General features: G+C 39.8%; 1 protein-coding gene across 1 annotated transcript; it reads right to left on the bottom strand.

Moving 5' to 3' along the window:
* Positions 1-42,182: 42,182 nt before the first annotated feature.
* Positions 42,183-67,433, bottom strand: triqk (triple QxxK/R motif containing). Its single transcript, XM_004548082.4, has 4 exons — positions 67,257-67,433; positions 61,824-61,898; positions 51,750-51,835; positions 42,183-44,255 (listed from the first exon to the last, which is right to left on the bottom strand). Exons 2-4 carry the CDS (start codon positions 61,882-61,884, stop codon positions 44,148-44,150), a joined length of 255 nt encoding a protein of 84 aa, XP_004548139.1. The 5' UTR covers positions 61,885-61,898; positions 67,257-67,433; the 3' UTR covers positions 42,183-44,147.
* Positions 67,434-72,089: the final 4,656 nt, after the last annotated feature.

Here is a 72,089-nt window from a genome sequence, read left to right as displayed (position 1 = left end):
TTCGTGTCTATGCCTCTTTCTAGAAAAGGAGGAACCAAAAACGTAAACTGAAAGCTGGATAGCAGAAACCACAAGAAACTGATAAATTGGTGGGAAGAAAGGACAAAAAACAAACAAAAAACACACACACCTACATAAAATGAGTACGAGAGAGCACCCCAGAGAGGTCCAGATCAAGGAAGATACTGAAAGAGCATCCAGGGACAAACTGAAAGGGAAGCCCTTAGGTGTGTGAGGGCACAGAGTTTTTGCAGGGGTTAATCCTTTTCCCCCCAGAGAGCCCACAACCCATAGCAGAGACAGACAGATTTACCCCAACCCATGCAGCCAAAGGGCTGTTCAATTAAACTTCTGATAGGAGAGAGTAAAGGAAGCGAGAGTGAGTGCAGGGTGTGTGGAGTGTGTTTTACAAAGAGGTGGCTGGTGGCACAGACTTAAAGAAGTATGGATCAAGTAGCTACTGTTTTTATCAAGAGCGCTTGAACTTTTAACTTCTTCTAGGTCAAAGATTGTTGTTATAGTTTGACCCCTGGTGTTCCTGTAGCGGATGGACAGAATCCTTCGTATGTAAATGAAGAAACACGGCATGTTTTTTCCCCCAGCATCCATTTAACAATATGTCTGTTAGTTTTCTTCATTACTTCGCTTGTTTTCTGGTAACTGAGATCAGGCCCAAGTTGGTTCCAAATGGATTAACTAGCTCTGGTAATGTAGTGTGCACAAAAGATTGCTGAGAACAATGTGTGTGACAGAGAATGTGAACTGTGAAAAATGACACAGGCATTTCAGCCACTGTTGCTTGTCAATTTGTGGCATATCATGCTGTGGGAAATGTTTGTGTTCTTGTGTCTGTTAGAGTCAACATTTTACAAAGAGTCTAATTACTCCCGTCTACATTCATTTCAAGTCTATTCAACATGCATGAACTAAATTTATACAGCTGAGGCCCAGGTGGGCTTTTTCTTTTTCTTTTTTTAATCAAATGCATAAAAACCTTGAGTGTGCATTGCATGCAATATTCTACATATGATATGTACAGTGCTGTGAAAAGGTCTTGAGCTTCTACTTGTTTCTTTGTTTGGAAAATATGTGCAGCAGTTTATTGAAGTGGAAATTCAGCGTCTAAGGTGAAAACAGAGTTTGTACAATTCTAATGAGCTTGAAATCACTGTTTGGTGTGTAATTTGTATAAGTAGTCTTAGGAATAGTTCTCCAGGCCTCTTGAAGGACATCCAAAGCTGTTGTTTGGGTGTTGGGTAACTTTTTGTATTGTTCTCTGTCAAGATGATCCCACACTGCTTCAACAATGTTGAGCTCCGGGCTCTGAAGATGCCAATCCATGATTGATAGTTTTCTATTGTGTGTTTTTTCTGCATTGGCACCGTGTTTGGGATCATTGTCACGCTCGTTATCATGCTGAAAAATGAAGCTGCTGCCAACCATACACTTTCCAGATGGTACTGCATGGTGGATCAAAATCAGATGGTGTAAGGTCTTTGCTGGATCTCTTTTTTTGTTTTTTTGTTTTCTTAAGGACATGACTATCAAATGCTGTCCATCTACTATAGATGCATCATCCATGTTTCCAGTTTCCTCAACATTTTTAAGGACATACTGCACATGTAACTAAAGAAATGGGGACAAAGTCTGTGTTTTTGTGACAGACTTCTAGTAATAATGTGCGACATGGTTCCTTATTAAGTTATCTCTTATGTGTGTTTATTAAGAGCCTTAACAAAAACACAAAAAACAAAAAGCATTCCTCTGAAAGAGGTCAGGTACAAGGACTGGGCTGAAAATGAGTGAAAAAGCAGCCAATGTCCAAAAATAGATTTGACAGACCCTCTGAAAGAATGGAAAACTATTGCTCAAGACCACTTTAAAAAAAGTCTGACTGCTTGGAAGTGAAATATAGAGAAATGACAGGCAGCAATTTTTTGGCATAACTGTTTGATACTTATTCTATTTACTCCTGAGTTGAAAGTCTTTTTATACATTTTGTACCACAGCATTTGATGTGAAGGGGAATAACATATTTAATAAAACATAATATAGGTTGCACACCAGTGAACCACAGTATGAACCCTTGTTGAAAAGTTGGCATGAAGTCAAAGTCAGATGACCTCTGTGCCTCCTGTTATAAGCTGCAAGTTCTCTAACTTACCCCAAGGTACCGAGACCTCCAGAGCGAAACGAAAGACGTGCCTGGTGAGCTGCTTTAATTACTTCTCTACCTCCCTCGCTGCTAATACCTTTATTTTATTAGGTCTGATCTGATTCATATGCATAGTGCAGACATAATTTTGATTTGAAATTCTTTCTTATCTACAGTTGGTGGGACTACCACTGCATGACTGCATCCAAAATCAATTACCTTGCATGGTCTCCTAGCGAGCATTTGGCGAGGAACAGAGTGGCACAGTGTGCAGCCTCTATCACAAACTTCTAACCTTAAAGACAATGTTGTTTTCTTGCTTTGAAGGACATCTCTGATAATGGAATGATGTAGTGTTTTATGGATGAGGAGACTCTTTTATCAATTCAAACATCCCCTCATTTGAAAGCTGGTTAGAAGAACTGATTGTCATGTCATTCAGCTTGGAACAGAGACAACAGATGAATGCAAAATGTGACTTCTAAAGCCACAAGTTGCTATCCTTGCCTACTGACTCCACAAAAGAACTGCAGGGTGAAAAAAAGCAGTCTCTTTTCCACACACGCCAACGCTGACAGGCTAGCAGAATCTCAAAATCATTTCTAAGTGCATGAGGGTAACACCTGTGTTAAACAAACATCCCCAAAGATGTTTGGCTATTCATTTGCAGCAACTTCTCGTTATGGATCCATTATGGAAAGCGCCCAATGCACCGGAGTGTAATGACACAGGCGATGCTTGCTGTAAAACAGTGGCATATGGCTAAACTACACAACATTAAACATTTTGGAGACTGTGCCTCCCTGGTGCCTAAATAGCACAGCGCTTTGGCAAATAAACCATTACGCAGTGTGAATGACTTATGGACTCACATGCCAAGCTGAGCTTCATTTTACTGAGACAAACAAAGCGACACATAAAATGAGAGCAATCTGCATTATAAACTCATGCAAATGTACACAAATGCCACATGTGAGTAAACCTAATATAAAAATATTTCGACAATATATAATTACAGCAAATGCACATGTTCAGATTTATAAACGTTGTATTTATGAATGCATGTGTGTGAATCATCCAAAATTCATTATTGCTTCGCTTTTGTTTTTAGAGAAATTCTTCAGAATAAAGCTCAGTTGTCTCCTTAAGACTCTTCCATATAGAAAGAGTTCCCCTTATTGCTTTGTAGCTTACAGTATATTGCTAATTTCCATTCTAGGCTTTGGTTGTCTAGGTAACCCCCTTGCAGTGTTGGTATAATATGTTCCGAAGTAACGTGTTACTCGTATAAACTCAGTAGTCGCATTACAATTACAATCATATCTTTACTTGCATTCTTCAGGATCTTCACTTATGCGCGACAGGTCGATCGAAAGTGGAAAACAACATCAAACACACTCTTTTCTTCCTGCACACTCGCGCTACAGCTAGCTGATTTTCCAGATTAATTAAAAAATGTTTCAAACTGTTAAATCGAAGTTGTACTGTCAGCCTCATCGGTTTTGTACCCGTGATGTATATTGAAATAATGTTGGAATGATGAATAAAAAATGAACTGAACTTCAATGGAATTTCAATTATGAAATTTCACTGAATCAGTGTTGAAGTCTGAAATGGATTTTTACTCACTTTTGCACCGTCAGCAAACATCGGAACCACGACCGATGATCAACAGCAGTTCAGTGGTTTTTCAACTTGAATTCAGCTGGCTCAGTGTCGAATTCTGACATTGACTCTTGATCATTTTGCACCTTCAGTGAGTATTTTATTTTTATTGCACTAAACGACATGAGCACAAATCCCTGCAGGACAGAAACTGCTGCATCATGCTGCTAACACGACATCTGCTCTTTGCGAGCATCTCCTCAGGTAGCATGCTAACACAAAGCTAGCAAAGAACCCTGAGTGACAAATGGTGGGTTTCAGTCTATTTTGCAAAGTAATGCAAAAGTAATGTAACGAGTAGTTTAACAAATTGCTTTCTCCAGCAAATAATTAAGTCATTTTCCAAATTACTTTAAGAAAAGTAACAAGCAATGTTATTTCCCATCCAATTATATGTCAGTTACCATTATCCTGCGCTTTCATTGGTTGTTCCTGAGATTCAAGAGTAAGCACCTGTGTGGTCTGCAGTTATTTGCCAATGTTTAGAAATGAATCATAAAATTATTTGACAATTTCAGAAGAATTCAACAATTCCATCTCTACTATTTTCTCCTCTTTGTACTCTGCTTTATCGAGCGGTAGGCAGAGCCCTCGTCCAAGCCCTGACTTGTCCCCCTGCAAACTCTTTCTTTCTTCCTCTTGGTCATTGCTCAAAACGCGTGAACACCTTTGAGCACTGCAAAATCGAAAGTTTTATACATTCAACCTCAGCATTTTCTTTACCATAACAGCCTAGGAAAACAACAATATAACCCCACCAGCATGCACTTGATGGAGCTATTTTACACTCTGATAATTTCTTTTTCAGTCCAGTGAGAACAAATTGCCTTTGGCTTCAGACTTCATTACAACCATTTAACAATGCAGCCCATGCCAGTGCACTCCGACTGCCACAGTCAGACAAAGAAAGGACTATATCATCTTCAAAAAACAAAGGAGCATCCCTGAGTCCTCATGGGTATTTACATGTCACAGTAGTGCTAACATAAAGTCTGATTGCTGCACCTAAAGCCTAAAATATGTCATTAGGCTTCTGAAGATACACATAAACATACAAGTGTGGCGACACAAAGACATGGAGACTGATGGTAATCATCAGCTTATATCACTACTGGCCCCACAGCCTGCATCTGCATCTACCTTTCTGTGCCTGGCATGTAAACCGCCTCAGTCATGCAGTTGTAGCCATTTCTGTGTGATTGATGTGAGTGCTTAGCTGGGCAACAGAGGTCACACTGCCTGGGAGATTGTTGTAGCCTTACCTGCTCCTCTTTATTTATTTATTTTAACTTCTCATTTCTGTTTCTTTCCCTCTCTCTCCCTTGCTCTCTCTCTCCCCACCTGGAGTGTCATGAACCCTCTCCACACTCCACCACCTAATTATATCCTGGACGTGTAAATGTATTCATATTCATGAAGGCACAGATGCTAAATTAACTGTGGCAGGGACACGTCGCACTGTGCCGACTGCACAATCTGCTTCCTCCACTTACAGAAAAGAGGGAGGGAGGAAAGGGGTGTTGTAGCTGGAGGAGAGAACACTGAGGAGGAGAAAGAGAGTTAAACAAAGAAGAGAAGAAAAGGAGAAGAAGCGTGATTAAAAAACCCCAAAAACATAGCAGGCAGCGAGGAGGGTATGGGGCTGTGGGTCCAGAGAATAATGGAGAAGTGAATAGAAGGAGAACAAAAAAGCCATAGTTGGCTTTAGCAGCATCAGAAGGTAGCAGCCATGGCTGTGGCTCAGCAAAGTCACTTATTAAACCTCAGCAGTCACCATCGCTGATCCTTTTGAATGCCCCCGCCAGGCCGCTGCCATCCTGGAGCGAGCACGCTCAGGTGGTCACATGGGCCTTGGTGGCGATAAGTGACAAATCAAAAAGCCAGAGTGCATAAAAACTTGGAGCTGGCGGCGGCAGAACGGCGCGTGGGGAACTCAGGGGCAGATGGAAGGAGGTGCAGCGGTGCGCAGCGAACAGATGGCCGCTCCAAACTTGATATATGAAATTAATAACGTTTCTCAAATAGAATTCAGAAACAGGAATACATTACCTGAATTTTAATAACTCTTTTCTTTTTTTTTTTGTGAAGAGTGGGGGTAGAGAGACACATTTGCATGTCAATGAAATATGTGGTGGTAAACAAATAAGCAATGTGTCCAGTCCTGATGGCTGTTTTTCTTCTCCTCCTATGGAAAAGCGGGTAAATGATGACACTGGTGTTGTTGACAAAAAATAGCCCAGCGGTCATGCAGTATACATCTGTTATTATTCACAGAGCTCAAACCTAAATGTTACTTTATGCTGCTTTTGTGCTTAATCCCAGAATACTTAATAAAATAGATGCATATTGAAATGAACTCTTTTCTCCATTGCTTAAAAGGCTGAAAAATCACCTCTTAGCTTATGTTGACTTGCTAACTCTTCTAGTCAAAGTCTTTCATTCAATTCAGAAAACAAGTTTTTGTGAGAGGTTTTCGCTCCTTCGACAAAGGATGTTAGTAACTGTCTCTCCTATTTGCTCCTTCCAAAAACAGAGCCATGCATATTCAGAGACCTGCGGTATTATGCTATCCTGACACAGTGGTTGTTCAAGGGCAGAGTTTATTCAGTTACATATAGTAGGTTTTTCTCTATGCTGAGCTCAGTAAGACTGCGAAGAAAGAAAAACTGCAGTGATATTAAATCATCCAGTAAAGTCACCTTAAAGCTAAATCAAGATTTTACTCTCACGTTCAAAGCCCTCAATGATTTGGTACCCCCATATCTATCTTTCAGACCTCCTTCGTCCTAACATCCCTTCCCACGTTCCCTGCTCAGCTTCAGCTGCTCTCTCCTGACAGCCCCTCTCTTCACACGTAACACCGTGGAGGCCAGAGCCTCGTCTTTAGAACTTATTACCACTTCACCTTCATCAAATAGGCTCTTTGACACAAATCAAAACGCATTTGTTTCAACCAGCTAATATTCATGTTATTCCTGGGTTTTAAATCTCTTTTAATGTTGTTCCAAATTTTATGTTGCAACTTGGCCTTGAGTGCTTTGAAAGCCAACCAACAAATGAGAAAAATTACCCATCTGATTAAGACGAGTGAAAAAAGTTGTCCCCTCTTCTTTAATTTCCCTTTTCATTCAATGGGGATATGTCCTAACAGTATTTGTAGATGATATAAAAAATTGGTAATATGAATTATACAGTGGATTTTTTATTTTTAGGAAGTAGTGCATATTGTGCCGTGTACTGTACAGCAAATTTGTATCCCTTGGCAAATGTCCCATTACTGAAATCCAACAAGTTAAAGGAACATTTAAAAAAATAAAAAAAAAGAACAATAATATTTCAATGCAATTTTTAGATAGTAAGATGAGGTGTTCTGTGCTATGATCTTGGGTTTTTCTGCGAATATGAAACTCCAGCCAGCTGTTTGTTACTGTAGCTTGTATCCACTCTCTATGTTTGTACAATGTACGATGAATAGATGAAGTAGGACACGTGCAATGGAGCAGGACTCTGAACTTTTGTGCTAGCAGAAGCAGCTGCTTTAACCATCTCACGTCTTCTTATTTCTAACTGTTAGAGTAACAACTGAGCCAGGAATCCACAACTCAGTAATGCCAGGGTAAGACTTGAGAGCTGTGCAAATCGCTAACGTTTCAGCTCGTTGAAAGCGGTTGGGCAGAGCAGTAAGAGCAAATAACTGGTGGCAAGCAAAGAAAAATTACTTTTTAAATGTTTGCTAGCAGACTTGTGTGTTTTCTCAGCCTCAAAATGAGGCTATGTGTCCAGGGAATTGTGGGACCCACATGCAGAATTTGTTGGCGACTGTATAGATTTAATAACATATTTATGACTAAACCAGCTCTCTTCCCCTCTCTGCTAAAAGAAAAAAAAAAGCAGGAAGCTGTGGCTCAAGGATAAAAAATGAACAGCATATGGTTGGAGCTGCATCAGTCTGCCTCATCTCCATCGTACCAGTGAGCTGCATTAATGAGTGAAGTTTTCTTTTTCTCCTCGCATGTGATGGCGGAGATGATTTAAACAAACACAAGACAAATGGTTCTGATAGCTGGACACATACGAGCTGATTTGTACGCACAGTTGTCACTTTACACGCTGCTACTCTCATTAAGTAGTTTCCCCACATTGCAAATTTCTGATACTTGTCTGCACCATTAATCAACACATTTTCACAAAGCATATCGGGATCCTTCAGTTTTCTTCCTTTTATAACAGGATTGTATTTTGGGGTGTCTTTTTGAGAGGAAGTCAACATCAGCGATGTTGACGCTAGAACTTTGACAAAGTGCTGAAACTGATGAATATGCAGCACAAAGCTGGTGACAGTGATACTGTACCCCTGCAATATGTAGTGGGAGTGGTAGCATGAGAAACTTGGAACTGGTTCAGGAACACAGTCTGTTCACCTTCACGGGCAGAATGACAGATGGCCCGGGTAGCTTTCTGCAGTACAGCATAGCTGAGCAAAGCTACCACGTCATGAAGAAGAAGTTTACATGAGTGGGAGTTCTGACAAGCCCCGATCTACAGCAATCTGTGCTCGCACTGAAGTTTACACCTGTGCTCATATTCACAAGAAGCGATTCAGTGAAATCTCAATGAAACAGTTTGTTTTCCTTCCCGAAGCCAAGCTAACACAAAAAATCATTTACTGGGTGCAGCATCATTAACTGTGGTTATGGGGCAAGTCAGGAGCTTCAAGGTACATCTCAATCCATGGGGGTATGTGATTCCTCCAAAAACAGAAGGTAGAAGTTGGCGAGGAATTGTGCACATGGAGAGTGTTACTTACTGGTTATTGTGGTGGTCATACTGTGTCCCGTATGGCAGCGTATAAACGAACAGCATGCAAACACCTTCTGTCCAAACATCTGCGACAGGCACATTTTTAGGCTGCCTTCCAAAAACTAAAAAAAGACGGAGGCAAAAGAAGGAAAAAAAATCTCTGCTTGGCTGAACTCTCATTCTGCTGTCTTATTACTTTTTTTGTATATTTTTTTTCCTTCTGTCATTTAATCTCTTCTGCTATTCCTGAAAGAGACATAATTCAGCTTTCTATTTAGTTGTGATTTGCAGAAGGAACACCCATGTGGATAGTCTTGACTTTGCATCATGTCACTAGAAAAACAGAAAGACTTTGAAAAACAAGTTCAGAAACACAAAATCTCACTTCCTCCCTCGGTGAGTTTACCAGAAGAATGTGCCATCCCATAAAACTGCAATCACAAGTAAAACATGCACTCTGAAAGCCACCTTTAATTCTTTCGAATGTGACGGGCATTGGTCACACTCAATATAACCGTCAATTAATGTAGCTTCACTTCACAGCTGATTTATGCTACAAGCAATCAGTCTCTGTGATGAATCCTTGTGGGTCTCTGTAAGAACCTTTGCGTTGTGTTGTAGATGATTTGGTTTTAACTGTGGACTGCATTGTAGTATCCATGCACAGTCATGTCTCAACAACGATGAAGTAAACAAGTAAGACTAAAACTGAAAGTAAAAATGTGGAGCAAAATCCTGAACATCCACATATTAATAGACCAAGTATTATTTTGTTTTTAGTTTAGAGACCTAAGATTAGTAACACAGATATACAGATGCTGCATGCAGTGGTAAACACTTTGTATTTTCAGTGGTAGTAGGTATGTTATACTGTACAATTATGTTAATTTCCTCAGAAGTGATGTAGCTGGAGCGCTGTCTTTCAGTTTTGAGCATTTGCCATCAGTACTACGGGATCATAGGTGAAACACAGCTAAACAGTTAATATATCACATGGTTTGATGTCATCATATTGCCTAGCAAATAACCCATTTGGGGCATTTCTTCACAGTTTGAAGTCAATCTATCTATCTATCTATCTATCTATCTATCTATCTATCTATCTATCTATCTATCTATCTATCTATCTATCTATCTATCTATCTATCTATCTATCTATCTATCTATCTATCTATCTATCTATCTATCTATCTATCTATCTATCTATCTATCTATCTATCTATCATATTAATATTATCTGGGGTGTCATAACTTATGTTGCCTTACATAAACAATGGGGCGATCGTGGCTCAAGAGTTGGCAGTTCGTCTTGTAATTAGAAGGTTGCCGGTTCGAGCACTGGCTCCGACAGTCTCGGTCGTTGTGTCCTTGGGCAAGACACTTCACCCGTTGCCTACTGGTGGTGGTCAGAAGGCCCGGTGGCGCCAGTGTCCGGCAGCCTCGCCTCTGTCAGTGCGCCCCAGGGTGGCTGTGGCTACAATGTAGCTTACCATCACCAGTGTGTGAATGGATGGATGACTGAATGTAGTGTAAAGTACTTTGGGGTCCTTAGGGACTAAGTGAAGCAGTATACAAATACAGGCCATTTACCAATCAATCAATCAATCTCTATCTATCTATAATATTAATATTATCTGGGGTGTCATAACTTATGTCGCCTTACATAAACAAGAAGGTGATTTCAAATTTCTGTTAAACCAATAAATTAGACATTAGGTAATATGTTTTTTCCCAGTGTTCATATTTCCTGTACATATATTCTGTGTTTTCCCTACTTACTGAACCTATCCTACAAAGATGTTTTTCGTCTACAAGTTACATGACTTGGCCATTGCTGTGTACACAAGTGCTTGGCACAGCCATACATAGCTGGGCAAGGAGGCGCCTGTTATAAAAATACACAAGTGGAACCTCGGCTGCAGAGACTCTGCTGCTCCTTCTCAAGGCATCACGTCATGCATTCCTTCTGTTTTCACTCATTTTCCAGCATTTTTTTTTTTTTTGCCGCCAATGCTTTGCCCCTTGAACATGACTTATAAAAGACATGTAGTGTCAGCCAATTATGTTGGACTTTGATGGTCATAAATCAAGGCTGACCAATAAAAACGAAGACAGCCAAGTATAATGTTCGTGTGTGACTCCAACTGGATTGTAAATGAAGCCAGATGGGCTGGGAGAGTGCCACTGAACAGTGCTGGATCCCATCACTAAATGGCTGTGTGTGTTTTCCCCTCGTGCACAAATTACAGCATCACCTCATTCAGCGGCATAAATCAAAGCCCAAGCTGTGATATGTGCAGGGCATCTCTCCATCTCATTACTAAAATAAATTCTCTGGCAGCCTTGGATGTGTGAGCCCTGTTTGAATCGTTGATATTACTACAATCTGTACTTTTGTAGCTGCCTTTATTTTGGAGCAATTTTAAGGCCATTCATGTGATTTCAAGCAAGCTGAGACATGCTTGGAGATGAAACAGACAGTGGGAGTGTTCCCTCATTGGAGACCTCTGGACACTTATTGAGGAGGACGGACATATTTGGATTGGGAAGAGAGGAGAGGACAGAAGAAGAAGATGGGAGAAAAGTCAGGTAGAGGGCAGACAAAGAGAGTGAAAGCGATATCCGGTTTCTAAAAAGCACAATAGGTGGATTTGAACACTGATGAGGAAAAGGACCGGGAGTGACAGATATGATTCAACAAAGTATGTGGGCAAAACGACATGCAGGTGGACAGTGATGGAGTTATCTGTATGCATTTTGAGACAGACTTTCTGAGCTCTATATTTTCTAGGTGCACAATGATGACCTTCATTCATCTGCTTTGATGTCCATCGGAGAGCGAAGAAACTCCTCTGAGGACCTGGACTTCTCATTCAGGGGTAAGATAGACTTTAATCCTTTTAACTAAGATTTATTTTTATGCAGATGTTTCTTCATCATTCAAAATCCAAAACAAAATCAAGAGCAAAACACTATATGTGTAATATTTTTTCTCTTCTATGTTGCAGTGTGAAGAGAATATGGCACAAATGATGGCTCTGTGTGGATTTGGGGTATACGAAAAAGTTTTACATGTGGCAGTCATGAATTCTCGAGGTCAGGGAGACTCGGCCAAGCTAGGCAAGATCCCACACTTAACAGGATTTGACTACTTCATCAGAAACATCACAAGGGTTGAAAGATGGTCCTCTCTGCAGAGAATGAGTCATGGGAGCGAGTGACTAGTCTGACCTGTTATGCTTTCTGCATTATCCTTTTCCAAGGGGAAACACTCTGAGACTGACACCTGATAAAAGGAAGTTTTCAGTTGATACTTTTGTCTGGCCAGTCTTGGCAGCCGGGGGTCGGTCCGCCAGGGCCTCCGCTCCTGGCCGCCACCCAGCTCACAATGCACCCGACCCCTATGGCGCCTCCTGCGGGTGGTGGGCCTGCGGGAGGATGGGCCCATGTCTCCTCTTCGGGCTGTGCCCGGCCGGGCCCCATGGACTAAGGCCCGGCCACCAGACGCTCGCCCTCGGGCACCCTCCCCGGGCCTGGGGGAGGCCCGGGGAGGCCCGGGAAATGAGCTTCCTCCGAAGGGAAATGAGCTTCCTCCGAAGGGTGGCTGGCCTCTCCCTTAGAGATAGGGTGAGAAGTTCGGCCATCCGGGAGGGGCTTAGAGTAGAGCAGCTGCTGCTCCACATCGAAAGGAGCCAGCTGAGGTGGTTTGGGCATCTGGCAAGGATGCCCCCTGGGCGCCTCCTGGGCGAGGTGTTCCAGGCATGTCCCACCGGGAGGAGGCCCCGGGGCAGACCCAGGACACGCTGGAGAGATTATATCTCTCGGCTGGCCTGGGAACGCCTTGGTATTCCCCCGGACAAGCTGGAGGAGGTGGCTGGGGAGAGGGAGGTCTGGACCTCTTTGCTTAGGCTGCTACCCCCGCGACCCGACCTCGGATAAGCGGATGAAGATGGACTTTTGTCTGGCGTGTGAAATTGAAGGTCATTGATAGGTCTGTGAAAGATGTAGGAGTGGTGAGCTCCTGCAAGGTTGCTGACAACGTTGGTAAGCTGTCAGTCAGAGCCAGCAAAAACAGATCTATAGCCTAGCATTATGCAGTCAGTAGATGGTGAGCGAGTGGCGGTGCTGCCGCAGGCAACTTTCTCCACATCTCCATCTCACTTTTCTAACATGATTTTTTCCCCCCCTCTGGGTTCTGATTAGCAAATACACAGCTGATTGGCTTTAGCCTGAGCTTTTTTCCCTTGTGAGTTGTAAATCAATATGTTAGTGCAATTTAAAATGATTGTATGAGGTTACAGTATCTCAGCAGAGGCCAGAAAGGTTGCAACAGTCTTAGGGGATGTGCAAATCTTCAGACTTTAAGATGAATCTTTGATTTGTCTGATCAAATTGAATTTAATTTACACAAATCAAAACACAGCGGAACTGTGAAAGGTCCACGCTGAAAAGATTTTAATGCAACGCTAGAGCAGAACACGTAAATCTAGAGATGCAGATATGGCCTTGGATGCTGCATTGCTGTCACAGGTTGGCTGAAAAGTAGTTACAATGCAAACCAACTTGATCTTTTTTGGAGAACCGTCTGTCTGATCTAGGCAACCCCTAGCAACCCACAGCCGTGAGCCAATCCAAGTGTGTTCTCTGTCACAATATATAGATCATCTGTTGCACAACGAGGAATTGTCAAATGAGGCAACAGCAGGCGTTAAGCTCCAGACAAGTCAAACGTCTTCTGTTTTGCTTTGAGGAAGCATTGGGGCAATGAAGAGAGTGTGTGCTCCTGTGTTGGTGTTTGTATGTGCATGTATGCTTGCTCAGACACATTTTCCCTGCTTAATGTGTATGTAAATAGATGTCTTTATATGTCTGCAAACAGTCATCCCCATGTTTCAAACATGGGAGCATTGGTTCATATGGAAAAACAAGGACTTAAAGAGGAGACGACCTGGATCTTATCATTCAGTGGTTTAACACTAGCCAGACCTCAACTCGCCAACTCCAGGCAGCAAATTAGGAGCTAGGAGCTGCCGACTGCACTTGTGACAGAGACGTGATGGAGAGCAGGCAAGCTGGGCTGCTTCACAGCTCACATGGGCCACGATACGACTGGAATGCTCCCCATGTATAGCCAGAATAAGTAGTAAAGGAATGAAAGCTCATGTGGGTATGTTTGCTGCACATCAGAGAAATTCTGTGTATGTACACAACTTTAACAATAGGATGCTTCATTAATGTAGGAAACTCATTTAACAGCCATCTGTTGCATCAGTTTGCATTATGGCCTGGCAAGTGATACAAAATGTAAAAAAAAAAAGAAAAGAGAAGAAAGAAGAAAAAAAATAAAAAAAATATGTGATATGCACTTTAGTGGTTTGTGAAAGTAAGTGGGAAAAATATTTCCTGCCAGTCGTATTCAGTGCCACTGTTATGCACTGAATAAGGAAACCATTGCTTTTCAGCCAGGAAATTCAATGTATTTATTATAGATAACTGCTCACACGTTCATGGGTGCTTTTTTCTGTGGGAGCTTCCTGATTTAACAAAAGTAATTTTGTTAATTGTAATTGTACTTCACAGTGAAAACCGTAAATGTAAATATAACAGAAAAACATTAATATGTAATATGTTTGCAAATATTATTAACAGTTTAAATAAACTCATATTCTGCTGCGGTTATGTGGATTTCAAGTTAAACTCGACATCACACATCTCTCTGTGATTTGTAACAAACTGCAGCTGAAAGCTTGAGTTCCCCACCAAAGACGCTATGAGGGTAATACTGACTGTTGCACACACCTAATCTGAGAGTTAAAGAATAAACAGTATTTAGATGCTATATGTACAGACACAAAAGCTCTGCTACTTCCAGTATATTTGATTTTACATTCTAGCCATGACAGTCTGACCACCCACTGAAAACCATTTTTCCTGGTAGTACCTCCACTCTCAGGTTACTTTTATTTTCTTGTACTTCTTTCACACTCTGATGGACATACCATATTATGTATTAAGTAGAAAGACACCTGAGTTATTAGTTCATTTTGTGTCACATTACAAGACATAATTCATCTGGTAAAGACCTAAAACACCCAGACTGAAGACTTTGGTATGTTGCCACTATGGTTTTTTAGCATGCCCTTTTTTGTGTGGATGACCATTTACAGTGCATCCGGAAAGTATTCACAGTGCTTCACTTGTTCCATGTTACAGCCTTATTCCAAAATAGATTAAATAGAGTTTTCACCTAAAAATTCTACACACTCCATAATGACAGAGTGGAAAAAGTTTGCTTGAAATTCTTGCAAATTTATTTAATAAAAAAGCAAAAATATGTAGGATGTACATAAGTCCACAAATTCAAATTCAAGGCACTCAAAATTGAGCTCAGGTGCATCCTACTTTCGCTGATCATCTGTCAAATGTTTCTACAACTGGATTGGAGTCCACCTGTGGTAAACTTGGTTGATTGGGCATGATTTAGAAAGGCACACACCTGTTTATAAAGGTTTTCATAGCTGACAGTGCATATCAGAGTACAAACCAAGCCATGAAGTCCAAGGAATTGTTTGTAGTATTCCAAGAAAGGATAGTCAACACACCGAGTTGGGGAAAGGTATAGAAAAATTTCTGCAGCATTGAAGGTGCTAAGGTGTGAGAACAGTGGGCTCCATCATTCACAAGGGCTTTACTAAGAGAGGTGACCAAGAACCTGAACCTTTCAGAAGGACAAAATGTTCTGCAGCTCTCTGCCAATCAGGCCTGTATGGTAGAGTGGCCAGATGGAAAACACTCCTCAGTCAAAGTCAAAGTTAAAGTCAAACATGGAGTTTGCCAAAAGGCATCTGACGGACTCTTAGACCTTAAGAAAGTAAATACTCTAATGAAACAATGACTGAAGACATCCGCCTAAATGCCAAGCGTCATTTCTGAAGGAATGCACCTGGACAGTGTCGTTCCTACAGTAAAGCATGGTGGTGATGGCATCAGGCTGTGGGAATGTTTTTCAGTAGCAGGAACTGGGAGACCAGTCAGGATTTAGGAAAAGATGAATGTATCTCTGTACAGAGACATCCTTGATGATAACCTGCTGCATTGTGCTCTGGACTGGGGCAAAGGTTGTGTGTAGTGTCAAACTCAAAAGCTGCAAAAGCTGCTTCAACCAAGTATTCAACAAAGGCTGTGAAGATTTATGTATGTGATCTATATATATATATATATATATATATATATATATATATATATATATATATATATATATATATATATATATATATATATATACATATATATATATATATATATATAGGCCTATAGGCATATATATATTATAATAAATGTAAAAGAATTTCAAGCAAACTTTTTTCATTTTGTTATTATAAGGAATTATGTGGAGAATTCCAAGGTGAAAAAAGGATTAAACACATTTTGGATTAAGGCTGTAACTGGCTGACAAATTGTGGAACAAGTGGAGCTTTCTGAATGCACCGTGTCTGTAAGAAAAGAAGACATGCATTTAAAAAAACCAATGTTATGTTGTGGGGACAAAATATATTTTCATGAGTGTTTTACACAAAAAGCAAGCCCACAGAGAAGAAATAATTGAATTTTGTAGTGCAGTCTAAGTTCATGGTTGGTTTAAAGTTAGATTTAGGTAAGTATTTGGTCTCCAGGATATGAATGTAAATCAGTTCAACATCCTTTGAAGTGATGGAAACACCTCCATGTGTATATACAGAATATCTGCATGTGTGTATTTACAGAGTCAAGCAGGCTTGAATCCAGACATCCCTCATATGATCCTCTGTCTCCATTCCTTATCAACAGCACTTTGTCGTCCCTGCCTTCCTGTCAGTGCTGTGTGTCTGCACCACCTCTCTGCCTGATAGCCAGCAGCCACCTAAATACACCTGCATTTTATCACACTGCAGCTGCTTCCCCCTTTGCTCACAGATGAAGCACACCCTTGTTTCAGGACCAGCGATAACCATGTGCATTTTTGTTCATATTTGCATACACTGCTGAAAGACTTCTTAGGGAGGAGTTCTGCTGTATTTAATTTACCTGTCAGAATTTTCTAAACTTTATAAACATTACAGCTCATTGTGCATGAAATCTATTCACTGAAACTAGTAGAGAAGGATGCTGTGGCTCCAAAGTCTAATCGCAAGATTTATTTTTTTCCCCAGAAAACATTGCTTTACTCAAATGAATCGAGATGTAAACATAGCCAATCATTAGCTAAGAGTGTTTGCACAAATAGCAGCATACTGCAGCAACAAATTGGACAATTAAGCATAGCTGCATGTTTCGCTCTTCTTGCTGATACTTGATTGTGATGAGGGAAACAGGAAAATGATTTTTTTTTTCGTAACGCTCAAGCTGCTTTTCTTCATTTGGAGTTCAAATAAGTAAGAAATAAAAAAAGTTTGATGACTCTTTCTGTTTAATTTGTGTGTAAATTGTTATGACGTTTTAAAAGCTCAGAGGTAATCCGTGAAATATACACTCTTTTCCTGTTAGATCTACTGTGCCTTGCTTCCCAACACCATTCAACTCGTCTACCTCACTCCGAGTCACCACATGCTTATCACACAGCTTCTCATATTTCCTTTTACCAAACCCATTGGTCTTATCTATTCCAACACTCCTTTCTGTGATGCACTGCATTGTATATCTTTTCTCTCCATCCCTTCATTCCACTAGCGCTGTACTTTTCAGCTCCAGACTGTCTGGTTTTCATCAGCTCAGCCTGCTGGTACCATTTTGACGCCCACCAGGCGTGCTGCAAGTCAGGACTGTGATAACCTGCCCTGAGGCCGCCCTGTTCCATAAGCAAACATCCCTTACTTTTTAGCCCCGACTGAAAAGAACAGACTAGACTACGCTGCAGTGCACAAATAACATTTCTCTGAATGAAAATAAAAAGAAACATAAAAATTGCTTTGAAACACAAACACATATTTCATTTTATGCTTTAAGTGAGAAAGAGTAGCAGCATTGCCCTTAACTCAAACAAAATGAGGTCAAGACCAGCAAATGTCCTTTGTTTAGAAATCTGAATCCTACCTGCTCTATAATAGAGAAGGTACTGTGCCACAGCTGGTTTGAGGCAAGGACACAGTATGATAAAAAAGGCTCAGTGAAGTGGCACTACAGCAGTTTCTTACTGGAATAAGTTTTAGCTGTTATCATTCAAGTTTCATCCAAAATTGTACCTGCTCAGTGCTCAGCCTGGAGACCAAGTGAGAGAAAGAGACAAGTACCGCTGACGATGCCAACAGATCGTCCAATTTCCACTCTGTATAGTGTCAAGAGAAGAGGCAGGGATGGATTGCATGTGTGTTTGTGTGTATGTGTGTGTGTGTGTGTGTGTGTGTGTGTGTGTGTGTGTGTATGTGTATTTGCACGAAGGAAATAGCCCTTCTGAGAAAGAAATTCAGGCATTTGCTTTAAACTGGCCACAGACTGAGGACTGATGCTGCAAATAACAAAATGACAACAGTAAAATGTGTGCCTTTAAATAAAGAACACTATACGGACAAAGGTATCGGGACACACCATTTAATCTTTGAATTCAGGTGTTTTCAGTCTCATTGCCACAGAAGTTTAAAGTCATACAACTAGGCATGCAGTCCACCCTTTAGAGACATTTTGGAAATAATAGATTGTTCTAATAAGCTCACTGTATTCAAGCATCTTACTGTAACAGGATGGCACAGTTGTAAGAAGTCAGCTTGTGAAATTTCTTCCCTCCACGATAGTCCACAATCAGCTGTTTATGGGATTATTGCAAAGTGGAAGCATTTAGGAACCACAGCAACTCAACCATGAATTTTCAGGCCACGTAAAGTTACAGTCTCCAAGTGCTGAGGAGATGTCATCGCTCTGCTGGCTCAATAACTGCAGAGCTCCAAAGATCCTCTGGCATTAACATCAACACAAAAACTGTGTGGCGGGAGCTTCACAGCCTGGGTTTCAATGGTCCTGTAGGCAGAATGTGTTTTGTCCATATAGCGTATATTGTTCAATTTTCCCACATCTTTTTGTTCTCCTTTATGTTGTCACTCTACTTGAATTCTGCAGTAGTGATGAACAAACCTCAAAAAGCCACTGACAGCATAATACACTCAAAGCACTTTCCAAAACCCAGCTTTTCTATAAAATCAATCATCTGCCTCAAATCACCCTCCAATGTTTTTCCCATCAACTTCGTGGCCAACTATTTGTCATTCTCTCATGGAAAACCCTACACCTTATAACACGACAGACAGAACTGAGTAGAAGACAGGGGGACATACACAGGAGAGTTGTGTGAGTATTTAAACAGAGCCGATGGAACAATAGCGTGGCGTCCAGCGCACCGCTCTTTACCCTCTACACCTTTATTTGGCAAACGCAAAATAGAGAGGGAGACAGTAAGTGGTTTAAGATGTGCCTGGTAAATCGTAAAAAGAGTATATATCTGTGTGTGTGTGTGTGTGTGTGTGTGTGTGTGTGTGTGTGTGTGTGTGGGTGGGTGGGAGAGAAAGCTAGTGGATTTTGGGTTGAGAAAAATTCATGTTTAAATGTTGTTTCTTTCAATCTGTGAGTGCATTTTTGTGTGTTTGAAAGTCTGTTTGTGTCTATCTGAGTATACCAACATATGTGTTTGTTTCTGCCCACGCGCATGCTTGTGTGTATGTGGGAAAGCAAGGGAGCAGCCTACATTGTGTAGGCTCTGCACCAGCTGTGTGGGCCATGTGGAGGAGGATGTATCAGGGGGTCATGCGCTGGCAGCTGGCAGGGAGGAAGGGAGTCCGGTGTTGTGCCTAGAGGCCCAGACATTAGGAGTTGCACTACGCACTGCTCAGAGTTGTGTGTGTGTGTGTACATGTGTGTCAGAAAAAAGTTTTAGCATGAAAACGAGCGGGGCTGTTGCGGTGCAAGTGTTTATTAAATCAGATAAGCGCGTTAACACATTAACACCGAGGAAAACACACACACACACACACACTGCCACCTCATAAGAAACCCTCTCTGTTGAGGGTTGTCCTCAGGAGTCAGTGCAGACACCCAGCATGCACACACTGTGCTGAGTTTGCGGCTAAGGGAGTCATTAACACCTTCGCTGGGTGTCTGGTTTTCCTCTGACACCGCTGATGGTTTTGACCTCTGGAGTGGAGAGGTCACACAAAAGTCGCGTGCGTTGCTTCCAGGAACCAAAAACATCACCGCAACTCACAGAGGAATATCAGACTAAGCGATTCTGATGTGATGCTCACCGATTTAGATTATTTAAGGGATAATATAGGTTTATTGTGTGCTGTGATTACATTTGTGTAGTTTTTGGCTATGGTAAAATGAACAGTCACAGAAGCACCAAAAATAAAGAATTTATTGTTATAACTGAAAGAACGAGTGTCTGAACAATTCAATTCAAATGCGTAGCCAGAAATGCTAGGCCCTGTTTTGTAACTTTTTTGCTTCTAGTGAATAGGCACGCAGGAATCAGGAAAACTGTTAAAAGTATTTCCAAGTTTGGTTAGAAATGTGGGTAAACTTTGGTAGTTTATTTTTCTTATCTGCCTTTAAAAAAAAAAAGGTTTCAAACTCATTTTCTCACTGCTTGTGTTTTTCTTGTTCAAGTCTGTTCGTGCAGATGTTTCTAGGTCTCTGCAAAGATTTTGATTAGTAAAACATTATCATTACAGATAAGAGTAACGGCTAACACTGTGAATGCAAGTTGTGAATACAAGCTGGAACAACTTGGAATTTAACTATCCCATTAAGGACCCGACGCTTAGTAAGAAACAGTTTGTCAAAGCTGTGAAAGCAAACCACAGCTCCAACCGGTCGTGGCAAACAGCCACCCTCTCAGAGCCTGATTTGGCTTGAGGTTTCTTCCTGTTAAAAGGGAGCTGTGTTTTTTCTCTCCTTACTATTGCCAAATGCTTAGTCTCAGGGGATTGTTGGATCACGGAGTTTCTAGCTATAATATCATGGTCTCTTTACCATACCGTATAGGGTGGCTGTGTCGCTGAAATGAGAATTGTTGTAAATACTTTAAAAAAGGGATAAAACTGTATTGCACAACTATTTTCATTGTAAACCAATTTGCAGAGAACAGCTGGTCCAATTAACACTGACTTTATTAAAAAAAGAAAAACTAAGGAGAATGTTCTGTAACCTCAAAAATTAAAGCCTATTCCAATCAAACTACCTCTAATCATCATTGTCAGAGACTCCCTGAGGTGAATGTAATGTGTCTCACTGGCTGATAAAGCTTCTGTACGCTGGGACGTCTAGAAATACTCCGCAACATCTGTGAAGCTACTCGAGGTCCTAGTGTTTCACTCCGCTCCCAGCTAAAGCAAACAAGGGGAAACATATTGGGAAGGAATTAGGGACAGATTTGAGACAGGCTGTATTGTTAAGCCTTCAACAGTGACATGTCTGTTTCGGTCAACGTCTACAGACTGCCTGACCTGGCAACGGCTTTATGAACTTATGTCTCAGCCAAAATTTGTGAAGCATGGATTGGCAAGGTTATGCACATTAAAAATGGAAACTTTTGTCCAGAAAACTAATACAGGAAGTTTTTTAAAAAAATGAGAAATTATTGAAATTTTAAATAAAACTACATAGCAACATTTTGAGACTTAACTTTTACTTTGCGTACAGCAAGTGTGGCTCACACCAACCACCACATTCAAATACAAGGCATCACCACTACCCAGTCCTCTTGCTTCGAAATAGCACACAAATGCACACGAGCAAAGCCGCGCAGTCCACCAGACAGACGAACACCCGCTCATTTGTTTCATTTGAGAGCAGAAAAACTGAACAGACGCCGGCTTCTCCTTTCGGCACGGTGCCGGCCGTGGTGGCAGTAGCAGGGGTTGGCGGCAGCACGCTCATCATTCCACAAAACCCCAGCCAGATGTCCCAGAGCCTGGAAGGCAGGTGGGCTGGAGCCCCCCCCTCTGCCGCACCGCGATGATGCTGGCAGCTCTTCAGACCTGCTGGGTATAACCTTTAATTCACATGCTTTTCCTGGCACGGTGGGCTGAGGGGCTGCCATCTGCCTGGCCTGTTGTGGTGTGAAGAGAGAGAGAGAGTGAGAGGAAATGAGAGGAGGAGGGAGAGTGGAAGTGTATCTGTTTGTATGAGAGTTGCGGTGGCACACTGGATGACTGAGCTGCCCAGGAGCCACCTCACAGGATACTGTTCTGGTGGTCCATCAGCAGACCCACACACACATATATACACATAAAATCACAGAGTTAGAGTGCGTTCATAAAATCCTCCTTACTCAGTGCTTACTAATGCTTATGTTTAATCAAGATCGCACATGCTGACACACAAAGCAGTTTCCCGACTAAATGTGAACAGTTTAAACTACGTCCTAATAAAGACTTAGCGGGGTGTTCTGTCAAACGTCAACACCTTGCACAGATGCTCACCAGATGCAGCGATTTCTACTTGATCCAAAGGCAACCCTGATTATTTACAGTATCCGCTTTCATCTGTTTGCTAACAGACATATTGCTTTTCAGTGCTTTCTGTCATGAAGGAAGGGCAGAGCTGTGTGACTTAGAACAGATGTCATTGATAATCCTGAGCATAATGAAACCCAGCTGACCCGTAAGTCATGATACAGTCAACAAACATGGTGACAGTCACTGAGGAGGTGAGCAGAAGAACCACATCCCTCGGATCATACATGCCAGGAACAGTCATATTACAATATTGGGAATTATTGCCAGACTGAGTGAACTGATAAAATCTTTGAAAGTTTGGAGAAGCAGTTTGAACGTGTCTTTATCTTAAGTTGTGGGGGTAAGTCTCACTTGCTGTTTTATGTTTTCACATGACATGATAGGGGGTTGCTTTTCCTGTGGTTGAAAAAGAATGTGTATTAAAATGCTGAAAATTAAAATATAGAAAATGAAGAACACTATCAAGCAGTCTGAAAGACTCGAGTTTAATATAGGCAGAAGTTTTTCAGATGCCATGGCAGTGCTGCTTGTTTTGGGATTCTCCATGACGAAGGAGCGCACCCTGAACCTGATCACCACGAAGAGCAGCTCTGAGTTTTCATTATGCTGGAGGAGCACTATTAACCCTTTAAAAACGAACTATTTTAGTTAGCACTGTAACCACGTAAACTAGCGCAATTATTGTTTTTGCATACGAAACCGGAGGAGTTGTACTTACATCTTATTCCATCAGCTTGTCCTCGGTCACGGTTTCCTTCCACATATAGCTTTGCAAAAACTGCATAAAAAGCACTTGCAGCAACAAAAAAAATAATATTCCAGAAACACGCTTTGCCATCCGATCAGCTGTTCGTAACACTTCCTATGTTGGAATAGACATCAGCGCGAACTATCGCATGTCCGCCATGACCTGCCCGAAACCGGAAGTGACATAATTTTCGCGGAAATGTAGTTTTTTTTTTTTTGTTTTTTTTTTTACCATCAAGGCCTTATAAGCCTATACTGGTGTTTTTAAAAATTATGTTTTACTTTATGACTTTCTGTGTCATTTCTGGGATGCTTAGAAGTCATATTGCACTGCTGGAAATAGTTTATTTTGATGCAAATGCTGTTTTCTTTGCAGATTTGCATTATACGATTGTTTTTCATTTTTTCTGCAGTATATAAAAATTACTGTATTTCAAAAATAAAACTATGAAGACACTCAAAATAAATTTCCTGTGGTGGGAAACTATTTTGTGCAACTTTTTGTACTTACAGTTTTGAGGGATAAGCCTTTTAAATTTCTCTAACTAGAAATATATGTTAAAAAAACAAAAACGATTTTCTATTTTTTTGTAGGTTATTGCACTTTTTTGCAATTTATGTAATTACTATGCACTTAATGCATACATATTATTAAAATTTGGGCTATAATGGTTGTATTGATGTATAGCAACTTGAAATGCTCCCAAAAATGGCACTACAGCATGTAAAAATATAATATAAGCTCTGACGGACTTGGTTCTAGGTCTTAAAGGGTTAAAAAGCTTTGCAAGTCATTCATTTAATACTTGAGCACTTTTAAACACAGCAGAGAAAAGTTGAACTTAAAGAATGAACTAAAGACATGCAAATGCCTTTTATGGTGTTAACAACTGTTTGTGAATCCCTGTGAAATAATAGCCATTGTTTTGTGATAATCTTATTGATGTTATTTTAATTGATTTCGATATTTCAGCGAAATATCAGAATATTAAAATTGCGTTATCACTGAGTCTCTTTCTCTCATCAATGCCTCGAGACTCTGGTCCTACTTACATTCCTGTATTCTGTAAACCTCACATAGGTTGTGTTTGCGTCTTGCAATAAATATTTGTATGTTTGTGTCACGTTGTTCTTTGTGTGTTTCCCTTTTCTGCTGTAAGGATAGAGGAGACTTTAATTTTTGAGTCTTGAGGTGCTTCCAGTTTCAATTATAATTGCTTCATACGCCACAACTTGGCCACATTTTAGATGTGGTCACAATAATTAACAACAAGTCCTGAGTTCCCTCCTGGTACTCCAGCTTCCTCCCACAGTCCAAAGACATGCAGTTAGTGGGGTTAGTTTAACTGGTGATTCTAAATCACCCATAGATGTGGATGTGATTGTGAGTTTTCTGCCATCCCATGCCCTGCAACCCTGAACTGGATTCTCAGAAAAAAATGGATGGATGGAATAAGTATTTATAAAACCAACAGTAATCACTACAAAAATACACAACTGATAATTAGTGCATACCTAATGTGCATAAGTCATTATACTACATATAAATGTGCATCTATATATTTTAGAGAGAATTTACCTAAATAATGATGTAATACTTTATTCAGAAACGGTTAAAGTCTCATTTATTAAGTATGAAAACTTATTAATTGAGAACAAAGCATTTACAACTCTGTTTATAAGTCAAATACTAATGTATACTAATGTAGGCGCAGTGCTTTATAAATGATGTATGACGTATTCCCTAATACCTCAGTAATGCCTGAAAGCATATAGTTATTATAAAATATAACCAAAATGAATATCTAAAATATTACTGGGTAAAATAAAATGACATAAAATGTAACTTAGAGATTCGATTTTACAAATTCTCGATATTAACATTACTTACACATGCCTCTTCATACTACTCTCTTTATTACGTGCAGCACATATTGTTAGCCAATATTATATGGTGACTGATACTTGTTTTAATCTGAAACCACTTGAATTCAGTTGTGTGCCATTCCCACTTTTCACAACTAAAGAGGGAACGGGAGATAAAAATTTTTTAAAAAAAGTGATTGTGCCAGAGTAGCAGAGAGTGGAAAAGAGAGAAAAACAGAGTGAATGTCTTCATTTAATTCCTTTGAGTTAAATGAAGTGAAAGAATGATAAAGGCAAAGTGAGAGAGGGGGAGTCAGAGTCGGACGGAGGGAGCAGAAGATGGATGATAAGCAGCGTGCGGCGCATGTGAAAGATAATGAATAGAAAGAAAATTTCCAGAAATAGAAGAAGAGGAAGAAGTAGAGAAAATGGAACGAAGAGTGAGAAAGAGAGAGAGGGGTGCTGCAGAGAGGCAGCCACAGGCCTGCTGTGTGGTGCATGGTGGAGACTCATCATTCAGCTAATTATGATCAGGCTTTTCCCTGCAGGCACAGCAGTGCTGGAAATGGAAAGTCTTTGTTCTCGCACACCCCAATGGAAGCGATGGGGCATGGCGCCATGCAGATGAGATGTGTGTACACACACGTATACACGTATACAGACACACACATACAAACACAAGCAAGCATGCAGCCTCATTAACACTACATGCACGCACTGTGCTTACTCCCACACACACATTCTTGTGTACATACACACACACACACACAATCACTATTCACACCACGCTTCTCTCTTAATGCATGTTGCCAGCCATTTATACATTCCCCCCTCACACAAACACACACCTCATGATCATGCAGTGCCCCACAAAAAAGCACACACACAAACACACACAGCGTACACGTAAACAAACAGTATCCGAATCACAGAGAACGCATTGGAACATTATGATGATACCATCAATTAAGTTTGCACCTAGTGAGCCAAGTTATCCATCTCTATTATAGAATACGAGCCTCCTTTAGAAAGACCAGTGGGGTATTCAATTAGAAAAGTGAAGAAAACAATGGAGTTACATCCAACAAGGATTAAAGAGACTCTAAAAAAGTAAATTTGAGCTTTTCATTAATTACTGGGGCTTTTGTGCCAAGTAAGAGCAATTAGGACAAACGCAAGCACACAATATTGCCGAGCAGATTTGTGGGGTCAGATATCAAACCAAATTATCCATAATGACAACAACTACCTGTCAGAACCACGCTGTGACGTTCATGGCTACTGAGCAGCACTTTTTAATTAAAATTCATGGGTATTTCAAACACTTCATTACAAGAAGGGAAATGATTGCTTTATTAATAAAGAAAGCAAAATTGAAACCCTGCCAAGAAATTGGCATTGGACCTAATGCATAAGCACCCTGCTTAATCCAAATATTTTATGAGGATTTCAAAGGCCTAATCAAATCTGCAGCAACTTCCATTCATAGAATTTTCTTCAGAGCATGGATATTATTTTAAATATGATGCAAATCTAAACACAGGTATGAAATGTGATCAAATATTTGTCATTTGAGGAAGGCATATATTTCACATTGGCAGTTAAACACATGCTCAGGTGTTCATAGTGAACACGACTGCACACCCTCGTAGAACAAGCAGATGAAAACCGTGCTGACTGTTGCACAAAACAATTATCTGACTTGACACATGTAGAAAATATAAAGACTGTGCACAGAAGATTTAAGTTTCAGTCTAGACAGAGAAACAGGTGTGTGTGTGTGTGTGTGTATAAATACACACATATACATATACACATACATATACAGTATATTCTAAAAAGGTTTTGGCACTCCTGTATTTCAAAATAAATCCCTGGGTTATGTCATGACAACAAGCAGATAATTTACAATAGATAGACTTGAGCTTCTTTGATTGTTTTAGCTTCATGATTGGTATTTAAAAGTACTATTTGAGGTTCACTTTTAATCTGACAATTACAGTAAAACTACAACATCTGATTCCTTCCTTCCTACTTTGCTAAATTGACTTCCAAACTTAAGTTCACTTGGAAATTCTTTGGTTCTGGTATATTTTGTCTAAGAATGAGCCAGAAGATCTCATGAAGCACAGCTGCTTTCTTGCTCCTGAATAATTGGTCCATTGAGTCCTCTCCTTATCTGAAATATTTCGGAGACTGACTTTTCTCTCTATGAGTGTGTGAAACAAAGAGCAGGCAATAATTATGGTTCATGTTCCTTGTGGAGTTACTCTCAGGTGATTCGCCCACTTTGTAAGCAGCACTTTGTCTCCTCTTTGCAGCCATCAGGTGCTTCAGCGCTGTCCAGCAAAAACACTACAGAGCCTACGCTTATACTGAAATCCTTTCAAGTAGCAACTACAGAAGTAACTGCGGGAATATTCTGCATTAAAGAAAATTATTGGGTAGTGTAGCTGATACTCATTTCTAAAGAAAAAGATGTCAGGGGGAAAAAAAGGATAGACTCACTCACCAGATGCATGCTGAAGAAGCAAAGTGCTTAACAAATTATCCAAAAGGAAAATGATGGATCTGGAAATACTTGGAATAATATAGGCCAAGCCAGAGGGAAATAGCTACAGAAGCGTAGTGATTAACTACATTTTGAAGTGTGGAAAGCAATAACTAGGTCTACACTATTTAGAGAGTCTGATAAACAGCATATCACCAAAATAACCATACAATGAGGAAGAGGACAAAGGTCATGTGTCAGACAGAAATATCTCTGCAGTGATCTCACAGGAACATGGATCCTTTAAAATGATTTATGATTGAAATGATTTGTTTTGTGCGCAATGGTGTGAATACTTTGCGTGGATGTTGAGTTCCTTCAGAAAACTGAATGACATTTATCCAACATTAAATAAATAAAAAATAAATAAAAACATCTGTTTGCCTCTTTCAAATCATTTGCGACTAGACAAAGTGTGGAACATACTCAGATAATGATTTCATGCTTTTTCCAAGAGGAAACGTGCCGATATCTTACAGTTTCAGTGTCTCTAAACCCCCCCCAAAATGCATGTATTGTTGTGATTTCATGCCGGGTATTGTTACTGGACATATTTTTTCATGAAGTCTAGCATTACAGCCCCCTGGCAGCCAGGGAAGATCTCTTGGCATGGCTCTTCAGCACTCTCCGACTCCCCTCTCTTGTTTACTGCACAAACACATCTGCCTTTCACGCATAAGTGGCTCCTCAGAGCTGTGCAGCGGTAAATGATATCCCCCTGCTCCCAGATAGAGGTGTGTATCTCAGAATAATGTCCCCAAAGCTGAGAAGACTTGGGAAAAAAAAAACAATAAAACGAAATAAAAAACCCAGGTTGTTTTAATGAGCTGCTTATTATTGTTTGGGTGCCTTGTGTGTGCGTGTTTGTGCCTAGTTAATACAGGCACATGCATGTACAGTATATAGCTCTTTTTTTAAGTATATTTGAGGAATTAGTACTTTTCATTAATTGGTTGTTTTTGGTGTTTTTGTTGTGTTGGTGAGTGTCCGCAGTGAATAGAAAAGGATAAATGGATTGAGTTTATTCCAAACAAGCCCTGTACTTTCTTTTTGTGTAGATTTTAGATTGGGAAAAATGGTGTCACCTTCTGTTGTATGGAATGTAAATAAAAAAAAATATCTCCAAACTAACAAATCAAAACAAAACAACACAAAGCAAAACAAACAAGAACTAAAATAATGTCAAGATGAATATTATCGAGAATGGTTAATAGGACTGTAAGCAACCAGGTTTATCTTCTCTTTGACAAACTAGGAGAGCTTCACATTTTCACTTTAGTAATTGTGCTAATGTGTTTTATTTTCTGTGAATGAGATTTCATGAGCGCTTTTTGATGTTTGATGTGGGCTGATGTTGTAGGGTTTATGTTTTTGTTTTACTGCTTAAATGCTATTATTTCTTGCCTAAGTGTAGATGTCTCTGCATCTTTGGTTTTCCATTATTGTCTATAAATGCCATCAACCTGCGAGGGACCACAGATGAAAAGTGCTCATGTTGATTAATGTGCTTTGGCCCTTTTAAAGGAAATAAACATTCAGTTTGGTCTCCATCTAGCTTTTGCTGTACACATCAGCCGGACTCTGTAAAACTGTCACTGGATAAGGTTGCCTTTACAAAATCATTATTAAATCAAAATATGGAAATATGCCAATTCTTATGTCTTCACACTCAAAGCCTTATTTTTAAAATACGTTTTTGCAAAATACAGTAAATGGAGCAGTATGTACTTAGCCAAAATGGCCATTAAAATAGAGTCAGAGACAAGAACTTGAATTAAATTATGTAATTTCTTCTTCTTCTTTTTTTTTTTTTTTTTTAAATCTTATGGAAAATAATTGATCCGTCTGGCAGCTATCCATTTCCTTTGACTGAGTATCTCATTTAGCTCTCCTTTCATATTTGTAATCACCATATATGCCCATGGTAAAGTCTTAGTGCCAAGCTTTTGCACACTTTGCACTTCCTATTTGACAGACTTGCTTCCACTCAGATGAGTCTCCTTGATTGTTGACTTACTTGCTTACAGTATGCATTAACATATCTTCCATGTCTAAATGTCAAATACAGTTTCATACCTACTTCTTTAGCTCATTGTTTCTTTAACAATGTCTTACACTCATCAACAAACAATAACAACTGCTTAAGGACTAATCACAAGAGTAAACTTGTGTATACTGAATAAACTATTCAAACAAATGCTGCAAACATGTTGTGCAGCAACCTTATAAGTCTGAAAAGAACAAAAACAACTAGAAATGAGCCTCGCTCTGAGATTATCAGTCACTTCAGTATGTCAGAGAACTGGCATGCTGGGAAAAGCTGTCACTGCGGTGAACTAGTGGGTTTGAGGTTACGATGGCCTGATCAGACCGCACTCTTATTACTGGTGGAGACAGCCAGAAACAAGCAGAGAGTTGTGGCGTGCCAAAATGTAAGTCAACAACCTTACTAACCAGATAGTCAGTTAAGTAACCGACCTCAGCCAGTCAGCCAGCCAGTGCAGCCGAGCGTTTCCTTCATGCTGCCAGCTGTCTGTTTTTTTCCCAGTAGCTACAATGTGGGATTGTTTACAGCTCTTTTTATAGTCCAGTGAATAAGCCCTTATTTTCTCCCAATCTACCCCTGCTGGGAGAGCCAGCCCAGACAGTGGGAAGTAGCCCTGGGAAGTCATAATTATATTTGGCAATGTGTGCAGAACCACATGCGCTCACACGCGCTCACAAATACACACACACTAAGAAGACAGAAAAGTGTTTAAACGTCATCGCTCACGCTTATATAAAAATCCCTGTAAAAAAAACAAAAAAAAACAAGGCGGTGTGTGCTTGTCTACAGATACACATCAACACATATGGGACACAGCAAACGCAGCGCCATTCCTGCCCTCACAGAAAAGCCAGCATGCGCATCCATAAAAGACCTGAGACACCTCCGCAGAGTTAGAGCGGCGCTTGAACTCACCTCCCTCTCTGCCTGAAACATATGTTTAACAAGTACTCTGGCTCATTTGGCTGACTCTCTCAGACATGAGGGGACAGTGAACGATCATTTAGTGTATGATGACTGCATATGTATTGCCTGATTTGGCTTGTTTCCTTTGTATAAACCAATATGCTTCACATAGCACAAGAAAAGCAATTACAGAGAGTTAGTTTGTCAATGTTAAATTTAAGTGAAATACATATTTGATTGCATTTGTTGTATGTGAAACAGTGATTATGAATTACATACCAAAGTACAATGAATTTGGCTTTCATTCAGTTAAAGTCATCTTACCCGCAGAACAACCCTAAGTTTTTTGTCCCAGCTGCTATTGAAACCCACACTCACCAGCCACTTTTAGTCATTTGCTGAAGTTCAACCTGAGCATCAGAATGGATGAAGATTGGTGATTTAAGTGATTCTGAACATGCAGTATAGGTTTCTGAGTATTTCAGAAAATGCTGACCCAATCATCCCTGGAGTTGACAGAGAATGGTCCAAAAACGGAGAAAATATCCAGCGAGAGACAGTTTGCTGGGTGAAAATGCCTTGCTGATGCCAAGGGTCAAAGGTGGCCCTACCACAAGCTGATAGGATGGCAACAGAAACCATTTATTGCAATCAAGGTATGCAGAAGGGCATTTCTGTGCATGCAACATATCAATCTTTAAAGCAAATGGACTACAGCAGCAGAAGACCACACGCACTGTCACTTCTATCAGCTACGAATAAGAAACTGTGGCTACAGTTCTCATTAGTCTTAATTTCTGCTGAGACATTTGGATGTCAGGGTCAGAATTTGGTGCAAACAACATGAAAGAATGGACCCATCCTGCCTTGTATCAATGGTTCAAGCTCCTGGTGGTCTAATGATGTGAGGGATATTTTCTTCAGACACTTTGGGTCACTTAGTACCAGCAAGGCATTGTTTTAACATCAGTCTGTCAGAATATTGTTGCTCACCACGTCCATCCCTTTTTGACCACAGTGTAACAATTTCTAATGGCTCCTTCAAGCAGGATAGCAAGCCATGCCACAAAGTTAAAATCACAAACTGGTTTCTTGAACTTAACAATGAGTTCTCTGCACACTATAAACTTCACAGTCACCAGATAGATCTTCTTTGGGCAGTGGAGCATGATTGGAGGAATATGTCCGTGACCTTGTTGAATCTGTGGCACGAAGAATTAAAAAAGCTCTGAAAGTAAAATGGGTCCAACCCACCATCAGCAACGTGTACCTAATAAAGCTGCTGATTGCATTTTAAAATAGGCAATATTTAGTGTCTGCATGAAAAACTATAGATTGGATTTGTTCCTTTTTCATGGAAGGGAAATTGGTAACTGGCATCCAGGAAAACAGAGCGTCATGTTTTAATTTATAAAAAATGATTATTCCAGCCCACACTATGATTTTGCCTTAGTTAACCCAAACAAGTGCAACTCTAAATAAATAGCATGTTAAGACTTGCACCCGTGCCTCCCGGTCCACAGTCAGCTGTAAATTCCTGTCCACTTCTATCGTATCTCTAGCCCACATGTTGCAGCTGTTGTGCAGTGTAACACTACTTCAGCACAGGGAAGAAAGTTTTACTCGGAGTAATTTCAAGATGCTCTTTCCATACTACGCCTAAAAGTTGATCATTTTTGGGTGGTAACAATGTATAAGTAAGTACAGTTATTACAACCAATAATGTGGCTATTGACGGCTGGGCCTGTGTGTTCCCACTGAATCCATGTTACTGCGGCTGCAGATTAAACTGATTTGTAAGAAGAAGTACTTTGGGTGTCAGATTCTTAAATGAGGGTCACGGCAAAATGGGAACAGTGGGTGAAATCATTTTGCCTGTTCCTCCAGCAGCAGTTCCAGGGGTCCTTTTAAGTGCTTTTTGTGTCTGTGCAACATGTGTGAATACGCCATAATCCATTACTCTCACAACTGCAATTCAGCCTTTCAGAGTAGCAACGTTAAATGAGATGAATAGGCCATCACTTGCGCCTCAGAACATTTGTAACAGAGTGCCGTACACAGCCCCTGCTGAAAATTGTACTCAACTGCACATGGGAAGAACTACTTTATATTCTCTCTTTATATCTTTCTTTCCTTCATTTGCACTTGTATTTTTTAACAAAGGCGCTATGGTTAATGTTAAACCATGGTAGGTAAAATAGTAGAGGCAACAAATGCAGAGAATCCTTTCATATTCAGCTGATGTTTTCACGACACAATACCTATGGGTGGAGGATGAATTGGATCATAGCTCTGCCAAGAAACTATTGGAGCACCGCAGGAAACCCTTTTATCTGTGAGTGATTCTCAGATTTTGTTATCATAGCAACATCTTCCTCTAAAGTCTGAGTTAACATGAACAAGCCAGCTTAATTTATTTGTTTCTTGCACTTTCTACATTTCTGTAGCAGGTCATGGCAAAGGGAAAAAAAGCAAGTATAAGTGGCCATGATTACCACAGTGTGCTTTATGGATTAAAATGGAAACTGTTATGAATTGTATAACCAGTATTAGACTGAGATATAAATAACAATGAAAATGTTCAGATTTCAGTAATGATTGGTTGAATTCCCTGAGCCAGCCAGCCAACTATTTGCCTGATTCTCCTTCATCACTTGCCATGTTTGTCAGTTTGCATTATTCAGCCAAAAAAGGGTAAAGCTAATTGATATCCAGTGTTGATCAGATTTGTATTGCCTGGGTACATGAAAAAGTATTTTCCTGATTTATTTCTTTTTGCACATTTGTCTCATTTTCATGTTTGAGATCATCAAATGAATTTTAATATTAGAGAATACAGAATGCATTTTTTCAATTGATTATTTCATATTAAAATCAATCTGACTCAGTGGAAAAAGTAATTTTCCTCCTTAATATCATGAAACTCAGAATTTTTGGAAAGTTGGCTTTAGTTTCACGAGCCACACCCAGGCCTGATTACTATCGGATCTGTTGAATCAAGAAATCACCTAAATAGAACCCCTCTGACAAAGTAAAGTGAAGACACCAACAGCTGTGAAACAAAGTCACTGACATTTGTCAGTCTGGAAAGGGTTACAAAGCCATTTCTAAGACTTTTAGACTCCAGTGAACCACATTATGAGCCATTATCCACAAATGGAGAATACTTGGAGCAGTGGTGAACCTTCCCATGAGTGTCCAGCCTACCAAAATTACTAGAAGAGTGACGACTGATCCAGGGCCAAGATTCCTTCACAGCCATGTGAAAGACTAATTACCAGTCATCACATACACTAGATTGCAGTTCTTGCTACCAAGGGTGGCACAACCAGTTATTAGGTTCAGGGATATACTTTTTCACTCAGTACGTTTAGATAACTTTTTCATTTAATAAATGTGTTTAGTCGGGTTATCTTTTTCTAATACTAGAATTTGTTTGATGATCTGAAAAATGATCTGAAATATGCAAAGACATAAGAAATTGTTTTAACAGCATTGTGTCTGTAAGGGAAAAACAAAAATTGCTTTTTTATGTGCAGCTTGTCTTTTTTTTTTTAATTATTTTAAATGCACTAGTGCCTTTAATTATTTAAAAATCACAGTTCAGAATAACTGTAAATATCTTACATTGTGTTTAAGTAAGCCTGCAAAACCTGCAAATCAGCAGTGCATGCTCAGTACACAATTCCTCAGTTTTTTCAGGTATTTGTAGGTGTTTGGAGCTTCCTGTGTCATTATCATGACACTGCAACAACAAAATATCTTTAATAGAGATTTTATTGCCACTAAAACAAATAAAAGTTGTATCAAATCTGCTTATTAAAACTGTTAAACAAAGAGATTGTAGTTATAAACTGACAAACTGACAAAAAGAGTCAAAATGAAAGCCAAATAAAATATGAGGTGTATGAGTGAGTGAGGAGGGACATGGTGCGTGGGAGATGGGAGAGCTGTATGCACTCACCCCAGGCTTGTGGGTGAGTCAGGGGGCAAGTATGCCGAGGATGCTCCCTGATTCACCCTGGTACTGTCTTGTGTCGAGGTCTGGGATCCGTCTGGCTCACCCCCCATGTTACACTATCTGCTGTTGAAGGAGGAGAGGTTGGGTCAGGGTTAGCTGTGTGTGGTTGGAGGTATGGCATATCTTTGTGTATGTTAAGGCAGTTTTAGTATTAGACATAAAAAGGGTGGGGGTAGGTTAAAGTGAATTTTTTTTTAAAGGCAGTAAACTCTAGTTTATGCTTTCTGTGCACATTAAGGTTAAAGGGACAGGAAAGGGATAGCAACAGACATCCAGAAAGAAAAGCACCACGAGTGTCTTGATTATTAAGTCACATTAGGCAGAAACATATAAGTGCACACACAGAGGAGTAGCTACATGTACTACAACTATTTGAAACTAACCTTTGGGTGGTTGAAGGGAAACATGAATTCTCAGCTCCAGCCTGCAAACCCACAATGAAAACTTTTATCACATTAATTTGAAAAAGAATGCCAATCCACGGTTATTTCGCTGCAGTCTGTGGATAAGTAATTTACTTTGTACTTTTAAGTGAAAACAAGAGATTAGTGGAGAAAATGCATATATATTCATGACTGCAAAATGTTCTTTGATTTAAAGAAGCATGTCATGAGAGGGTTAAGCACTATCAGGTTCTCTTTTGAAATAAACGGCCTGCACACAAGAGACAAGAAACTGTGTACATCTTTTCATTTCTTTAAAATTTGAAGAGTTATTCCCTTTTGTGATTGCCCTTCTTCTTGATCTTATTCAGTATCACCTAATGCAATAATAAGAATAACCAACAATTATAGTCAAACAGAAATCTCTTTTTCTATTAGGGAGCTGTCAAAACCACATTTTTCTCTTATTGAAATTCGGTGTTTATCGTTTGCCATCTGGAATTGATTTTCTTGTTTAGGGATTTGGCATGAACAAAAAAAAAAGACTTTTTATATTTATTATTTTGTTCAAGGTAGTTTAGTGTCTTCTCCCAGAGGATTTTCATATATACGAGAAATCACTGGCTGTCACAAAACTATGGGTTATGTCTGCCAAATATAATTTGCAGTGAACTGTATAGACTTTCCCTGAGGCTTTAAGGAACAAGTAATTATTGGAAAGAACTAATATTTACAGCACATTATGTTTTTTGGCTTCTTACTGGCAACATTCTTCTTTTGTCAGCTTGTTACGGAATCCAGTTGCCTTATTCTTGATACAAATATGACACAAAGTTTCGGGGAGCAGATTGAACTGAGTAAGAAGGTAGTTTGTGAAATTGTACTTGATGAAAGGGAAACACCTAAACATAGAGAAAAACTGAAGCGATACACTACTGTGCAAAAGACTCAACTCACCCTTCACTCAGTCCAGTCCTTCTACCTGACCATTTTCAGATTCATTATTTGGTTCATTAAATAATTTAAACAAAAAGGGGCCTAATTAAAGGGATGAACCTGCGTTGTGTCGACACATAACAGAGGACTTATAGAAGAACCAGTTTTGAATTGGATCTTGAGGTGCCTTATTAATAACAACCTGCTACAAAACATATAATTTTCCCCTTTTATTTAGTTTAATGTGCTAAAAATGCTGAAGATAACATAGTTTGACAGGAACAAGATTGGTGATTCCCAAGCAACTATTAGCTGAAATTCTGGCATATCTCAGCATGATGCACAGTGTTTCCCTAAAAACTCAGAGGAAACTGGAAAAGTGGTGGACAAGTGTGAGGCCTGAAATACCAAATCAATAGCAGATGAACCTAATCTGAAAGGTGCGTCCTTAAGGGGTCGGGGAAAAATCCAGCAAGGACCTGAGAGATCCTGTAGGATCAACTAAAGGGCCAGAGATGCACTGCAGCCAGTGGTGTTGGGGATCTTGTCAAAATTCATGAAATTATTAACACAGAAAAGTGTCATCAGATTTCACACAATGCAATACCTTCTAGAAAGCATTAGAATGGCAACAGTGTCACTTTTCATCATGGCATACACACTGCCGATGCAATGAGAGGATACAAGGATAGAAAAACAAACAAAGTTACACTCTCAGTCCTGGATTGGCTTCCTCAGAGCCAGTGAAGCAATGACGGATGATCTTGAGAGAGATGGGCAGCCAACAACATCCGAAAAACAATCCTTGAATTTCCTTCAACAAGTCTCGTGAACTATTGCTGAAGACTACTGAAAGAAATGATAATAAAGGTGGCCTAAGAGAGTTCAGCCATTGTTGAAGAATAAACGTGGTGAATTTCAAGCTCATTTGTATTTTTGCATCATGTACTCTACTTTCATGTTTGCACATATTGCAATAAAATGCTGTACCTATTTCCCATTTTGCCAGTAAAATATGAAGAAATGAGGGGTTGCTCAAGGCTTTGGCCAGTACTCTACAGGGTGCAATCTTGAAACAAGAAGACTGACAGAGTGGAGACAAACACACAATCAACTCAACAGCCTGCCATAGTGTTGTGTTAAAAATGAGAGGGCCACAGGTGTGCACTCTCTAATCTCATCATTAAAAACAGGTCTGGTACAGATAGGTGTCATCCACATAGACCCTCACAGGTCCCTCTGATGTGTATTAAACTTATGACAGAATGCCTCTGTCGTGTAAAAATTGTCCTTCAGCAAAGTATTGATATTAGTAGTGTCTGTGTAAATGCCACTTTAGCCCCAAGGCCTGTTAGTTCGCAGCCTCTCATTCCCTCTCATTCACCCACAGTGTGTGTGTTTTACAAGAGGATATTTAGAAGTCAAATGCAAATATCAGATAAAGTTTTTCCCACTTTGTAGCATAGACTCCTGTGTACACTGCCATGTCACTCAACCTGCCACTAAGTGTGCAGACAGCCCAGACAGCTACCTGTAGGTGATGCTGATTCTGTGATAACTTTAAGCTTTTTATACACACGGACTTCAAGACAAATCTTCATGATAAAAGCAGTTTTGTATGATGTAACCAAACTATGGGCCTGAGTTTATCATCAATAGGCCTTTCCTCTGCAGGGCATGCCATTTTTAAAAAAAGTCAATTTAAAACGTGTCCATGGAACCTTTTTTGTTTTCATTGTAGATTGAATCCTTTTGCATGTTTTGTCTGATCCCATGTAAGTTTTGGGAATCTTTAAAGAGGGTGAAGATGATCAGCAAACACTCGCTGGTTAGCAAGCTGTATCTTGGGGAACATATTTTGCAATCTGAACATCATACTTTATTGTAACATCCACTGTCATTTCTATCATGTCTATACCTGCTTAGTGTGATGGTGTGCTAACATGATCTAATCAGCATTACACATGAAATACATGACGATAAAGCACAAAGTTTTACCTGATGACGGCTTAAAGAGGTAAAGTAAAGAAAATCATTTCTAATGTTTCTATTAAATTGCCAGGGAAGCCATTAATTTTAGTAGGTGTTGAGTCATTTTAGTTAAATCCACAAATGTTCAGGTCAGTGGGAGAAGGTGAAGACCACTAAAGTCATTAGAAGATATTCCAAAAGGAAAGGAAAATTCTTTGGAAATCTTGTGATCCTCCAGTTGTGCACATGTTTTAATTAGGATTAACTAACTGCTTTAATCCCCAAAGCCACGATCTACTATGATAAAAACATGATGTAACTCCAACATCTACAGTATATAATCAGTCTAACTTATTTAAAAGAAAATAGAAGTGAATAAATATTCAGCTCATGGAGAGAACAAAGACCCCAGTTCTTTTTTATACACTGTTTTATACACAGCATTTGGTTTTCATGACATATTTAACCCTGGCCTTTGCGCAGCTACTCTTAGTGAAAGAATTTTCTAGTATAAAACATCTAGCTGAGCTGAGATGCAGCGATAAAAAAAAAAAAAAATGAAACAACATAAAAGTTTTTGCTGAATGGTGGTCTTTGTTCCTCTAAGTTTTCTATGACTGAATGATATCTCCCCTAACCTCCTATGACCCCCTGGCTCAAGGGGACAAGAAATAGAGAGACTGGTCACTGGTGGGCAAATAGAGAAAGCAGTGTATGTATTTGTGGGACAAAGTGAGAAAAGAGGGGAAAAGCGGGAAAGAAGGAATACGAGTGTGAGTGCCTTCTTGCCTTTTGCCCCAGGGTTAGGAGACCTGTGACTCTGTGTCTTCTAAATCAAAGACAAGGCACAGCCATAACCTTCTTAAGAGAATGAGGATCCTTTCACTACCTTGCAATCGCTCTATCTTCTCAGTGCTCAATGCTTAAAAGTGTAAATATTCCCTAAGTAACTCACAAAACTACAGATGTAACATGAAAAGGATGTATGGAGCAGGTGGACTTTCCAAAGCACTGAGAAAACAGAAAAGACCATTACATAAAGACAGCAAGACAATTGGTACACACAGCTAATGGGCATATGGTCCCTGATCCTGTGATTTGACCTTTTACCCTTGTGTAATATGATATCTGTTTAGATTTGCTTGGGAGGCTAACAGAAAGATTGATAGCCACTTTTTTATTGGCGCATCGATCATGTTCACTTGTTTCACCTGCCAAAACATAGTGATGATGCTTCTGCCTATTAAAATACTAATCGTGCTGGTTATGCTGCTAAAGTGTGGTCGTCTTAGTTCTGTGAATTTTTCTAGTGCATTTAGGTGATCTAGACTTCATCTTTGTCTATCAGTCTATCAGTAAAACAAATAAATTGCTGAATGTTTTGTAAACTAGGAAGTGACTGGAGAGCCTCGTAGTGCAGAAACAATCACGTTAGCCACTTTACTCCTTAAACGCGTCCATCGCTGCTGTCTACTTTCTGGAACAGTGATTCGCAGAGAGCGGAGGAGGGAGCTGAGATCGCCTTACTTATTCCAGTAAACAACACAGCGATCTAAAAGACAACATGTAGATATTATTCCCTCGGGTAATTCAACGCTCACTAGTGCATAGCCAACAGCACAAATGTGAGAAACATAGTAACTTTGCTCTGGCTAAAAGATAAAAAAAAAAATAAAAATGAAAACAACAGATTTTAAGAAACAGGTTGCTCATGTTCTTTGCTCATTTAAAATATATATATGCATGTGATCTGAACAGACAAATCACAGCAAAAAGTGGCACTTGGCTGTGAATTTTTATTCACTGAAAGCTCAGGCAGCTGTGATGCATACTGCAGCTTTTGTTGGAAAGATAAACGACACTTGAAATGCAAAACAAATAGATGCCCAAAGCAATCAGCTGTAGAGAATTCAGTAGAAGTACCCACTAGTTATTAGCTTAATGTGCTAACAGAGTCCTCAGTGTGCTCCTTTCCCATTTTAACTGGTGTGTACAAGAGGCCTGATTCTCAGGTAAATCAGTCTCAAGTGGGTCCGAGTTGGATGGTTTACTCAGGGTGTTGAGTCTCTTAGGAACTGAAGGATAGGATGTCAGCTGCTGCTTCCTGCTTAAGCCAGTAACAGGAACTGGCTGTGTTCCAGTGTGTGTGTGTGTGTGTGTGTGTGCTGTCAGACAGAGGACTGGGCAACAAGCCCAGGTGCAGCAGAGCCCAGGTGTTCCTCTACGAACAACACAATGAGTGCGTGCAAACATGGAGGGACCGACAAGCAAATGGAGAGGGATTGGTATCAGAGAGCACACCTGTTGAGCACCTGTCCTATCCGCTTATGACACACTGATTATAGATGGAGCAGTTGTAAACACATGCGCGTCAAAAGCCAAAACTTGTACACACACATATCAGTCAGTAAGAATCAACCACAGCGCTCTGTGCACAGCCTCACTCAGACATCAAACTACTTTTGAGTCTTTGCAACTTTTCACTTTCTCCCTGCCCTCCCTGCCTTTCTCTGATCCCCCGCTGAGTTCTTCAGTCTCTGTGTCATTAGGCAGCGAATCAGGGATTAAGAGGAAGATGGGAGGATGTGATTTGCAGCAGAATCCACTAAGTCTGGCATTACCACACACCTCACAAAGCGCGGGGGAGGTTCTAATCCACCGCACAGCACAATCCTGCTAATGCATTCATATCAGACACGCAGACAATTGAGGTCGACTGAGAATTAAACACCAAAAGTATTACTGTCAAGTTCAGCATGGGCATGTTTGTTTTTACATTAAAGTCTGAACTGAGGAAGACACCTACATTTTAGCTGGGTGTTAGCGATGTAGGATGATGATTTATAGGACAAATACTTGCATGAAGAACAATGTATATCTCTGAATAACAAACTTACATATAATATGTATTGCATCATACCATTTCTCAAGGACTAATGCAGAAAAGCTACTAAATGAGTCAAAAATGAAAAGATTCACTGCATACACTTTTATATATTCTGTCACAGTGACCTTGGATGCACACAGTAAAGTTTCTGTCATTGCATGACCTACAAATATTTGTCTTTTTAGCAGAAGTGCAGAAGCAGAGGGACATGTGAAGTATTAAAGCAAAACAATGACAGGGGGAGGGAAGGGGGAAAAGTGGGAAGAGAGAAAGAAGGGAAAGATTAGCAGTAGTACTTTGTGACATGCATCATCAGTCCTGTCTTCTCACTACATCTCCCTAATGGGAGCGCAGCAGTGTGTGTGTGTGTGTTTGCACGCAAACGCATGTGTGAGAGAGAGAGTGAGAGTGATGAGCCTCTCTGTCAGAGTGACTTGTAGAGACCGTGTGTCTGTGTGTGAAAGAGATAGGGACTAAATGAGCTTCTGGTGGGACTGACCCTTCTCACTTCTCACTGGTCCGTCAGAGAAACTGAGCGCTCCACTGGAGCATGGCCACAGGCAGGGTGCTGAATACTGAAACTGTTACACACACATACACAAACTCTGGGGAAAGGCAGCTGCAGAAGCTCTCTGTATGACCATATTCACATACACACAAAACGCATTAAAACAGAGGTATTTTAGAGACTAAACAGAAAATACATGGAGGTCAAGGTGCATTTATGTTCACACGACGTCAGAAAATGTGACAAAATGCACGTGTTTGTTTATGTCAAAAGCAAATACCGTGCACGCCAAATCTAGCGTGTTGCGAATGCGGGGTGTCTGGTTCACCAGTAGTCATAATTATGATTCATGTCTCAGTAAACAGCCATGCATGTATGATAAGGTTTGTATTGCCTCAAGTGTGGGAAAGCACAGCAAATTACATGTGCAAGTACGCATGTGTGTGTTGGTGCAAATGTGAGTTTCAGGCTAAGTATAATTACTCTTGGTGACATACCGTACATGACTAATGAGCAGAGTTTGGGCACGAAGCGTCGAGCTCATTTGTCACAGGATGGTAGGTAAAAATTTCAGTGCTTTCAACTCCTGTGGAAAGCTGGAAAGGTCATGTTAAATGCTCATAAAGCCCTAATGCCTGATTAATTTCCTGTGCAAGCACAACTCAGTGAACACCCTCGATTAGGAGTGACACGTCACATGACACGGATGTCACAGTCATGTCCTTTTGCCGCTGTTCTCTCGCCATTATACTGTAGCATCTCTGACTGCCTCCGCGGTTCAATCCAGTGGCATGCAAATAGCCTTGACATGACCAGAAGAGCACTCCACACATAGTCAATACAATTTAATAACCCATTACGGAGAGAACACTGTTGTTTATAGCTGGGAATTAAACCAATCTAAAAAGAAATAATGGCAGCTTTTACTCCATAAAAGTAAATCGACGCTAGGATTTTTTTATTCATTAACTTTTAAGACTCAAAGTAATGACTACACATACATTTAACAGCTGAATATAAACCTCTGGAGATAAGAAATATAAAACATCACTGGTTCTAATGCATATGATTCATCTAAAGTACACACTGTCTGATCAGCTGTTATTTTGATTGTGTTTAAATGGAAACATTTCTCTTATTTAAATTAATAAATGCAATTACAATCACCTTCTTACAGCAATAAAAGCCTCTGGGGTGGTCTGTACTTAACCTTATATGCCACCGCTTTTTGTTGTGTAGGTAGGAGGTGACATTGATGGTAGGTAGAAATGTGAAATTTTATTTATCAAATAGTCTGTAACCGTAAATGTACAAATGCATACAATAAGATAACAAAGGATAGTGATCATTCATGCTATGGTAATATCTCTTGTATTTCCACATGATATCATTTGTTTTTTAAAGATTGTGGTTAATATATCACGGATATCGTCGATAAACATATATTACACCCTAAAATTACATACGAAAAACTCCAACAAAAGCAGAAAGATAATTCATGTCACAAAGAATCACACGATTGATTCATTTAAAAAAAGCACACTTTAAGATGTTTATTTAACAGATGTACTCGACAACAGAACAAACCACCGTACTGTTATGAAAAAAGATCTTTCCAAACACAGGTCTGAATACACGGGTTGGGCAGCGAGATCCTTTCTATTGTGCTGATGTCAAGGCTCTTGTAGTTGGTAATGGTGACCTTTCAGATAACAGGTGTCATGTATGAAGGTCTATTAGACCCGGCTATCTATTGTTACACATGTGGGAGGCTCATGGTGTTGGGGGAGGGAGCTCGGACGTATCAAGGCGAGATAAAAGCCTCCGAGTGAGGGCGCGGGTGCATGCTCATCATAATGGTTTCTTTGACATGTGGTCTTTTACTAGAGGTCAGAAGGTCATGGGAGAAAAGGGGAGAAAAGGCAAAAACTGAAAGCTCAAAATCTATCTCACATTTCAGGAATCATATCAGCAGCAGACATGACTCGTCCCTCCCCAGAGCGTTTCTGAAATACAAACATGCTGGAATAAACTTAAAGCACTGATATGTATTTGGTATTGGTCTTGTATGCACTATGCAAAACTTCATTTTCTATAAAAACCTTATAGATGACAGTATTGCCCTTTCTGCGCAAAAAAATCTGAAAAATACAATTTTAAACCAAAAGAATTCCATTAAATTTATATGAAGATAATAAAAAGCTACTGACTCTGTGCTTCTGCTAACAAATGATCTCTCAAACAGTGGAAGCACTTGAACTGAAATGATTGCAGCGTGCAGGCCTCAGGCACAGAGGGAAGCAGTAGAAAAAAGAAGCACTGACAGTCCTTCATATCCCTTTCTATACAGACATATCACATTTTACAGAATACAATGCACACAAGATGGAATGAAAATAGTGTTGTTGTTTTTTATAAGGAAAAAAGACGCAGGCTTGTGTCACGTCAGCCATCAATTATCTCCACAATTTACATTCAATCTGATGAACCCAATCATATTTGTGTGCTTACCCTGAGGATGTCTGCCTCCACAACGTAAGTCGGGCAACGTGTTATTCTGTATTCTGCACACATGTTCAATCAGGACAAGGGCTTTGTGGATTCTAATCTCACACTTTGTGATCTCCAGATATCCAGGAGGAGAGGTTTGTGCACTGGAATGTGAGGCGAGTGTTTGTCTCGATGTGACGAGAGCTTCGGCGGGAGATTTACATTTTTCTATTAGCGGTGAAAACAGTGGGACGTGACTCTGCTGAATATGACTAACGAAGCTTAGTCTCCACTGTGGCTCGGATCAGTTGTGTAAAAGGATGCTAACTTTCTTTACAGAAGGTAGATGTCAAGCAGGAGGTCACCGTCGTTTAAATGCTTTACTCTAGTTGGCTTAAATTCACATTAAAAAAAAAAAGAAAGAAAGAAGGTTTTACATTGGAGAGTCATTAGATTGAAAAAATTCATTGCAGAAAGAAATATCAAAATATTTCTGTTTGATCAATTCCAAAACCTTTGTCTTAAAAAAAACCCTGAAACTTGACTGTGTGATATGCAGTAATGTGTCTTTTCATAGTGTGTTCACAGTCTGCACGTCACCAACGAAATGTGGGGAAAAAACCCGAACAAAAGCCCCAAAAAACTGCGAAACTAAACGGCAGTTTGCGTTAACCAATTCGCCCATGTGCATAAAACAGAGAAGCCAAGTATTTGGTCCACTGTCCACCTCCTATTAATCCACGTCCACGTCCAGGTTAATCTCGGTGCTCAGGTTAAGGTAGAAGAAGGCGTACACGCAGAGCACGAAGAACAGGATTGCCGCGATGACCAGGAACGCATCCTGAGGAGAAAGCAAAGGTTTAAAAATATATTCAAAATGTTCTTGTGAGCATTTTTTTTATTTTTCTGCCCAAATCCCGAGTCTGTCTTTACACTCATGAATGTCTGCTTTGTTTGAATGTCATTGCAGTGTTTCATAATTGTTGTGCTTATTTATTTGTGTTACGTCTGTATTTGCCAAGTCTCTAATGCCTTTCTTTTCATCTGAATTCACCGCATGTGAATAAAGATTTGTTGTTTTCTTTGCTTGTTTTGAAAACCACAAATATTTAAACTCTCGCTCCCAGTTCTACTGATGTGCATAAAAGGGCAAATCTAACTACAGCAATTACATTTTAGTTTCAGATATTAAACTGGGAGGGAAAAAAATTACTACAGAGGAGCAAACAAAGCTATTATCATCATCATCATCTGTGGATGTCATAATAATATATGAATTTGTATCTGTTTTCATATTTAAACCAGAAACGTAAACTGGAAGCAGTTGAAAATCCTCCACAGCTTCACATTGACAGTGTCAAACAGCTTCTTCTTTTATTTTTTAATTTGAATTTTGTGTTGTTATATACACGACGCGTACACGCTAGCCCTGCAGAAAATATGCTAACAAAATATTTCTATAAAAACATTTGAAATCGTAAAAGAACTGTACCAATAGAAATCACTTCTCATAATTAGGTAATACCACTAATGTGAAACACTACTTACTTTATAAAAAAAAATAAAAAAATCCAATCCACTATGTATTTTTATTACAATGTACATTTTACTCCAGTATTTAAGCAATCGAGCTAGAAAAACTTAAGAATACATAATAACTCGAAAATAATAAGTAACTATTTTATATATGATCACAACTTAAAACAAAATTTGGTTTAGGGGACTGATGATTAGGGCTGGACAATATGGAAAAAAAACACATTTTTTTAGGACAAACTCTGGCTGCCGTTCATCTGTAGTGAGCGCAGACTGTCAGGCCACCGTTTACCTCAACTAATCAAACTATTAGCTTGAAATCAGTTGTTGTCGTCGTTGACAGCTCGTCAGCTGTCCTGTGACGGGAGGGTCTCATGTCTAATCTGCTGACAGTAACTGTCACTGTCAATATCAGGACTAAATACGCATGTTTATTCACTTTTGCATGGGTTAAAGACCTGACTTCAATTCAGGAGAGGAGTTAGAAATGAGGGAGGAGAGAAAGGACTGATGGAGGAGGAGAAAGAGATAATGAGAAAGAGTTGAATGGTCATATACAGTTTAAAAAAAAAAAAAAAAAAAAAAAAGCTTATATGTGATTTTAAAGTACCATATAAAGTGTACTATGCTTGTGGCCAGTTTCTAGCCACATACATAAAACACGATTAGGCAGAACTGCGGTGTCCATCCATCTCAGCCACTGTATTCAAGATAACTGGGCAACACTGTGCCACTCACTCCTATGAATTTTCAATGGATTAACTGTAAGTTTATGAGACTGCATCAATTGATGAAAGACCCAATAACATACCAATGGGATATATACACTCATAAGTACAACATTTTTTTCTGTTAAACAAACTCAAACTAAATTACTTATCGCCCTACTGGGGCGACCGTGGTTCAAGAGTTGGCAGTTCGTTTTGTAATCAGAAGGTTGCCGGTTCGAGCCCCGGCTCCGACAGTCTCGGTCGTTGTGTCCTTGGGCAAGACATTTCACCCGTTGCCTACTGGTGGTGGTCAGAGGGCCCGGTGGCGCCAGTGTCCGGCAGCCTCGCCTCTGTCAGTGCGCCCCAGGGCGGCTGTGGCTACAATGTAGCTTGCCATCACCTGTGTGTGAATGTGTGGATGACTGAATGCGTAAAGCTCTCTCTCTCTCTCTCTCTCTCTCTCTCTCTCACACATGGAGGTGCAAAGAGTACCAGGCACAATATGTAATAATTAGGTGCTGGTAGGTAAAATTGAAGCAACATCTATGAAAAAAAACCCAAAAAAAACAAAAACACATTGCAGCATCACATTTCAGAAGCCGGGTACCAAGTGGCTGCAGCATTTAAAAAAAATAAAATAAAAAATCTATTTGCAGTCAGGCTCCACTTTCACTTTTTTCGTCTCTCCATTTTTACTGAAAAGTTAAACTTTCTTCTACAAAATGGCCTATTTTTTTTTATTTTTTTAGATTTTCTATTGGTTAATTGTCAAACAAATTGAGGCTTTCCAAAGGAGTGGTATTCAACTTGAAAATGGGAATTAGGAGCGCTTGTTCATTATGTGGTGCTCACACGATTACAATCTTCATCAGCTGGAGTTTCATTAGGGGCACTCAGAGTATTGAACAATGCCAGTTATTCTTTATCAAGAGAACTCATTAGCAGCAAACTTTCTAATCAACACTGGAGAGCTTGGAGAGCTTTAAAAGAGCACAGAGTACAGTCTGATTGGAGGTTATTCAAAAAGAAATATTTGAGTGTGGAAATGAGTTTTAAATTGCAAACTGGGCCAAAACAACAAAAGGTGACGTGGCAAGTGTTACAAAAAAAATCTCAAATCTTTGCAAATGTTAATAAATTCAGTTTTCCATTTATAGATTTATAAAAAGACTTCAGGGAAAAACTAAATTTAACAAAATCCACCTGTTCATGAAAGAGGCTGATGCAAGGTTAAAGACGGGCATAAAGCACTAAAAAAGAAAATAAGATAAGCTTAGTCATCCTAAAAGACACTTTTAAAAAATTGAAACAACAAAACTATAGGACAATCTGATAAAACATCAGTTCAACGATTCCCTTATACTGCACATACACACATGGCAGACTACAAAAACAATCAGTCAATGAGCCAAACTGCAGAGAGAAAATGATAGAAAAATAAATAAATAATAAAAAAAGGGAGTGAGAATGAAATAGAAAACAAGTGAGAGATAAAGCTCGGCACAAATGAGGGGTGGTGGGGGGCTAATAATAATTCCTCTCTGACGAAGGCGATGGGGGTGACAATTAAAAGGCGTCACAGCATCCACAGCTATCTGTGTACATGTTGTATTGCCTAGTCATCAGCAGCATTGGTCTTCATTAGCCTCAGCCCACATTTATCTGAATCCCAGCAGCCTCCAAACAGCTTAAAGTCCTAGCTTAATTGGAAAACTTTTAAATTTCATGCACTTTAGTTTCATATATTAACCGCCAGGCTTCCACCGCTTGATTTACTTTTCTATTTTGCTTAGGCCTCGGAGAAAAGAGAACTGTTATCAAATCACCGAGGCTTGATTGTTTTCTGCTTTTTCGTGTGTTCTGTGGCAGCTTTGAGAAAAAAAAAAAAAGAAAAGAAAAAGAAGCACAACAAAGAGAAGCGTTTGTAATTCTGTCGAGAATATCACAAAGAAAACATTGTGTTTCTGACATAGGTAAGCATTTTATTGAATTGCTGGAGACACACAAAAAACAATTACAATTCAGGTTTCTCCCCCTTCTTTGCATCAGGTCTCAGAGATAAAGAGAACAGCTGGTTACAGTGACTTGTCTATAAAAACAAGCTGGAGGGGTTTCAGTGAAAACACTCGAATTGGAGAAAGCACCTGCATTTGATTGAGATCATTGTTTTCGAGAAGAGTAGCCCACTGCGTTGACTCTTGCCTTGTCTCACAAATACATTTATGTGCTTCCACACACACACACACACACACACACACACACACACACACACACACACACACACACACACACACACACACAGCCTCTCTGCCCACATTTTGATGGAGACCTCTGGATGGGGCCCAAACACATCATCATCTTCATCGTGTGGTTCTCTCAGCACTGGCGGCAGCTGCAGCACACTCGGCATGCTGGGAGCCTAGTCCCCATCACCCTGGCGACAAGCCATAGCTCAGCAGACATCCCCTCATCTGGTCCGACTTTTATTCTCCTCCTGGGTTTGTTTGTGCACGCACACGTGTGTGTACGTCTGTTTGTATGTTCCCATGTGCTAAGCAGGTTAGAGTCGGTGTGTCTGGGGCTGTGTGTGGGTGGCAGCTTGTGAGAGCCACACAACCGTCGGTGCATTTGGAGCACAGTTAGTAAGCAGGTCTCATCCATACCAGCCACAGCAACAAACAATCAACCATTAAAGCGTTACGTTTTCTGACCGATTACATTGAAATTTCTAGTTAATTTTTGTAGATATATTAGTTTCCTTTGTTGAGCAATCGATTCTCCATCACCACCAGAATAGATTCTCCTGCCTTCAGACCACATTCACTCTGTTGCAAAGCTGCAAATCTATTGATAATTTTGCTGAATTTAATCACGTCATCTATTAGAGTAAAAACAAAACAAAACAAACAAAAAAAAACCCCAAAAATGCTTACCACAGCGTCCAAGGGTCCAGAGGGGTGGAAAGCTACAGAGTTAAGGTTAGTGAAGGATGCTGAGCCTAAAGCCAGTTTTAAAGGTCACAAAGGTAGCTCTCTCTTCCAGATTGCCATGGTAACTCATGGTGTTGCACACATAAGCTGCTCTGGATGTAGTTCAGAGCTGTGGTTTAAAAAAGGGCTGCAAGCGTCACACTTTCACCCATCCTTTTTCTGACAATGTGCTCTGAGTGTGATGCAGATGTTCAGCAGAGGGAATATGTTTTATTTATGTAAAATGGTGAGCCACAAGTTGCTAACATGACTGAACGAAGCCGTGCAGTGATGTTGCAGCAGACTACATCACATGCATTCAATTCAGCGATGCAGGAAAATAATGACGTTTTATACTTGGTGCTTATTTGCTTTAAAAAAAAAAAAAAAAAAAAAAAAAAAAAAAAAGGCAGATATGGTAACTATGAATAAATTTCACTTTAATTTGGCCAAAGAGTAAATTGATTACAACATCTCTGCTGTTACATCCCCATGCTGAAATGGAAACAAGTTTAAAGTTTAAAAGCTCGAATGTGCCACTGTCATGTTAGAAATAAACAGCAGCACCATTAAATAGAACAAAAGGCCACAAAGCTCCCAACACAACCTTGAGCTTTTCTCTAACAGCACTGATTCGGGCATTTCACCAATTACTGCTTCAGTTACTCGAATCTGCCCCGTTAAAACAAAAGTTGGAGCTTCTTGACGTGAGTTATAGTTGTACAAACATAAGAAATGCCAAATACTGTATAGAAAAATAGGATGTAATTTCAAAAACACTAAAACAACTCAAGATATGAAGCTGTATCCATGGTTCAAATCCTCACCTGCGTCCTGACCCACCTGCTCCTGTCACAAAGAGGCAAAAATGTCCAAAAAACTAATACTTGTGGATCTATAGGATCTCGCTCGCCACACAGCACACATTCACAAATGACAGATGGAAGATACCCATCATTATCTGTCGTCTCCATCCTCTGCCAATTCCATAAGAAACCCCACCCCACCCACTCTACCACAACTTCCTAGGCTCAGCGGCTAAATAAGACTGAGGGAAAACAGTGCAGAACTGAACAGAAGGCTAGTGTGCCAATTAGACAAGGCAGCAGGCTCGTTTCCTCTGCTGCAAGATAATGTGCTGGAGCTACTTTGAAGGCGCTGCTTCTTCTCTAGGCAACCTGAGGAGAGGCTGCAGACTGCACTTCCTGCCAGTTTCTCCCTCTCTGCTGTCATTACCACATACCATTCACTCTTTGGAAGAGGCAAAGACTTGTGTTCTGGCAACAAGTTGTTACTTCCGTAAACACACTGTGACTCAACCTGTGTATAAGGACCTGCATGGATACAGCAGGTGGCTGGTTTTTGGGTTGTTTTTCCTTTCTTTCTTTCTTTTTTTTTTTTTAAAGCAACCCAGACAACTCAGCACTATGGTGGGAACAGAAGTTCTCCTTCTCTCACTTTCTCCACCACAGTGTCTCCATCCTTTCTCTCTGCCAACTCATCCAGACTGCCCCGTTACCAGGACAGCCCCGAGACAGCCTGCCCTGGCAGCTGTCAGATTCTCTGTGCCCGCATGTCTGTTGGCCCTTCTGAGGTGCCAGCTGCATCTGAGAGCAGCATCTCAACCAGGAATATGGAGAAGAGAAGAGAAGAGAAGAGAAGAGAAGCAGACAACATGCCCCAACATCCAAACCAGCCCTAAAAATTCCAGCCAAATCTTTGCTGTCAACCAAAGGTTCAGAGAGAGAGAGAGAGAGTGAGGGAGGCTTTCTACTGTCATCAGAGAGCTGTGTAAAAATCACTTCTTCAACTTCATATCACGCTAAAAGGACTTGATGGGAAAGCAAGCGTGACCAAATATCCATTACATTTGGGCTGAATTTCAATCGAACTCGGGGCCAAGAGGTCTAAGACAGTTTAATATCCTCGTCCCAGAGGTATTTTTAATCCAACCTCTGAAAATTCCACTCATCTTGGGCATGAAAAACATGAATTATTCATGACCAATATCAATATTTCAAGATATGGACTAATCTAATTGGATTAAAGACGTGTTTAATGAGGCCCTGCATGTCTAAGAGATGCATATTTTAAAACCTGACCATTTCACCCAGTGTTTAATCCTCATTGTGATTTGTTCATCTCTGCCCACTTCGTAGCAACTGAGGCTTAATCAGGAAGTGAAACATTTTGGCTTTTAATGTCCTGTAAGCAGAACTTGTCAGTGTAACAAAGGACAATAAGTGTTCAAGGACTAATACTGAATGTTACTGTAATGACGTCTTTCAATTGAGTTTCACTAAAAAAATAAAGTTATAAAAGTTCCTCTCATGGAATCTGTGATTTCAATCGTCTTCTTCTCTTGGCTGCTCCCTTTAGGAGGCGCCACAGCAGATCATCTGCCTCCATCTCGCCCTGATGCTAGCATCCTCTTCTGTCACACCAACCCTCTGCAGGGCCACTCATATCCCAAAATGTTCTTTTTGGTCTTCCTCTTTTCTTCTTGTTCCATCTTCAGCATCCTTTGGCCAATAGATCCATGTTCCCTCCTCTCTACACGTCTCAGCCTTGCCCGTCATTGGCTCCAAATCTCTTGACCTCCTTTTACTTTAGCATTACCTGCTCTATCCATTTCATCTTCTTTCATCTGCATACTGTATTTTCCTCTTTTCACCCACCTTCCTGTTGCCCCTCCTTTGCCATTGAAAGGATAAGACCACCTTTGTGTTTTATATCTCCTCTTTTTGTTAAAGAAAAGCACTATTTTACACACAATCTATGAAGGACACTAGCATACCTTCTTTAGCAAAGCAGCAGGGATCTTAAAAGAATAGAACAGCACATAATTATGTGAAGATCTACTATGGATTATTATATTCCCTGAAGACCTAGAGTAACTTCTTTCAATAAGACAGTGTGAAGAGTCTGGAATAAATAATATAAATATAAAAACTTAATACAAAAAGGAGCATGGGAAAAGTTGGCTAGCAAATCTTACATAGATAAGCAGAACCACAATTGTACCAGGACAGACATTTAAGTGTGGATATACATATATACAAACTGTAGAATACATATAGATAAAGGCTTCAGTAGTCCTAAACAGAAACCAAGTCTCACCCTGAATCCAGAGGAATTCTTCTTCGCTTCAGCTTTCAGCCGTGTTGCTTTCAAAACCGACTTTGTCTTTTTGTAGTCTTGCTTACCTAAAACACGTGAAATAGATAAAAAGAAATTAAATGAAGTACACAAATAAATGACCAAGATTGACTGATATTGAGTGACAGGTTTCATTTACTGTTGCCAAACAACCAAAGAGACCAGAAAGTTTTTGTGTAGAAGTGTAGCACTCTGGGAACAAATGGTTTTTATATAATTCATAAATGCTGGTTGTACTCTGGTCTTTATTCTACAGAATAGGGAGGTTGCTGAATGGAAATATAACAGTTAAATGTGAGTTTCTCTCTATATATTCATGTGCTCAAAAATGGGTGGTGAGAAAGTGAGAAATAAATTGTGCACTACTGAAATTTCTCAAATAAACATATACACGCCTCACGCAGTCTACAAAACACACGGTTCACCTGTGCTTACTTGACTTCCCGTAGGCTAAATTCTCAAGGGTGAGTCCTGTGGGCAAACTGGCCACCCGGCAAAAAGTGTGTGTGTGTGTGTGTGTGTGTGTGTGTGTGACAGCTGGTTGTCTTGGTCTAATTAGAAACAACACACAGCAGGAAAAGGAACTTTGCTAACAATAGGGTGGAAAGGCAACAGCTTGCTGAACAGTGTGTGTGTGTGTGTGTGTGTGTGTGTGTGTGTGTGTGTGTGTGTGTGTGTGTGTGTGTGTGTGTGTGTGTTCAAGTTGTGCAATTTCCTATTTTTTTTTAAACTATTCTTTCTTCAAACTTATGGTTAAATCTAGATTTGATTAATGGTAAGATGAGTGTGGTGCTTGAAGTTAACTATGAAGTTTTCATGATTTAAACTTGATTGTACTTCATTAGAAAAACAGGGATGTTACATAGTACAGACTGAGACCTGGTGGTTTTTCCTCTTCCAATTAATCCTTGTTTACAATGGCGAATAGGAAGAGAGACTGGAAGATGTATTTTGGAGAGGGTTTGAGAGGGAAAAGCTGAAATAAGCTAGTGGGAAAACAGGTGTAGGTGTGTGCGTGTGTAGAGCTGATTTCCACTCAATAAGGTGTCACTCTTACGGCCCAGTCACAGAGGAAATGACCATTAGCCTTATGTTAAGCATTTCACCTGCTTTTCAATAATCTTGCTCCCCCTGCATCTTTTTTCCAAGATCTGATATTCACTTCCCATCTCTCCGCGCTCTCTTTTATCCCCCCCCCCATTCCTCCTGGTCCTGAACCCTTCGTTCACCTCCCACTGACTCTGTGGAGGGCTAATAGAAATGGGGAGCGTGTTGCCAGGAGCAAACAGCGAGCTAGTGGGAATTCATTACGGGGGGCACTGAATGTCTCCTCCACTTGTCAGAAAGTGGAGAGGGGAAAATTTGATTGGAGGGCACCTCAGGTTGCTCACTATTCACATAACCGTTGCAAAGATTTTCACACTGTAAATGGCGTGATGTGAGCAAGGACGGGGTTTAAATTTCAATGCTAGATGTATATATTGGTTGAAGACATAACCATCTGGTAACAATTAGTACTTAACTGAGGCCAAATCAGAATACTTACACCAAGCAAGGTAATGTGTAGAGTAGTGTATATGCTAGAGAATTACCTCAGTGTGTGTATATGGTATTCTAATGCTGCTGTGTTACACTGGTGTACCTCCTGTAGCTACACAGCAGCTTTCTCTTGTGGTTTATTTGCGTGGGTTTGGAGCCTGCACAATCTACACGCGCGTGCCTGATGATATTGCACTAGGCTTATGAGTACTCCTATTTGTCATCACCGTTTCCACTGAGACATTTTCTGTCACCAATTATCTACCTGCATTGAGCTACAAGCAATCCTCCCATCCCTCCCTGCCTCAGCCTGCCACCCTGAAAAGCCATCACTGTTCTCCTGTACAGCAACAACAATGACACGTCTCAGAGGAACATTAACCCCTGTAAAACGGCCTAGGGCACCTGCTGGGATGGCTTCCCTGATCGTGCCTTTCACTGAAGTCATCGCCGAAGAGACAGAGAGGAAAAGTGAAAGTGGCCTTCTCCCCCCACCGCTTAAAGCAAAGTTCAGATTCTTCTTGCTTGTTTGTCATCAGGTTACCTATAAATGGAGTCTGATGAAGACGGCTGTGAAATTAGTTTTTATCTTGAGCCATTATTCTGTTTAGCATAATGAGACAGGTAGGGGGTATTAGCTAAAATTAGTCACATGTGATTGTGCACTCAAGGGAAAGAGAGGGGAGGTATGTGATTTGTGTCATACAAATTGGCCATTAAAATGAAGATAGAAGAGTGGTGAGTGATGATAAGAAACTTTACCATTTATTTTAAGTTTCTAATGCATACAATGGAATCCAACAGCCTGAGCCTCCTAAATGCTTCTATTTTAGAAAACAAATACAGATCCAATTCGAACAACCTGTATTACAGCTGGCAAAATAAGCTTAACAATTTTGGTGAAATTTTTAGTTGTGATAAAAAAAAAATTAATTTCATGAATATCTTATTCAGTAATCGCCGTTTGCATTAATGACAGCGCTCAAGCTGGACTCCACAAGTCTGCATAAAGATGAGACATGTTATCAAAAATGGAGACAATGCCCCAAATAGTTTACTGCGATATTCAGCACTCCTTGGTCTTCGAGCATCATCGCAAGGATGTAGCTCAAAGGATGTTACGTGCCTCTGAACAGTGGGTTGCTACTTGTTTTGGTGCAGGTGTTTAGTTCAAGCTATCTGCCATTACACTGTGTTGACACGCTGCACTGACATTCTCTAGGCTGATTATCGTCTCACACCTTTCTGTTACTGCTGTGAATCTTAAAGTCTAAGTCATCGTTAAATTCTTCAGTTGTCCACACAAACATTTTGATGTCTTAAGCCATGCCAAGTGTTTGCTCTCATTTCCTCCTTTCTGTGAAGCGGTTTGGAGACACTACCCATCCTCTGATGAGATCGTCTTCCTGCTACAGACTGAAATAACATGTTCTTTATTTAGAAAATGCAGCTGTTTCTAACAAAGCTCGATGCCCTGAACCTCATGATCATATGGTTTTTCTTTCAGTCTCCCTGGTAATGTTCGGAATAGGGCTGACTGAGTTTTCGCAAAGCATTTGAGAGCCATTTGAAACCTTTACTCCAGTCATGATGTGATGCTAATAATACCCCTCTTTGCTTAGAATAGCAATTTGATTGCTGACACTTTCTCTTTTGCAAGGAGATCATTTTTCCCCACTATCACAATGAAGGTAGTAACCAAATCGAAACTGCACAGCCACATTTGTAACAGGTGTGCAACGGCAGGATGTTCATTTACGTCAAGCCTCTAGTGAGTAGATTCAATTCATCCCTTTTTATATGCAACAAACCCTTAGACAACCATGTCTACTTTTAGATTTCTGGTTGCAAGTTCAAGAGTGAATTGTTCACAACTGGTGAGACCACCTTAAGCCTTTGATATAATTAACTAAGTACAGCTCTGTTCAACTTCCCCTTTCCTCCTTCTTTGTTATTTAAAAATGGAATAGAATGAGAAACATGGGGATCATTTTGTGAATAAATTATTTCCTACTTTTGAGGAACTGAGAAATGAAAGCCTATCATGAACTAGTATAGTTCGGCTTCTTTTATTCGAGTCATGCATCCTCCTATATATAAAAACAAAAAACAAAAACAAATTATATACTATTCTCAGTCACATCTTGGTAAATTTATTCCAGTGTCAGAAAGTATTAAAAACCATTGCAACGAGCTCCATTATGAACCCAGTATACCCCACAGTTCATCTAATGCCATGTCTTCATATAAACCATGAGCGAGAAGCACATTAGCAAAGCGGCAGCAGCTCCAAACTTCTGCCTGTGTCAGACAGAACACAGCAAAAAAGCCAACGCAAAGGAAAAAATAGACTTAAAGTATAAGAACATGGTTCAGAGCACACATATGGACTTACAGTACCACTGTACTCATTTAGTAGACAGGCATGAGGATGACTACTGAAAAACTTGCAGCAATATTCAGTTTAATTGCAAGCACGACTAGGTACACCTGTTCACCTGCTTGTTAACACGAATTACTCATCAGTCAGTAGCATGGCAACAAGTTTAGACATGTAGACATGGTCAAAACAACCTGCTGAAGTTCAAACTGAGCATCAAAATGGGGAAGAAAGCTGATGTAAGTGACTTTGGCATGGTCATTAGTGCCAGATGGGCGGGTCAGAGTGTTTCAGAAACTGCTGATCTACTGGGGTTTTCCTAGTCAACCATCCCTAAGGATTACAAAGAATGGTCCAAAAAAGAGAAAATATGCACTAAGCAGCAGCTCTCTGGGTAAAAATGCCCTGTAGATGCCAGAGGTGAGAGGAGAATGGAAAGAGTGCTTTAAGCTGATAGGAGGGCAATATTAATTTAAATTACCACTCACTAAAACAATGATTTGCAGAAGAGAATCTCTGACCGGACAACATGCCAAACCTTGAAGCAGATGGGCTATAGCAGCAGACTGCAATAGTCACTCTTGTCAGCTGAGAACAGGAAACTGAGCACAGTGGTACAGTGGTTAATGTTGCTGCTTCACAATAAGAAGGTCCTGGGTTTGAATGCACTGGCTGGGTGTTTTTCTGAGGATTTTGCATGTTCTCCCTGTGTTGTGTGGGTGTTCAGGTCTCAGCATATCCCAGCTTCATCTCACAGTCCAACTTTCAATCCTGAAACTGGCCACTGGTGTGAATGTGAGCATGAATTTAATGGATGTAGCTATATGACCCAAAACAAGGGCAGCTCTGAAGTAACCACCAATTCATTATTAAACTGATAGATGATATAACACCAGGTTGCTTTAAAGCCAATATATGTAAAACCATTTACTGCCTACAGCACACAGCTATCGCTAAGCCAAAATGACCACAAACAGGGACATGTGTATGTTCAGAGGAAAAATAAATAAACTAAAATGCCTGAAGATTTCTGTGGGTGACTGTTTGTGTTTATGGGGACTAACCGTCCCACATACTGCATCCAACACAGGCAGAGTAATTTGGACAGACAGCCCTGTCTAGTGGTTTCTGAGTGCCCTGGGACAATTCGGGAAACACACCGACAGCGTGTTTGACAGTTTTCATGCTTTGCTTCCGCGTCTATCTGGCATTGCAGCCATATAGTCAGTGACCACATGGTGCGGATCGCTGACATCTGCCAGGATGAGTGGTAGAACCTGAGAACTGATGCCAGACTCTTGGGGTATACTGAGCCCTTTTTCGCTTACTGGAAGAGAAAGGAAGCGAAATAATAAATAATAAAGGGAGATTATCCATGATATAACGCCGAGAGATAACTGGTACACCTTGTCGATCTACTGCGCTGTCTTATCTACAGATAGGAGTGAAGTATTTCACCTGTAAGAAGCAGTATATCATGGGTGTTATCTTTTATTTGCATGTAAAATGGTAACTTGTAAAGCTATTGGCTTCCAGCTTGACATTTTGTATTTAAAATTGTGGGTGTCTTTATCTATGTGGACAATTTTCCCTAGTTTTCAACAAGCATTAAGGATCATTGTGACTGAACACTTGTACTTACATGTAAGAATGCTACAGCTTTATCTATCCTAAGGGCATTCAATTACAACAGGTTTAATAATGTTATTAAAAAAAAGAGAGTGTCAACAGTAGCTATTTGATGGCCATCTGCCATGACAAAAGCACTCCAGCAGAGATGATGGTACAGCTCAACAACCAGCCTGGACTACCGCCGATGTGCCATGAATAAGCTACCTATTACGATTTCAAATTACCATGTGTGGCCCATTCCAGCTCTGAGGAGAACAAGCCCCATGCTCCATTTGAAGACTTCATTTTTCTCCATCTTTTCCCCCCACGCTCTGTTTTTCACCTTTGCTGTTAAACAGTGGTTCAGTGAAATTGCCTGATGGCCGTCCTTTTCAAACAGAAGGAAAATGGTAGAAATTGAGGGGTTGGAGGAAGGCGGCGGGAGAGATGGGACCAAAGTGTGTTACACATTTCTGAAGTGATAAGATGTGCTCAGAAAGAAAACACTAAATGGGGGAAAGGAAAAGAAAAAATGGACTCGTGGGAGAGGATGTGATGGCGGGAGATGAGCTTGTTATGTTATGTCTGTCTCTCATTTGTTGAACCTATCAGGTTTTGCATAATGGCAGAAGGGATATCTTCAGGCTAAATAATTCTATTCTTCTGTCCCAGTATGAAAACATATACAACAGCAATCCCTCTCCTTTATAAGCTGGTGGTGTAAAAAGCTTTCACATGCCTGAGGAAAATAAAATAAAATAAAAAACACAATTGGATTTACAGTGCCATCTTTTTTTCTTTAACAATAATAACAAAAAGAAAGAAGGATAAACGTGACATAACTTTAGAAATGGAAATATGAACCGACCAAACATTTTGCTTTAAAACTCATGAGAGCACCACGAGTCCTGTTAACACAAAATTAACACCAGAAAATACAAAACCTGGAAAAAATGTGAGGATGTGAATCACCACAGGCAAAAGAAATAACATGTACTTAAAGCTGGAATGAAGGTGTTTAGAACAATGCCATTACTGTCACAGTAACGTCACCGTAGTTTACAGCTTTTTAAATAAATATATAGCATCTCCATGTACTCTGACTTCCTCCCACAGTCCAAAGACATGCAGTTAGTGGGGATAGGTCCACTGGAAACTCGAAATTGCCCATAAGTGTGAATGCGGGTATGAATGTGAGTGCGAATGGTTGTCTATGTCTATGCGTTAGCCTTGCGACAGACTGACGATCTCTCCAGGGTGTAACCTGTGTCTCGCCTTAAGACAGCTGGCATGGGATCCAGCATCCTCCCAGCTTAGAACAGGAAAGTGAGGGTATTATTCACACAGGCTCACAAACATTGGACAACAACAAAAACTGTAAAAACATTGACTGGTCTGATGAGTCTGCTGCCACTTTGGTAGGATCAAAATTTGGTATAAACAACATAAAAGAGATTTATCCTGGCTTCTAGTAATGGTCCAGGCCATAGGTGTCAAACTCTGGCCAGCCTAAATACATTTGGCCCGCGAAGCCATACCGCGACTTTGTTCCAAATTTGAATTTTGGCCCACTGTGTATTTGAGTTTGACACCACTGGTCTAGGCTGAGGGTGGTGGTTTAATGGTGTGGGAATACTTCTGGCTCATTCTGGTTACTTTAGCACCAATTTGGCAGAATTTAAACACCACAGCCTGCCTACTGTTGGTTACCACATTTATCCCTTTGTGACCACAGTGCCCCCATCTTCTGGTGGCTACATCCAGCAGTATAACACTCAATGTGACAAAGCTCAGAACATAACAAAATGGTACTCAAACAGCCTCCATAGTCACCAGATCTCAAGCCAACAGAGCATCTTTGAGTTTGGGGGGGAAACCCAGAATACCATCTTGGATGTGCAGCTCTACAGCAACTGTGTAACAGATCCGCAGTAATTGTGTAATACAATTATGCCAAAATCTGAAGACAAAAGGGGGTCCAACCTGGTAGTATCAATGTGTATCTATTGAAGTAATCATATTTAACTACTAACTAAGCAAAAGAACGCAAGAAAAGGACATGCACATTTGTGTAGCCAGATGTTGTTGCCACATCTCTTGGACTGGGATTCAAGTCACCAAGTTAAATATTCTTTCCTTGAATGTACTGTAGCATCAGATTTTTAGATTCCCACAGTCATGGAGATCCAAATAAATCTCAGACATCATGTTAGTTTAGTAACTGCACTGTGCCATCACTCTACTACCTTGTAAAAGGACAAATCATCAGTCATTAGTTGTCAATTAATCAAGACCAAAACCAGATCTTTCATGAAAAGTTCATTTGCATGACTTTTGTGTCTTATAAGACTACTGTGTCACATTTCATGTTAACAAAATGGGAGTCCCGGGATTTAAAGTAAAACCTTTAAACCTGCAAAGCCAACAGAGCTTCCCTTTGTATCCAAGTCTGTCAGCTGCCCACAATTATCCAGCTTTGCCACTGGCGACCTTTTGGCTTTGCTCTACACGAGAAAAACAAAAACAAAAAGATATGATAGGTGCACTGATCTTTAAGAAACCACAGCTGGCACGCTAAAGTTGGCTGAGCCTTTGATTGATTCCAATCATATTGCCTTAGTTGGCCCTTTGTGAAGAAAGGGGAATGAAGGGGGAAGTAAATACTACATGATTAGAAAGCCAATAAACCTGACAAAACAGCTTCTGACAAGATGGTCTTTAAGCAACGTATTCACTGTCACCTGAGACGCTGCTTTTTCATGACCAAGTGGAATTATTTGCACAGTTTGCATAGTGGCTGTGAATTTGGTTGAATTTTCTTTTTACTCTAAATGGTAAATGGCCTGCATTTGTATAGCGCTTTTCTAGTCCATAGTACCCCAAAGCGCTTCACACTACATTCAGTCATTCACCCATTCACACACACATTCACACACTGGCGATAGCAAGCTACATTGTAGCCACAGCTGCCCTGGGGCGCACTGACAGAGGCGAGGCTGCCGGACACAGGCGCCACCGGGCCCTCTGACCACCACCAGTAGGCAAACATGGGGTTAGTATCTTGCCCAAGGATATTTGGCATGCAGCCAGGATGCAGCCTGGGATCGAACCACCGACCTTCTGATTAGTGGCTGACCTGCTCTGCCACCTGAGCTACAGCCACCCAAACTCTAGTGCAAACCAGAAACACTTCCAACGCTATGCAAAGAGATGATGCATAATCCTACACTGACAAATGTGAGAACGGCCACCAAATACTTCCCAGTAACATATTATAATAATAATAATAATAATAATAATAATAATAATTATTATTATTATTATTATTATTATTATTATATGTGATTTCTTAAATGTGGAATGTCAGCTTGATTTTTTATAATGCGGCATTAATTACGTGTGCATTCCTACACTGGCACAATCAACCAATCAGTGAGGATTATGTGTCAAATGGAATTCGACCACAAGTAGATAAATACAAACTACCAAAAAGCATCACAAAATAATTACCAGTAGCCTTGTTTTAATTATTAGTTAATTTATTGGTAGAATTTTGCTGAAACTATCAGCCATATGTTATATACGCTGCTATAGAGAATTTATGACAATGGAGAAAAACTGTTTGTTGGATTAGTTTTCACCATAGACAGTATGAAGATAGATACAGCGATCATAACATCACCCATCGGTTAATGAAGTCTTATTATGAAGTTTTTTAGCTGCTATAGTCTTGGCATTTTAAAAACAAATGTGATGACCAAGGGGTGGATTGGGCTACAAAGCACTCTTGTCAATCACAACTGCATAAAATCACCTGTAAAATGTTTATGAGATCAGTTCTGAGAGCAGTTTTCCAATAGATTTCTATTGGATTAGAAGTCTTTTTGGCCCCCATTAGAAGTAGCGCATGTATAAAGCACTGTTGCATTTGCTTCTCTTTTTAAACCTAGATGCTAGATCTATGTTTTGCACTGTGTATGATTTCCACACAGTTCAAACATGTCAGGTCAACTAGCAATAACTAAAAGGTTTTCAGAACAGGTCCACAAAATTCAAAAACCACTCAAGTTCCTCTTATTGTACAACTATGGATAGTTTTCAGTGATCAGTGGAATGCATTTCTCAAAGGGGCTAGATTTTAATTTTCAGGAAGCAGAAAAAGTTGCAGGTTGTGTTGATGCCAGTGGGTTCATGCCTAAAACTTATGGGCTTTAAAAGCTGTTTAAGATTGGTTCCTCTAAAATTTCTTTGTTATTATACAAGTCTGCTTTGACTATCTCACTAGGGGACCATTTCACAGCACGCAATCAGATGAATGTTGAAAAAACAAAAAATGACTGCCTGAGAACACTACCTTAAAATAAGAGATGAGACGAACTTCGAACATAAAGCTTTTTATGGACCAGTTTTTATTTTTTATTTTTTCCAAATACACCTTGTGCGTTATTTCATTAAATTACATTTGATTGATTTGCTGTTGCCGAGCAGCAGTACAGATGACTCACCAATCTGCTTTCTGTATTGATCAACTGGTAATTTGGTTGCACTGGCATCTTTCTTCCCCATCCTCCGTCCTCAACCTGACAGAAAATGAGAATAAAAAACATTGAGACAATTTCACAGTTAAGTCTCCACATTACTCACGATTGTTTGCAACTATACTGCAGCTCCACTCCTTCTGTAGCTCGGGATAATTTATGAAATCTGCAGGAAGGATTCAAGTTAATACACAATCACATATAGCGCACAAAGTAGTCAATTTTGATCAGGCAGATGGTTTATCTTTCACATACATCGGCTACACGTAATTAAATTAATTCTCACCACCTACCATGTGTGTTACGCTCTCGGCATGTGCACTTCCTACCCATCTCATTTAGCCTAGCACCATTTTCCTTCACACCATGAGTTCTCTTTGATTACATTGACAGCTCAGAGGTAAGATATAAAGACAGAGAGCTATGAATAATAAAAATAATATCTTTAGGATGTAATTGTACAAGTGAGTGACTACACTTGGGGTATAGAATAAATATGAACATAAAAGCACTGCACAGCAGGAGTAACAAAGACGTGGTCAAAGGAAGAAGACTTATGAATAAGAAAACAAACGTGCTGCAGGGTTTGATTTGATATGGTTCTCTCTTCTATTTGGCTTGTGTTTCAATAAATGAACCTTCTTCAAGTTTAAATATAATAGAACAAGGGGCACTGGTAACAATAACATGCCAGATAATGATTAGACAATTGGCTGTTGTAGTCAGTAAATTGCACTTGCAGATTACACAGTAAAAGACATCCCTATAAACATATCAAGTCATAATAAGCAAGTCATTTTCCGTTTCACCTGTTTAAAGAGGCGTCCATACAGGAAGTGGCGTGGTGAACAAAAGGCTAAATATCACTCCCATCACTAGAGAATTCCTGAACTATCGTGCGACTCTTTTGGTTCTGTACATCACCTCAATGGACTAAAATAAAGCAAACAAGATGTGAGTGAAGAATAGCTGCCAATCAAGAAGTTTAATGAAGAAAAATCCTCATTAACCATTTAGGTATAATCAGCAATTTTAACAGTCCTTTTATTTCGCAGTGAAATGAAAAAAATCTAATCAATAAGCAGTTTCATGGTCAGGTGTGTTATGTTATTTCATGACAAATGAAAATGTTGAATTGGCATTCTGTAGCTGTAGGTCTCAATATGACGTCCAAAAATATTGATCAGAAAACCAGATGTGTCAGCGGAACTAGAAACTTTAGGACAAGGCAAATCAACACAACAACAAAGCAACACTAAAGGGCCAGACATGATGATGTGATGATATGAGATTCCTTTCTTTGGTGGAAAAAGAACCACTTCACAACATCTAACCAAGTCAAGAGCACTCTCATAGAGGTAAGTGTATCATTGTCAGCATCTGCAATCAAGGGACTCATTCATGAATGTAAATGAACTCAAGACCACTGGTGCAACTCAGGAGGAAGAAAGTTCAGATAAACGTGAAAACAGAAAGAAAAATGGCTGTGGATGAGGAAACGTTGGCAGAAGTGATGATATCTGAGATCCACAGGCCAGACATGCAAAGGAAAACACTCAAAGTCGATCATATGAGATTTCTTGCCTTTCGCAATGCTCCAAACCTGGTGGGATAGCATTTTACAGTCCAGCTGGAGAATGTTTCTTTTGTGATGCGTTTGAAGTCAGAGCTTTAAACGGCAGAGTAAGTTACCTGACTTGAATTTTGTCGGCTTAGTCTGTGAAGCAGATTAAGGTACTTAATAAAGACAAAACTAAAAGGCAGAAAGACCCACAAAGAAGCAGAAACTAATGGTGGCTAGGATAAAGGCTTGCCTCGCAAAGCTTCTCAAGACAGGTGACCCTCATGGGTACCACACAAAGGATTCTCTTTATAATTATGTTTGCTTGTCCCATAATGTTTAGGCCTGAAAAAAACTGAGTCTTGATTTTGATTAATTAATTTTAAACCCAATTTAGTTGATTATAGAAGCTAGTTTAAGTATATCGAGTATTTTAACCATAACCATTCACTGGTTATGGTATTTGGAGATGGCGAGGTTGTTTTTCTGTGTACCTATAATAAAAACAATACTTGAAAGATTTTATGATGTTTAACACAAATAACTAATAAATAAATAAATAAATAAATAAATAATCAAATGAATACAAATGTGTGTCAATTACTAAAAGTACACCACTGGCATATAACTTTAAATGGTATACATTCAAGTAAAAGAACTACACTACAATCAAATTTAATTAATTTAATTGGCTATATAAAGTTGGAATATTACAGATGCCATTAGATGTGTTACTGGGGTTTTATCCTATATAAAAATACCATTATAATGTCTTTGATCTACTATAACTGTTGATTTTTTAAAAATGCCTTATGGCCAAAAGATAATCTAAATAAGAGAAATGAATATGAAGCATCTAAGCCCACGTAATGCTTTTCTTTACAAAACTTAGGACTGCCTGTTTGTTGCATCAATCCAAAACGCTTGTTTCTCCTGCTCTAAATTCCAGACAGACTCTCTCACAACACACTGCATCAATCAATATTGTAGCCCTTTGTTTAAAATAGTGGGAAAAGTAAGAGTGAATCTAGGGATGCGTACGTGTGGTTGCTGATGATACAGAAATGTCCGTCCTGTTCTCTGGGCAAAAGATTTGAGGTGAAAAGATTTACAATTACCCACATTAGACACATAATACCAGCTACTAAATCCTGCTACTCTAACAATAAATGATTATAATTTAAAAAAAAAAAAGAGAGAGAGAAAGAAAGAAAGAAAATGTTCAAGTGTGGTAAAAAGAAACATTTGTATGCAGGTGTGCACATAAGAGGAAGAGTTAGGTGAATAGGAAAAAGTATCTATGTGTATCCAAGAGGAACAAGAGTGGTGGAGAATCTAGAGCTGCAGCTGGGGAATAGAGGAGAGAGACTGAATTAGCATGTTCAAGGAGCGTGGCTGGCTGCCTGTGCTGACTGATACCTTCTCAGGGGAGACTGCAGCTGCCTTGGGTAACCAGAATTTTACCTTACATTAAAAACACTGTTTTCAGCTACATTTCAAACACTCTTAGTGGCAGCATAGAACAAGGATGTATGCACAGCTATTGTTCTCCAGCAGCTGGAAACCAGAGTCAGCAAATAAAAGCAAGTCAGAGAAAGACAAAAGGAGGAGAGGAACCTGTCCAAATGAAAATAAAATGTTAACAGTTGGAGGCTCTCAGAGCTGCTGCTATGCAGTATTATTCATTAGCATCACAATAATATACCTAAATTGGAGTCACTAACGTTTGAACAGATACATTTGAGTATATTTTGCATCTGCATCAGTGGAACATAGCAAAGCAGCATGCTGCTGCTAGTGACAGGTGCATTGTTGGAATTGATACTATAATACATCCCTGTCCATTTTTTCACCGTATAGTCATAGATGACAAGGCGAATAATACATTCCTGTCATTAACAGTGTTAACTGTAATCTCACTTTACTAGAAACCTGAAGTAAATCTGGATTTTAAAAAATTGCTTTATTTTTTAAAACTAAAGCATTTTACAACAGCCATTTCCCTGAAAGACACAGTCTTCAACCCCAGTAGAGTAAAAACTACAAGTCAAGGTTTTACTTGCCGTGCACAGGTTAGACGAGTGTCATTCAAGAAAATGCTTACAAATGAGTACATATGAACTGAACCAAAAGAAACAAACGGTTGTATTAAGTATCTGTACAAAAGATTTGTCTTTAACTTGCTCACATTGCCCTCATAATGTTTAAATAAGTATACCAGCCTGTCTGTAAATTTAGCATTTAAGACGATTCACAACCATCAGCTTTAGCAGGTGAAGGAATTTGTGAAAGAGCCAGAAAATCATTAATGTCAATGTGCTGTAGGATTCATTGAGTAATTATATGGTGATGTCAATCTGGAGAAATTGTTTCCAAGTGCAAACGTACAGCAAATGTGAAGAAAAAGGATTTCTTTAGGGTTTACAGATAAAGGTCTGAAAAAGGAAATATCCAGCTCTCTGGTGACAGGAGAATGGCTAGACTCCAGTGAACTGATAGGAAGGCAACGTAATTCAAATAGCTACTTATTGCAAGCAATAGATGCAGAAGAGCGTCTCCAGAAGGGCAACAGCAGCAGAAGACAGATGATCTGATATCCTCGTGTTGGTGTTGTTCCCACATCATCATAATAAATGTTGTTCCAGGTTCAACATTGCAACAACGCCAACACGAGGATATCAGATCGTCCGCAGAGGACCACACCAGGTGCCCCTAGGTGTCAACTAAGAAAGTGAGGCTACAATTTGCTCAGGCTTTGATAGTGGTGGTGAAATGATGTGGAGGATATTTTCTTAGCACACTTTGGGTGCCTTAATACCAACTGAGCCTCAATTAAACACCACAAACTTTCCTAAGTTGTTGCTGCTGTCCGTTCCTTTATGACTACAGTGCACCAGTCTTCTGATGGCTGCTTCCAGCAGAATAACACACCATGTCACAAAGCTCACATCATCACAAACTGGTTCCTTAAATATGATAATGACTTCACTGTGCTCCAATTATCTCAATTCCAAAAAGTGCCTTTGCAATGTGGTGGAACAGGAAGATGACAAAACCTCTGAGGAATGTTTTCAGCAACTTGTTGAATCTATGCTTCAGATGATTTAGGCAACTCTGAAGGCAAAAGAAAAACCTCATACTAGCAAGGCATACCTGAGTATAGCATTGCATATTAAGCTCTAGTTGCTCCAGGTGACCCAGATTAGTCTGAAAAATTATGTATTCTCGGTAAACTTCAAAATAACATCTTTTCTTTGTACCATTCATGCTGGTGCCACAGTCTGACTCCCAAGCACATGAACGAAGCAAAGTCAGAAGAACAACTTCCCAATCTGGAAAATGTGACAATTATAAATGCACGTGAATGCACAAGTAGTGTTAGCAAAGGGTCATGCTAAATAGGGCCCCAGTGCCTCACAAAAACAAATAAATAAATGTTGATAAAATTCAGCACTTCAAAGTTAAATATTTTCACAGATCAGCAGCTATTTTCTAAGCTGTATGTGTTTGGAAAGAAATCGTTGAAAGTCTTTACCACCAGTATCCATTCAGACAAAGCAAAACCATGATTATTTAGTCTGAATGTTTTTATGTTTGCTGGAACTGATAGGTCAGCTTTGTTTCGTCAGTTTATTCTCCCCTCACTGACATCAACAACGTAAACAAAAGTAAGGTCAAATGTAAAAAGGCAGATTTATGATAAGTCTTGACTATTAACAGAACACCCATTTAATGTTTCTGAAAGCCCTTTAATGTGTGTGCAAAGACTCCAAAACACCGCAGTAAGTAGAGACGTGCAAGAAGCAATGTTGATTCATTGCACTGACGGCGATACTTACACTGTGAACGCGTCGACGAGAAGAAGTTTACGATATGCACGGCTGCTTTACGTGAACCCGCAGGACGACCGATTTCACCAATTTTATTTATTGGACTTTGATCTAAATTTCTCCGAAATGCCAACACATCACTTCTTCCGCGGACAGTTCCTGTTTTGCTCGGCAACGTCGATGGCAGGCAGCCTTTTCATCCAATGAAACAAGAGTATCTTTCGTTTTGACCAATAGCGGGGCGCCGGGTGGGACGCTAAGACAAAAACACTGGAGCAGCATGTGACGGGTTGATAGTCGGACACTCCCAAGCGGATCCTTTTCTCCTCAAAACTTTTTAACCAGGGTCACCAAAATGGTATTTATTTCTTCAGTGTTTCAGAAAAAAAACAGTTTTAGATGTTGCTGCTATGCACAAAACACAAAAATAGCCCATCAGGCATATGACTTTATAACAGTGCTACATCATTACATCATACTAAACTGTCAATAATATCAGGTAGCAAAAACTAGCAAGAACTATTTGCTAATTAAAACATGAGTAATAATGTACAAATATAACGATTTTTTAAATGTTTTACATTAAATGAAGAAGGAGCAGATTTTTATGATACTCCCAAAGAGATTTATCTCTCCTTCTGGGACAGAACTGGGGAGCTTTTGCCTGTTAGACAAGTGTGTAAGCCACTACACTATGGAGCCACTGAGTGTAAAATACTCAGATTATTACATACAAGAAATGCGGACAACTTCACAATATTGTTTCTTTGACTTTAAAACCAAAAAGGTCACTGATAATGCTCTAATCAGTTTTGATAGGACGTACACTGAGAAATGGGAGCCAGGGTTCAGAATCTTCCATCACTGCAAAATAAGATGATCACACAGACCTGTCTGCACATCACATGCAAGGATGTGTTCACCCTTGGTTCTCCCAAACAGTTAAATGTTATTTAAAGTAACAAAGACATGTGCTGTGTTAATTAAATAGTCATGTTCATTTAATTTGTTGTCCTTAAGTTATTCTTGCAGAATATTACCAATGCCATTGTGATCATTGTGGAAAACAATAGCTCTGTTCTGTCACAATTAAAGGAAGCAACAGCCAACCTCATCAAAGATGAGGCAATCTTACTCCACCATGTTCATTTCTCTTTTATCAGTCTTTGTTTTTAACAGTTTTTCCTTGTTTACTATGTAGAGTTTTATTCCCCCCTAATTGCATTCAGCCTCATTGCTGCCTGGGGCTTAGTGCAGATTATGGGTAGACTTGCCACCGCTTGTAACTTATTGAAGTTTAAAATGATTTTCTGCTCTCCCATGGGCATGCCATTTGCATGCAGCACAGCAGTAACTAATAGATGTAATCTGTCTATAATGTGTCTGTATTACGCTTTACTTCACATGAAGCTGCCATTCATAGGGAGCACTTAAACACTGCCCCTTGATTGAGAAACAATCGTTTGAGTGGCATTTGTCAGTGATGGTATTTTCTTTTTATGAGGAGAAATATTGCTGAGGAAACAGGATATTTTCCATGTATGTTCATGGAAAATGCTTTTCTAAAAATAAAACTGAAGTTATGTGAACTATCTAAGGCAAGTACTTTGATTTCAGACCATATGCTGTAAATACATAACGTCACGCATATTTGCCAAAAATGTTAGACCTGTTAACAAATAGCCTCAATAAGAAGCCTGAAACTATTGTCTTAATATGGCCATCAAAAGCAGCATGAGTGCAGTTAATGCAGAGCTCAAATGTTCTCTTGTTATTCTAAATGTGTGTGATTAATTTCTCCCGTTGAGTGAAACAAACCAACGTGCTGTGCCTGTCACTCTGATAGATATGGAAAGCATTAGCATCTACTGCTGCTGAGAATGAAAACTAGGTAGGATGGATTTGCCTGATGAACAGCTTCAGCGTGTGGCCTGTACATGGAAATGTATGGATAACTCTTGAAAGGAGATGAGAGGATTTCCCTCAGGATCTGTTACAGAGAGGTGAAATATTTCACCAGTGATTGAAGACTTGTTAAATGAAATTGAGTTTCAGCTGTACAAATGTCTGCAAAGTGACCGCGCTGCAGAGGCGGCATGAAATAGAGTTAAGCCTCGGCCGTTTTCCTAATATGATCATCTGCTTTGTAGTTTGTTTGTTTGCACTTAGATCTATTTATGTGCGCCTGCCTCTGTTTCTCGTTTCTCTTTTTTGCCTCTCGCTGCCTGTCTCTCTTTGAACCTCACTCTTTTACACCCCACCCTCGATTCCTCCCTCTTCATCTCTCCTCCTCTCCGGCAGTTATACGGCCTTTAATTGCCAGACATTAAAAAGAATGCAAGAGAAGAAGAATCCCCTGGGGCTACTGGCAGGCTAAATGGCAGATCTGCTGCCATCGCCTCTTTTACATGCAGCAATGAAGACGTGTCAACATAATCTTAGGCAATTTGCAGTCATCATCGGGGGGACTGATTAATTTCTGACTGTCAGTCGTAAACAGTAGAGTGGTCTGTCTATATTTTAAGGTCTTACTTTAAATGTTTTAAAGCAAATTTAATGGTTAGCAGTCAACAAAAAGGCATTCGTATTGACATGGAAAATAATCCACCTGTAAAATGCTGTTAATTGGAGATATTAGACCTCTTATCAAAAAGGGCTTAGGGCCCCTACACACTGTATAATAATAAAAATGTCACACCGTGTGAAGCAGATTCTTTGAATATTAGCCACAATCTCTTTCAGAATGTACACTATCAATTCTGAGGCATGTGAGATTAAGAAATTAATTCCTTGTGAATCTGCAGACACACCAACAATTCCTGTTATTTATCAGTGTCTCTCAGATGTTTAAAAAATGCATTTGGCAACATTTAATGCTGTAATGAGCTTTCTTAGTTTATAGATGTGGGTGGTGGCAGCAGCTACAGTCGTGCTGTCAGAATTTGGTCATATTTTCACTGCAACATGAAACCGATGTAATGCTCAGGGTTTTGTTTTATCAGATTAACTCAAGAGGATGCAAAATTGAACTGAAAGAGATTTCCACAAAACAGTGTTTTAATAATTCAATCCAGAAATATTCAGAAACACACGGTGCCCTCTAAAATATGTCACATGAATTCTTATAGATTGAAGTTTAGTGTTCGCCTTTCATTTCCATCTTCAGTCACGTTATTGGTTCGGAGAAGACAAAATTCTTTCCCCTGTTTAATATTCTTATCTCAGTTTTCCCGCAATGTCTGCAGTGTGCGGTGAATTCTCTCCCCTCTCTATCTCTCAGCCACAGAGTTCCCTCTCATTGACGGGAAAACTGTATCAGCACCGATACAGAGCAAAATGAATTTTGGGTTTATGAAATGCAAGGTCTGGTATAAGAAAAAAAAACGAACAGACCTAGAAAGATAAGTTATCGTGAGGTGGATTTAGCTCCGTTTTGCTCCAGTCATTATCCGGTATCGGAGTCTGATGACTGGGAGTTATCCACTTGTGTGAGGAGGGTCTGGGTATGTCGCGACTGGGCACACATGCATGCAAATGAATTCTCATTGTAAACTGTGCCAGTAACAATCAATATAAAATTAACATTTATGACACGTAGCTCATAGCTATGCTAACTAGATAACCCAGCCACATTGCTCTACGAGCCCTTGTTGTCCTTTTGCAACCAGGAAGGGCATTCAGCAAAATATCTTTGCCAAATTAACCTCATGGATCATCAGTAAGATTTCCATAAGGAACTGGATGAGGTACAGAACAGGTTACGCTAACTATATATGCTAAGAACGCTCTCCTTCCAGTTATCAGATGTTTTAGTACAAGCTAGAGTCAATGTTAATCCAATTACCAGTTCATTTTCTTCCTGAACCTGACCCTATCCTGTCACTGGGCCAGAGGCTGAATGAAACATGGAGGGGCTGCAAGTTCATCATAGGCCATTGTTTAAAAATTTCTTAACAAATAAATGAATCAAACAGCAGGCTAAATCCACTATGTACCATGCAAAGCGAGATAGTTGGGAAATTTAGATTGCTCATTAGTAGAAGGGATATGAGCTTTTCATTATACAAAGCAAAGATGGGACCTCCTTTTTCATGAAAGGAGTTTCTTCTTCAGCTTAGAAAGAGGGAAGGTGGTTCTGCATGGATCTGATGGTTGGTCTGGCAGGTGCTCTTTGGTGGTTTCTCCATGGTTTCTATGTATCAGTGTAATATCTGGATTTCAGTAAATCACTTTGACATTGATGTTAACAATTAGCTTTATTCATGAATTCAACAATTTTTTTGTTTTCAATTCAAGTGGTTGCCAAGGGCGACACATGTGACGTAGTGAATGTTATGGTAAACAAATGCTCTTTAGGGTATAGATGAGGCATCAAATATTCACAACAAATGCAGATTGGAGAGCGTTGTGTAATATACAATGCTTGTGTGTGTGTGGTAACTGCCTGCACTGAGTTTTAGCTCTGGTGTTTGTACAGGTGCTGCAGTTGGATCTCTGCGAGGTCTCCCAGTGGTCACACTGCAGACTGGCTGACTCGGCTTGTTTCTTTTCACTGTTTACTCTGGCAAGTCAAGTCAAGGTCCTACTGAGAGCTATAATTTTTGTCACTTTGGGTTCACCACCAGCGAAGATGCATAAATACTCTGGTTTTTTCTTTCGTCTTTTTTTTTTTTTTTAACAATTCGGTCCAAAAACACACATCTGGAAACATGGAGTAAATGATTCGCTTAAGAAAATAACTGCAAAAAAAGGAAAAGAAAAACACTTACTCATCCATCCTCACAATCCTACACTGCCCTCTCAATAAAATGTGATAGACTCTAATACTACCTTGCCTAGTTG

The sequence above is a fragment of the Maylandia zebra genome, linkage group LG22 (genome assembly GCF_041146795.1).
Source record: "Maylandia zebra isolate NMK-2024a linkage group LG22, Mzebra_GT3a, whole genome shotgun sequence".
NCBI lineage: Eukaryota > Metazoa > Chordata > Actinopteri > Cichliformes > Cichlidae > Maylandia > Maylandia zebra.
The sequence above is the reverse complement of the archived record's forward strand: the minus strand, read 5'-3'. Positions and strand labels throughout refer to the sequence as shown.

Coding starts and splice junctions, on each gene's coding strand:
- triqk (XM_004548082.4), bottom strand. CDS start 61,884: ATGGGGAAGAAAGATGCCAGTGCAACCAAATTACCAGTTGATCAATAC. Junction 51,836..61,823: donor TCAATACAGAAAGCAGATTG/GTGAGTCATCTG, acceptor CACGTGTTTTAG/GTAAGCAAGACTACAAAAAG. Junction 44,256..51,749: donor AGAATTCCTCTGGATTCAGG/GTGAGACTTGGT, acceptor CTTTCTCCTCAG/GATGCGTTCCTGGTCATCGC.